General features: G+C 45.3%; 2 protein-coding genes across 9 annotated transcripts; one reads left to right on the top strand and one right to left on the bottom strand.

The window, feature by feature from the left end:
* Positions 1–11,846: 11,846 nt before the first annotated feature.
* Positions 11,847–40,606, top strand: HVCN1 (hydrogen voltage gated channel 1). 7 transcript variants are annotated; one of them, XM_068562858.1, is made up of 9 exons: positions 12,144–12,372; positions 12,506–12,587; positions 16,809–16,848; positions 29,024–29,077; positions 30,569–30,844; positions 35,457–35,561; positions 37,155–37,386; positions 39,428–39,540; positions 39,904–40,606. In XM_068562858.1, exons 5-9 carry the CDS (start codon positions 30,608–30,610, stop codon positions 39,967–39,969), a joined length of 753 nt encoding a protein of 250 aa, XP_068418959.1. In that variant the 5' UTR covers positions 12,144–12,372; positions 12,506–12,587; positions 16,809–16,848; positions 29,024–29,077; positions 30,569–30,607; the 3' UTR covers positions 39,970–40,606. The 7 variants fall into 7 exon arrangements, with proteins under 7 accessions (XP_068418956.1, XP_068418954.1, XP_068418955.1 ...); XM_068562856.1 differs by lacking the exon at positions 29,024–29,077 and adding an exon at positions 12,968–13,183; XM_068562855.1 differs by lacking the exons at positions 12,144–12,372; positions 29,024–29,077 and adding an exon at positions 11,847–11,892.
* Positions 40,211–68,656, bottom strand: TCTN1 (tectonic family member 1). Of its 2 annotated transcripts, XM_068562849.1 has the most exons (15): positions 68,346–68,656; positions 65,390–65,510; positions 59,556–59,686; positions 58,284–58,435; positions 56,674–56,761; positions 54,412–54,521; positions 52,940–52,960; positions 48,285–48,422; positions 47,361–47,486; positions 46,877–46,962; positions 46,203–46,343; positions 44,427–44,589; positions 41,830–41,955; positions 41,241–41,385; positions 40,211–40,362 (listed from the first exon to the last, which is right to left on the bottom strand). In XM_068562849.1, the coding sequence occupies exons 1-14, from the start codon at positions 68,641–68,643 to the stop codon at positions 41,242–41,244; spliced, it is 1,845 nt and encodes a 614-aa protein (XP_068418950.1). In that variant the 5' UTR covers positions 68,644–68,656; the 3' UTR covers positions 40,211–40,362; position 41,241. The 2 variants fall into 2 exon arrangements, with proteins under 2 accessions (XP_068418950.1, XP_068418951.1); XM_068562850.1 differs by lacking the exon at positions 46,877–46,962 and having other exon boundaries at positions 46,203–46,327.
* Between the last annotated feature and the right edge of the window lie 2,522 nt (positions 68,657–71,178).

Below are 71,178 nucleotides of genomic sequence, written 5' to 3'. Positions count from 1 at the left end.
GAAATCCCTTATTTACCAGTTTTCAAAATAAATGTGTCACCATCCTTTCAGAGGTGACCAGAGAGTCAGGATTTGTTTTGTTTTGCTCTGTTTTAGTATCATTATGAACTCATGGGCTTCAATCCGTTGCAATTCATATCCTCAAAGTTTACCTTTTACCATCCTTAGCCAGTCAGAGCCTCTTTGAGTTTCCCTGCATTTTTTTTTTTTTTAAGATTTATTGATTGATTGATTGATTGCTATGTTGGGTCTTCGTTTCTGTGCTAGGGCTTTCTGTAGTTGCGGCAAGCGGGGGCCACTCTTCATCGCGGTGCGCGGGCCTCTCACTATCGTGGCCTCTCTTGTTGCGGAGCACAGGCTCCAGACGCGCAGGCTCAGTAGTTGTGGCTCACGGGCCCAGCTGCTCCGCGGCATGTGGGATCTTCCCAGAGCAGGGCTCGAACCCGTGTCCCCTGCATTGGCAGGCAGATTCTCAACCACTGCGCCACCAGGGAAGCCCCTCCCTGCATCTTTTTTTTTTTTTTTTTTTTTTTTGGCTGTGTCCTTTATTTATTTTTTTTTTAATTTTTTTTTTTTTAATGCTATTCTTGTCTGCTTACATTCCTTTTTTTATGTATGTATGGCTGTGTTGGGTCTTCGTTTCTGTACGAGGGCATTCTCTAGTTGTGGCAAGCGGGGGCCACTCCTCATCGCGGTGTGCGGGCCTCTCACTGTCGCGGCCTCTCTTCTTGCGGAGCACAGGCTCCAGACGCGCAGGCTCAGTAATTGTGGCTCATGGGCCGAGTTGCTCTGCGGCATGTGGGATCTTCCCGGACCAGGGCTCGAACCCGTGTCCCCTGCATTGGCAGGCAGATTCTCAACCACTGCGCCACCAGGGAAGCCCCCGTGGTTTTTTTTTTTAAATGAAATAAAGGTCAGCCAAATACATAGTAGGCACTCAGTAAATGTTTGTCAGGTGAATACGTGTTACATGTTTTACTGGGGTTGCAAAAGGCTGACACTTCATTATTACCTTTCTTCATCCAGGTACTATAGCAGTTACTCTGCAATAGGCCCTGGGAAGACAGGAGTCCTGCCCTCAACGGAACTCAGTCTGGTACAAGAGACAGGCATTAAGCTGAGAACTAAATAGTATGGATCAGTGTGAGCGGGGGAATGACCAGGGACGGCCTGCTTTGGGGGGTTGAGGGTGCGTTCCTGAGGAAGTGCCATTGCAACAGACTTGAGCGTGAGAAGGCACTGCCGGCTGCACCCACGTGGCAGGCTGGCGTTTCTACAGGAGGAGTAACAGGCATGCCAGCCCTGAGTGAGGAGCCTGGTGCAGGAGAGGAAATCAAGGCAGGGCAGCAGGAGCAGAGTAGGGGTGCGGACGAAGCTCAGTGGAGCAGGGCCCAGGCCAGGCAGGGAAGGCCTCCTTGGCCACAGGATTTTAATCCCAAGAGCAAGGGAAAACCAGTGAAGGTTTCTGAGCTTTGTGACTCAAGAAAAATAACTTTATTCCTTAACCTGGTGGTGAGGACATGGCTGTTTTTATAGTATTCTGTATAATATTTGGATGTCTGCGATATTTTTTAAGAGATATGATTTTGCGAAAGTCGCTCTCAGTACTGGGTGGGGAGCGCAGGTCTGAGGAAGACAAGAGTGAAAGTAGAAAGACTGCTGGAAGCAGCAGGTGGTGGTGACATGGCCCAGGATGGTTACAGTGAGGACAGAAAGAAGACAGACACCAGGGGGTAGGAAATGGGCTTCGGGGGAGTTATCAGGTTGGGGCAGGCGGTGGGTGGAGCAAGGAGGAATCAAGACTCCTTTTCTTACATGAGTAAAAAGTCCATGTGCCCAGCATGTAAAAAGTTCTATTTTCATTCTAAAGACAGAGCAGGTAGTATTGGCAAGGTGCTTACTAGTGGGGATTTTGGGACAGACAGAAACTGGTTTTAAATTCACCAACAGAGTGACATTAGGCAAGTCAATAAGCCTCTCTGAGCCTCCATTCCTTTTCTTAAAATAAAGATTTTCAGTGGTTGTGAGGATTACATGGGGGGTGCACACATAAAGCATTTCCACAGCACTGTGCTGGGCACCCATGAAACAACGAGTCAAGGGAAGGGCTCTGTTTGGCTGTTACTGGAAATCTAAAGAGACTTGTTGTAACGTCCAAGTTGGTGGCAGGATCTTTGTTGGATCCCAGGTCACCTGTTTCAGCCATTGCTTCTCAGATTGGGTGACACGAGAACCTCCTGGAGTGCTTGACAAAATGCAGAGTCCTGGGCCTCACCTCCAGAGATTCTGATTTGGAAATTGGGACCCAGGAAAGTGCATTCATCAAGTTCAGTATCAGAGTGACGCAGATACTGCGGGTTCATGGACCACACTTGCAGAAACTCTGCTGTAAGCCCTACTACTTTCATAAAATACACAGATACTCCCCACCTCCTCCTAGATGGTGACAAAAAGAGGGCTGACATTTCTACCTCTGTTAGTTGGCAGTGACAGGAATACCAATCAGACTGGCTGTAGCAAAAAGGGAGTTTGTTGGGTTGTGCAACTGACATGACCAGGGCTCTGAGCACAGCTGGATGCAGGGCCTCAAATGAGATCAGCAGAATGCAGCCTCCATTTTTCCATCAGACACCTCTGCTCTCCTCTGTGTTGGCCTAACTCCCCGGCAGGCCTTCTCCGCATGATGCCCCACAGGTCCAGGCTTACCCATCCTTGCAAACAGCAGTCCCAGCAGAGGACTTCTCAGGGAAGAGTTCCAGCCAGAGTCCTCTGTGGAACCCCACTGGCCTGGTTGGGTCAGCCTCTCTCAAACCACCTGGATTGAAATTAGGGGATGGCTGACATTACCAGAAGGCGGGGGACGATGCCGAGCAGGGAAACGCTAAAGAGGGCCACCACGCTTTCTAAGGGAGAAGCCTGACTAGAAATACGCCCAAATACAACGAGCTGTCTCACAGCTAATGAGCTCCCCGTTGCTGGAGATAGTCCGGCTGTGACCAGGGTGCACTTTATAAGACACTACCCCGAGAAATGATTTTCTTTCCTCTAGACCTCGGCTCTTAACAAGGTCCTTCTTTCCCCTTTTCCCAACCGAGAAGACTCAGCTTAAATACCACTTCCCCCGAGAGGCCTCCTCCCCGCAGCTGCCCTGTGGCTCTGCTTTCCTCTGTGTGACTGTAACCACAGCTCCCATGGACAGTGAGGTCACGTCCTGCCTCGCCACTTCATGGCTGGGTGACCTTAGACAAGTGACTTCGCCTGCCTGAGCCTTGTTTTTCTCATCTGTAGAATTACTGGCCGTTTCCCTAAGATCTCTCTCCACTTCTTCAACACCATAGACTTTTTAGCTGGGCACAAGGTGCCCTGAATAAAGACTGCAGTTCCCATGTTCCCTTGCATCTGGGTGTCCTGGGACCAAGGGCTCCCCATGGGGTGGGAGCAGTGCTGTGAAGCCGCTCTGAAGAGAGGGCTGGCATACACCCATCTAGTGTCCTTTTCTTGTTTATCCTCCGTCCTCCTGCCTGAAGCGCAGGTGCTGCCATCTTTGACCATGACGATGAAGGCCCTAGGAAGGTGGAGCAGCGAGCTGGAAGGTGCTTTGTGGAACGGAGGCACCTCCGGCCTTTGGCACAAGAAATAACTTCTGGCTTGTTTAAGCCACTGATACTTCGGACTTTCTCTGACAGCAGGACCTAATCCTAACTCATCAGAGTTCCTGCCTCACGGGGTTGTTGTAGAGATTAAACAAGGAGATGTGTTGAATGTGCCCGCACAGTGCCTGACATGCAGTAGGCATGCACTCAATGCAGGTGGCTGTTATTTTCTCCCAGTTACCATGCTCCCTGCCCTTGTTGTTCTGCCACACATTCCAGTGGGATGTTTACAGCTCCGCCTCCCACACTGAGGACATGTACCTTAACAGCAGGAACTTCCCCTATCTCTCTCTCCCTCAGCTCCTGGCCTGGGTTCCTTGGATGCAAATGAGAGAAACCAGCTCAGGCAGACAGAAACAAACAGGGAGTTTATTGGAAGGCAGTGAGACACCCACAAGGTGGAAGGGAAGGCTGGAGACCCAGGCTTGGCACAGACAGACACCAGCAACCCCAGAGCTTCTCCACTGCAGACCCCGCCCTGATATGAGCTGTCTGTCTCTCTCCCATTGGCTCCATTTGGGTCACGTGCCCACCTCTCAGCTAGAAGAGGGGGACACCTTGAACAGTTCCATCAGACTGGACCCAACAGGTGAGTCAGTTCCCTTAACAGGAATGGATGCTAGCAGCAGCCAAAACCCAACAAGTGTCCAAGTGTGGACAAGCGCTGGATGTTCTTGGCAATAAGTAACAGAGATCCTCACCCAAACAATAGTTAAATGTATCGTCTCTCAAAAGCAGAATTAGGCAAGTGGCTGTGGGCTGAGTAGATCGGTGACTCGGCAGCGTCATCAGGGGCCTGGGTGCTTTCCGCCCCTCGCTCTGCCCTCCTCAAGCGGGGAGCAGGAGTGCACTCCAGGCATTAGGTCCAGACCTGGACCAGAGGAAGGAGAAAGGCAGCAGGCTCCTGCGACGCTCCTGGAAAGAGCAAGCTTCCCCTCAGGTCTCACTGGCCAGAGCGTTGGGTCATATGCCCTTTCCTGAAACAGATACTGGCAAGGAGGGATGGCATCACCCAGATTGGTCTAGACTGATCTCCTGGGTGGAGAGAAGTTGGGGAGTCAGTCCACCTCTGGACTAATGTGGGACCCATCCATCAGGTTGGACCTTCTCCAGCTGGCCAGGAGGGCCGAACCACATGGGCGAGAGTAGTTTCCATGAGTAACCAGCAGGTGGAACAAAGCGGTGCTGCTAAATCTTTTAGTTTGAGGTTCTGCTCACCACAGTGAGAGTCAGAAAATATTTATAGTGCCTTCTGTCCTCTTCTTCCCGGTGTAAAAGTCTCACCCACTTCGACAGGAAAGATTCCAGAGAACTGGAGAACCTGACCCCTGAACGCTGGCACCCACTGCTCCTGGCACAGATGGAGGAGGAGTCCACTGAGAATCCTATGTTTGGGGCACGGTTCGTGCCCCACCTCTGCCTCTTACCAGCTGTGTGGCCTTGTAACTCACAGTCTTCTCTGCGAAGATGCTTAGTATGTCTTCGCCTGACATACAGTAAGAGCTGAATAAACGCAGCTTCCTACATTCCAGGTTCCGTGCTAGGCCAGGGGGACTCCGGCCTTGGCCCTACCAGCCCTCCCACTTCTGCCCTGTTTCTCTGCTCCTTTTCGTGAGCGCTCATTCTTCCTTGAGTGGTTTCTGTGCCTTCCCTCCACGTCCCTCCCTCTCTGCACTCTTCAGCCCACTCCTATCAGCATCTGACACCATCCACTCCTCCATCCTCCACACACTCTCCTCTTGTCCCCAGGATCCTACACGCTCTGGGTTTTTCCTTCCACCTCCCGGTTACTCTGTCTCCCTTGCAGCCTCTTCCTCACCTGATCCATCTCTAGCTCAGTCCTGGGCCACTTTGCCTACACTCGGGAGGGGGAAATCTCAGCCTGGTCCATGGTTTTCAACACCAGCTGTGTGCCCATGACCCCCTAAAAGGAAAACTCCATGTTTTTCTCTCTACCCAGTACTTTCATTTCAACAAATGTGTGGGGTTTGCACACCAAGCAATTCTGACACTAACTGCCTGGAGTTAGCACAGACCCCACAGGTTAAGGGCCCAGCCCCATACGCCTTCCCCTCTCTCGCCCTCCACCCTTCAGACAACAGTTGCAAGTCCAGGTTGTCACCTGTGCTTCTTACCACCTATAAATCAGAGGTTCCTCTGATCCCCTCCTCAATCAATAATTTGCTAGAATCGCTCATAGGACTGTAGAAAATGGTTTACTCCAAATTAGGGTTTACCATAAATGGATACAACTCAGGAACAGCCAGATGGAAGAGATGCATAGGGCAAGGTATTGGATGATGGAACACACAGCTTCCGTGCCCTCTCCAGGCACACCACCCTCCCAGCACCTCCACAGGTTCACCAACCTGGAAGCTCTTCGAACCCCTTCAGTTAGGATTTTTAATGGAGGCTTCATTATGTACGGTGTAATTGACTAAATCATTGGTCTCCTTGCCAGTATCTAGACCAATCTGGGTGATGCCATCCTTCCTTGCCAGTTATTAACTCAGCCTCCAGCCCCTCTCCCCTCCCCAAGAGAGGTGGGGGACTAAAAGTTGCAACCATCTAACCCCTTAGCTGGTTCCCCTGGCAACCAGCCCCCCATCCTTGGGGGCTTTCCAAAGTCACTTCATTAATATAAACTCAGATGTGGTTCAAAGGGGCTCGTTTTGAATAGCAAGAGATGGTCCTTTAAACTTAATTACTAGAGCATCTCAGGAGCTGGGGACAAAACCAAATATAAGAAAAGATGCTCCTGGGACTTCCCTGGTGGTCCAGTGGTTGACTCCACGCTTCCACTGCAGGGGGCACGGGTTGGATCCCTGGTCGGGGAAGTTCCATGTGCCACGTGGTGTGGCCAAGAAGAAAAAAAAAAAATTTTTTTTTAAAGAAAGAAAAGATGCTCCTATTACTCTTATCACTTAGGAAATTACAAGTTTAGGAGCTCTGGCCAGGATCCCAGGGACAAAACCCAAAATATATAGTTCTTCTATCACAAAATCACACCCTAAATCTCTGACTCAAATCCTACTGCCCTCATGACACTGCCACTTTAACAATTCAAACCAAACATTATCAAAACCAACTAGGACATCCCTTTACCTGTTCCCCTCCCAGCCTTCTCCATCTCAGTGATGGCACCACTGTGCACTCAAGGGCTCCAGCCTCTTCCTCACCCTCCACGTCCAATGCCTCAGTTTCTCATCTGTTCAATATCCCAAATGGATCCCGAACCCATGCCCTTTTTCCTTCCCTCTTCTCAACATTCTAGTTCAAGCCATCATTATCTCTCACCTGTACTTCCTTTTTTTGCCTTCTCTATAATCCAGTCCCCACCCAGCAAGCAGAGTTACTTTTGTAAAATCAAACTATGTCAGTGGATGAAAGGGTAAACAAATGTGGTCTGTCCATACAGTGGAATAGTCAGCCATAAAAGGAAGGAAGTATTGACACGTGCTACAACATGGATGAACCTCAAAAATATGCTGAGTGAAATAAGCCAGACACAAAAGATCACATATTATATGATTCCGTTTATATGAAATGTCTGAAATAGGCAAATCCATAGAGACAGAAAGCAGATCAGTGGGTGCTTTAGGGCTGGAGGTAGGCAGGAATAGGGAGTAATTGCTTAATGGGTACAGGGTTTCTTTTTGAGATGATAAAAAAGTTCTTAAATTGAATAGTGGTGAAGCTTGCACAACATTATAAATATACTAAATGCCACTGATTGTACACTTTCTAATGGTTAAAATGTTACGTATATTTAACTACAATAAAAATAGATATATATCAAACTGAGACTCTCCCCCTGCTTAGAACTGGCATCGCTTCTTGTACTTTGAACTCCAGCCTTCCCTTTGGCCTCTGCCTTCCTCTCTGACCTTACTTCTCACCACTGTCTTTCCCTCCTACCATGTTTCAGTAATTCTGGCCACCTTTGGTTTCTCATCAGGCCAAGCTCATGCTCACCTCAGGCCCTTTGCACCTACTGTTCCCTCCACTTAGAAGGTTTTCCCCTCTCTTCATGGTCAGCTCTATATCAGCTTTCAGTATTAATTTAAATGTCACAGAGAGGCCTTTCCCAACTGTCCTACCTTGGTGGGGCCTCATCTCTATCCCCACCACTATTATTCTTTGTGTCTTCCTCTAAAGAGTAAGTTTGATGAGAGGAGGTGGAACCTGTCTCATTCACCTCTGTATTCTGTGTCTAGCACATAGCTGACACTCAGAAATTATTTACTAAATTAATGAAAGATCACCCAGCTAGCAAGGGAAGGGATGGAGGCAGGATTTTAACCCAAGTCTCTTGGATGCCAACTCCTGTGTTCTTACTACCCTTTCATGTGATTCTGAACTATGAAGCAGAAGTTTGAGCCAAGTATCAGAGAAGAGGGTCAGAGATAGCCATGACCTTTTAATGTAGCTACATTATCTTATGTAGGTACCCACACCTATCATACATAGGTATCCTTGTGTGGCTGTCACTGGTATAGATGAATCATACCTGCTGGAAAAGGAGTCTCTTGACCTAGGCGGTAGATGTAACTCTGGGAAATCCAAACAGAGCCCTTGCCCCTGGCCCTGGCTGAGATCGCATCGACTTCTCTTTCCTCCTTTCCATTTTCGTACATTCTCCTAGAGCCTGGCTTTTCCCCGATGAAGGGAAGTGGTCAACTGCAACAGCTGAAACACTGTCCTGAAGGAACCAAAACCAGCAGAGATAGCCCTCTCTCTTCCTACTGGGTAAAACCAGAACTGGCACTGTCTTGGCTCTTCAGGGGCGCAAGCAGCCTAGACCCAAAGCTTAGAGCTTCCCAAAATGCTCCATGAACATCAAAAGGCAGGACACCCAGAAAGCTCCTGGGACAATGACTGACACATACTTGAGCAAGCTGGGCTTACTGCTTGATAAGAAATGTGAAGGATGGGCGGTGGGGCAGGGACTGCCTTGTGAAAGAGAACTGTGTCAGCATCGCCCAAACCAGAAAACACGGCCTTCATTTAAAGCAGGAGTTTCTAATCTCTTTTGTAACGTGGGTCCTCCTCTCAGGGTAATGTTTTTAAATGCATAAAAGAAAACACATCATTTTCCAAAGGACCCCAGTTATCTTGAAATGCAGTTATTTTTCTAATTGTGATAAAGCAATATATGAAATTCTTTGTTAACACATTAAACTATAAGAACTAAGAACTAGTTTAATAACTACTGTAATTTTGAAGTCGTGGTGAGTATAAGTTATATTTTGAGATATCTACAAATACTATATTGTAACTTGGAAACATCTGTGATTTTCATTGACTACAAAATCATGGGTGCTGCTAATACAACTGTGGTTTGTTACCTACATTCATAACTGAAGGAAGTACTAAATTTAAGTTAGAGGTTAATGCAAATTAAGATGTAATTTTTTTCCCATCCAAGTTTATGGACCTCTTGGATTCTTTCTGTGGACCGCAGGTGACTCTGCCCTAAGGACTGTTGGCCTCACCTCCTCAACTTTTTAAATAGGAGCTCTCTGAGAACAGGTGCTCCTTCATCTCATATTAAGTATCTAGAAAAGGCCTGCCACGCAGTTGGTATCCAGTGCCAGTCTGTTGAGTCTTTTGGATTTTCTAGGTAGACAATCACATTGATTGCAAATATTAGCTTTTCTCTTTTCAATCTTTATACCTCATGTTTCTTGTCCTATTGCATTAGCTGGGATCTTCAGTACAATGCTGAAGAGAAGCAGTGATGGTGGGCACCCTTACTGTATTATGCTCAGTACTCATTTGTTAATTTATGCTGTTGCATAATTACATAATGGAATGTAAAGCACCTGCTGTGCCAGACTCTCTGCTAAAGATGTTAACACAACTGAGATGTTTTCCTGTCCACTGAGAAGACTAAGTAGTAGAGGGATTCCAGTGAAGATAGCAGTATTGAGAACATTACCAAATTCTCCAGACTTGCTGACCAGCTCCCTCAGGATCCTGATTCCTAAAAAAGTATGGAAATAGGTCCCTGCTGGTGGCCCCAGCCTCCAGGGCATAGGTAAGGTTGGCAGCTGCAGGCTTTCCCGGGAACACTGCAGTGTAGGTCAACGACGAAGCGCATGGGAAGAATAATGAGTGGTGCCTCCAGCAGGGGTCAGCCAGAAGGTCAGGCCAGGGGCAGTGTTTGAGCCTTTCCTTGGTAGGGCCTGTTGAGATCACCAGCTGTCTGTACTAAGTTTAAAACTACAGGCAGGACTAGTTGTTAAAACCAACAGAAAGAGGATTGCAGCTTTGAGGTGGGAGTTAGGCGAAGGAATACCTGATCCTGTTCCCTCACTCTCTTCCCTTCCCCAGCCCTCAGGGAGTGAACGCAGGGGAGGGCTGGGAAGAACAGTCCACACTCCTCTACTCTGTCTAGCTGGCCCTGGGGGCAGGAAGGGAGTTTCTAATAAAATATAAAGTGGAAGTTTAGAATGGACCAGACTACGCCTTAGGGACCAGAATGGGACTGTTGTAATAACAAAACGTGATTGAGAACTCAGATCAGACATGTTTTAAGAAAGCCCCCTACCCAGCAGGAGGTGGGAGACAGGATTGGGAGGAGCAGACTCAATAGAAGCTAATGGAAACAGTATCTCTGTGATAGGCAGAATACTGGGCCCCCAGAGATATTCAAGTCTGAATCCTCAGAACCTATGAATATGCTACTTCACATGGCAAAAGGACATTGTACATGTGATTAGGTCAAGGATCTTGAGATGGGGAGATTATCCTGGATTGTTCAGGTGGGCCCAATATAATCACAAGGGTCCTTTTAAAAGAGGGGGGGGGGCTTCCCTTGTGGCACAGTGGTTAAGAATCTGCCTGCCAATGCAGGGGACACGGGTTTGAGCCCTGGTTCAGGAAGATCCCACATGCTGCGGAGCAACTAAGCCCGTGCGCCACAACTACTGAGCCTGCACTCTAGAGTCCGTGAGCTACAACTGCTGAGCCCGTGTGCCACAACTACTGAAGCCCACACGCCTAGAGCCCGTGCTCCACAACAAGAGCCAGAAGGGACACAGCCAAGCTGACACCTTGATTTTAGCCCTTTGAGAACCCCCTGGACTTCTGACCTCCAGTGCTTTGTTGTTTTAAGTGTTATTTTATTTTTTTAAGCAAGAAGATTTTTTTTAAAATTTTATTTATTTATTTATTTATGGCTGTGTTGGGTCTTCGTTTCTGTGCGAGGGCTTTCTCTAGTTGTGGCAAGTGGGGCCACCCTTCATCGCAGTGCGCGGGCCTCTCACTATCGCGGCCTCTCTTGTTGCGGAGCACAGGCTCCAGACGTGCAGGCTCAGTAATTGTGGCTCACGGGCCTAGCTGCTCCGCGGCACGTGGGATCTTCCCAGACCAGGGCTCGAACCCGTGTCCCCTGCAGTGGCAGGCAGACTCTCAACCACTGCGCCACCAGGGAAGCCCCTAAGTGTTATTTTTGTGCTGTGTTAGGCGACTAGGTTTGTGGTAACCTGGTACAGCAGCCACAGAAAACTAGTACAGCTCCAAGGAGTTGAGACTCCCCCCTGCCCCTGCCCGCCAACCTAACCAGAAGAAGCAGGGAGGTGTGTAAAAGATAGATGGCTTCTGCCCTTGGAAGTTTGGGACAAGTGGTCTTTTGGGGAAGATGGAAGCTAACGGAAGAACTGAGACCAGTGCGAACAGTGCCAGAAATAAGGTATGGACAGAGCGCTGGGGAAGCCTGGGTGAGGGAGGGCCTGCAGGGGAGGGGCGGGGAAGCTGGGGAAGGGGAGCACTCGTCGGCCTGAGCAAGGGTGTGCTCTGCCTCGAGGCCGGAAGGCTCCTCCCTCGTGCCAATACCAGCCCAGCTGCAGGGCACCTCCTCTTCACCTCCAGCCTCACCTCCCCCCCCCATTCTAGGGGCGTCCTGACAGCTTCGAGGTTGGCCACCCCCTTAGGGCATTCTGCCCACCCTCCATCCCCTGCCTGCAGATACTGTGCAGGGGACACTCAGGGCCCCCCTTAAGTAACCAGGAGTTGGCAGGGGGTAGGGGGAGCGAGCCGGAGCCAGCCCTGCTTCCCTGAGTGTGTGTGGTGGGGAGGCGGGTGGACCCGCTGCCAAGACATCCCGTTGGAGGAAGGAAGTGGTTCCCTCCTCCCACCCCTTCCCTTAGGGTCGCCTGGGCCAGGATTCTCCTGATTCGTGATTGGCTCCCACGGGCGGGACCTTTGTCCATCTGCGGGATTGCAGGAGGCCCAGGTCAGGCTCCTGGGCCTGCGGAGCGGGAGGGGGCCGGATGGGGGGAAGCCAGAGAGCAACAGGGAGACCGACAGACAGGCAAGAACGAGGGCAACGGGACGGACGCGGGCCAGAGCCCGAGACCTGCAGCTGACTGAGTTAGAGGGCGGGCGGCGGGAGGGGGCGGGAGGGGGCGGGACGGCTGGGCAGGCGCCGAGCTCGCAGTTGCTGCGGTGGCCGCCGGCGGGCCGGGCGCAGGGTAAGTGCTCCAGGGCCCGCCCGGGGCGCGCTGCCCTTCTCCGAGCCCTCCCAGCCCGAGCCTGCCAGGGACCCCCGCGAGATCCCAGGAGGCCCCGGTTTGCCCTGGGTTCTAGCGTTTCCCAGCTTGGGGGAACGCGGGCAGGCAGTGATAACTCAGGGATCCCTGCCTGGCCCACGGATTCTAGAATCCAGTGGAGGAGAGGAGGACAGGAGACAGCACGCACATCTCCCCTTGAAAACGTAAGTGTTGATAAGAACTACCCTTTTGTATGGAGTGCTTACATGGGCCAGGTGCCTTCACTTCATCACATGCCGCGTAGCAGCAGCAGCAACAACAGGTGAGGTAGGTACCATCCTTGTCTCCCTCTTCCAGGTGAAGACACCAAGACTCAAAGAGGCCAAGCCACTCGCCGGGGGTCACACAGCCCAAAGAGGCAGAGCCAGAACTCACCCAGGTCGGTGTGAACCCCTGAGTCCTCTTACTCATCATGCCTGCCCTGCCCTGTCCTGCACCCCTAGGGAGACGGCAGGGAGAAACCAGTGCTGGGAATAGTGGAGGAGGCCGAGATGAGCCAGCCTGCTCATCCCTGCAGGAAGAACCTCCACGGCAACAAATCCTTCGCCTGGGTAGGGGGTGCCAAGGAACAAGAACAGTGGGTTGGCGCCAGGTTAAACTCCAGGACAGAGAGGAGAGAGCGGTGCAGCCCCTGTCCAGGAACTCCTGGGCCTGTACCAGCGCTCCCACTGGGCACAGGGGGGCTCTTGCAGGCTTAGCCATGGGACTTCAGTTCTCCGTGCCTCAATTTCCTTGTCTGTTTCCTTTGCTTATCCTTAGCCTCGGGGTTAAGCGTGCTACGTGCCTCAGAGGATTGTCGAGAAGATTAAATGAGATGGTTGGTGTGAAGGCTTAGCCTAGTGCGTGACTCAAGCTGTGCCCCCCTCCACCATCCCCACCCATCTGAAAGCACTTCTCTGTCCTTCACCCTCAAGTCAGAGCTATCTGAGATCAGCGGTATTTCCTGCAGCCCCGCCGCAGCTGGAAGCTTCTTGAGTAAGACCAAGGCTGGGGGCTGCAACTCCTCCCTCTCTGACTCCGAGGGCAAGGCTGGTAGGGGCAGGGTTTTGAAAATCTTTGGGGTGAGGCTTGCACAATTCCAGGACTGCCCTGTAGCCCCCAAGCCCTCCCCCACCACCAGTTTAGCAAGAAGGAGGAAGCCTAGCATATTCTTGCTCCAAAACCTGCTCCTCTCTTTGTCCCCCACATCTAGGCCAGCAGCAAGTGCGACCCCTCCACATATTCTGAATCTGGTCACTCCTCTGCATCCCCACCGCGACCCCCAGATCCTCAGCACTGTCTGCTGAACTCTCTGCACAGTCAGGCCCTGATTGATTCCTGACTCTTCTCATGCCCCCATCCTCACTCCTTTGCCTGCTCACTACAGCCATATTGGCCTCCTCCTTCTTTCTTGGACATACTAAATTCTCTGCTCTCTCAGGGTCTGTGCACATGCCCTTCCTTCTCCCAGGAATTCTCTTTCTTGCCATCTTCTTGTGATGCACCTCCTTGCAATTCAGAGACGACCACAAAAGTCACTCAGAAGCCTTACCTCACCACCCCAAGCCGCAGGAGCCACTCTTGCCTGCCCTTTATTGCATTACTGTTTTTCTTTCCGGAGCTTAGCCCTGGGTGATGTTACCTTGCTTCTGTGTTTCCTGGCTAAAATGTCAGCCTACCAGAGCCCAGACCTTTTTCTTGTCTCTTCACTTTGGATTCCCCAGAACCCAGTGCCATGCCTTGCACAGAGTAAAAGTTCCGATAACTTTGTACAATTGCAGGCAGTGTGTGCAGCCATCAGAGTTCTACTTCTCATTGCTTAATAGCCTTCTTTCTACATTTCTACATAGACCTCAGAATTGTCATTCCTCCCACTGCCTTCCTCAGCTTTTCCCTACAGTGGGGCTTATAGGCTGTTTCCAGGTTCTAACCCTAATATCCAACTTTGCTTTAAACACTGTGGTACAAATTGCACTTTTTTTTTTTTTTTTTGCTTTCAAATGATTTTTGAGTTACAGTTTCCAAACTGATGTGTTCAAGTCAAGGGTATGATCATCTTGAAGGCATATACCACTTATTACCAGGTGACTGTTTAGAAAAATTATCCCCAGCAATGTGTGCAAGTTTTCCTACAGCCCAAGCAGTGGCTTTTTTCATTTTTGTTTTGTCTAGTTTAATGGGGAGGTTATGGCAGGTTTAAATTTTCCGTTGCTTGAATTAGTGAATCTGGGTGTTTTTCTATGCATGCGCTAGTTCTGTTTCCTGTCCTGTGGAGGAAGGAAATCTCCAGGGCACCTTAATTTTTCCCTTCACCTTCACTTTTGGTGGTGGTTCCACTTGAGCCCACCTCGTGAGAGCAGGGTGAGGGCCCCCAGGGGCTGGAACAGGAACACACCCAGGTGAACGCTGCTGGTTGCAGAAGCTGCTCTGCCAGTCAACCAGCAAGAAACTGAGTCCCTTGTGCCCTAAGCATGGTACTGTGGGGAGAAAAAGAACTCTTTTTTTCTTTAGGTCTTTGTGATCTTTTTTCAAAATGGTAATATTTTTTAAATTACAAAAATAACACATGATATATAAGGAACTGGAACTTTGGGAAGCTAATGTTGGTCACTAATGGGAACTACACACACTTCCTCAGGGGAATCCTGTGTGGTCATCCAAAGAGTGCACTTGCTCTAGAGCACACGGCGTAGAACGATCTCTGGGACACTGTGTTAGTCTCCTATGGCCGCTGTAACAAATGACCACACATCTGATGGCTTAAAACAACATAAATTTATTATCTTACAGTTCTAGGGGTCACACGCCCAAAATCAGTCTTGGTACGCCAAGATCAAGGTGTTGGCAGGGCTATATTGCTTCTGGAGGCTCTAGGAGAGATCTGTTTCCTTGCCTTTACCAGCTTCTAGAGGCTGCCCTTATTTTTTGGATCATGACCCCATCCTTCCATCTTCAAGACAGCATAACATCTTCAAATCTCACTCTGACTCCAATCCCTGCTTCTGTAGTCATATCTCCTATTCTTCTGATTCTCTTGCTCTACTTGTAAAGACCCTTCTGATTACACTGGGCCCACCTGGATAATCCCCCATCTTGGAGTCCTTAATTTCATCACACCTGCAAAGTCCCTTTTGCCGTGTAAATTGACCTATTCAGAGGTTCTGGGGATTAGGACTGACGGGGCTATCTTTCAGCCTCCCACACCCTAAAGGGAAATAAGCAAGGTTCAGAGCAGTGTGAGGGCTCACATTTGTTTAAGGGGAAAAAAAAAGAATAAATATGGCTGTGCTTGGAAAGACATAGAATACCTCCAAAGGCTATGTGGGAAACTGGTAGGAGAGGCTTTCTGGGAAGAACAGGAGTAGAAAGAAGACTTATTTGTCGTAGTATCCTTTTGTATTTCAATTTTTTACTACATATGTCAGCTATGTTAAAAATAAGTTTTAAGAAGTAACACATAGTCATTGTAAAAGTTCAGACCTTCCAGAAGCTAAGAGAAAGAAAATACCTACCCCACCCTCAAATCACTCCCATTTTCTCCAGCAATAACCACTGTAAAGAGTCTGGCTGTATCCTTACAGACTTTTAAAAAATGCATATATCATAGATCCCATAGATGGGATCATACTGTACACACTATGCTATAATGTGATGGGGGGGCACCTGTTATATTACATCTTTCCTCATCCACATATGGAAATGTAACAGCACTGGAGTCTCCCACTCCCAGATGTACTGTAACTGACTCAACCAGACCCTCCCTCGTTGGTGGACATTTAGATTCTTTGCTGCTTTCCAGAGCAATCTCAGCACTAACATATGTCTGTCTGGTTCTTAATTGGAGTGAAATTCACATAACATAAAATTAAATTTTTTTAAATTAACTTTTAAAGTGAGCAATTCATTGTCATATAATACATTCCCGATGTGGTGCAACTACCACCTCTTTCTAGTTCCAGAACACTTTCGTCACCTCAAAAGGAAACTCCGTCCCCATTAAGCAGTCACTTCTCATTCCCCTCTCCCCGTAGTTCCTGGCCACCACCAGTCTGCTTTCTGTCTGTACAGATTTGCATATTCTGGATATTACACATCAATGGAACCAAGTACTGGGTGACATTTTGTGTCTGGCTTCTTTCACTTAGCATAATGTTTTAGAGGTTCATTCATGTTGTAGCATGTGTCAGCACTTCATATCTCTTTTATTTTTTATTGAGGTATGATTGACCTACAATAGTTTCAGGTGTACAACATAGTGATTCGATATTTGTATATATTGCAAAAGTACTTCATTTCTTTTTATGGCTAGATAACATTCCATTGTATGGATATAACATCTTTTATTTATCCATTCATATGTTAATGGACATGGATTGTTTCCATCTTTGGCTATGAATATTCGTGTACATGTATTTGTTTGAGTGCCTGTTTTCAATTCTTTTGGGTATATACTCAGGATGTACATCCTTCTCCGCATGCTTTGAGCTTTATTATTTACTATTTTCAGACACTGTTAACCTAAGCAAGTTAAAAATAATTTGTAAGGAAGTGTTGGAAAACACATACTAAGGCGAATGACAGTAGGATGACAGATCTGGACAAATGTTTTCTTATTTTCCAGATCCGGAGACGACAGGAAAATGGCCACCTGGGATGAAAAGGTAAATTAATTCTGGAAGACTAGCAGCGTTAAAGGACCTCCGAGCCTTGAGAAGATAATTCTGTTTGGTGTTTCTAACCGGATAGAGGAAAAGCACGTGTTCAGGGTGCTTCTGCCATACCAAAGTGTTAAAAGTCACCGAGGTGAAAGCTGTAGAAGGAACCTCAAGATAGCCTGATAATCGGAAACGGACCATTCAAAACCCAGCTCTGCATTTTAATAGCCCGGTATCATTTGGTCACGCCCTTCACCTCCCCGAGCCTCAGTTTCCTTATCTGGAAAATGGGGAGAAGTTACTTAACCACTCCTGTTCCTGAAGGCTCACGGGGAGGAGTTGAGGAGGCAATGGTCTCAGAATGCTAGGCCAATACTGAGCCCATAAGGACTTCTCCCAACTGCTTATTTTACAGATAGAGGCATTTGGGCACAGAGAAGTAAAGCTACTTGCTCAAGATCACACAGGTAGGAAGTGGCAGAAATGAGATTTCAACCTAGCCTGACTCCAAAGTGAATGCTCTGCCTCCTGTACTGTGCGGCCATCCTGAGTAGGACTAACAAATTCTGTCCTTGATATCTGGGGTGCAGGCTTGTTGGATCTGGGGAGACATTAGTTGTGAAGGGTGGGGCAAGGTGAAGAGGAAGTGTTGGCTTCCATTTCAGCTGTTCACTTGGAGCTTCTGGGGGCCTGGACAGGTAGAGCTGTCAGGGCAGTGCCAGAAGCTCAGGGTAGCAGAAGAGTGATGGGGCAGAGTTGGAGAAGCAAGTGTGAGGGTTAGAGGACCATGGGATGATGATGTTGATGATGATGGTGATGGTGATCTTGCATTTTGTCAAATTGATGGCCCCTTTAATTGTAAGAGTATTTCTGATTTAAAGCTGTTTACAATGTGGGAGGAGGAAATGACCAATGGCACTTACAACATGCCACCAATTCTGATTTCAGAAATGTGGAAACGTGGGAAAATGTTCATCTTTGCATTAATGAAATATGGTGGCATTTCCAGCAGAGGGATGACAATCACCCTCTGTAGAGTTGTGTCAATTCCTGATAAGATATGGGAAGCTTAGTGTCTGCCACCCAGTAACAGGAGTTCCATGAGTTCTAGTTATCATTAATACTCACAGAAAGGCAAATGGAACAGTTTCCTTCATTTATAGCTCCCTACTAGGCAAACCAAAAAAACAAGCGGAAACGCTCGATGGTGGTTATGCTGTGGTGTAACCGGCTCACTCCTACATCTCATGAGGGGCTGGATCAACCCACACGACTGCTGGAAAAAAACTTGACAGGGTGTATCAAGAGTCATGAAAATAGTCATAATCAAACCTGGTCATCTTACTTGCGGGAAAGGAAACAACCGATAAAAAAGAAAAAGTATAATTTACAGCACAATTTAGAAACACAAATTTATGTGTTTCTTAGCACGTAAGATGCCATTGATTGTAGATGCACCATTATTTTATGTGCTACGAAGTAGAAAAAGTGCCGCCATTTACTGTGATCTAATGTGACACAACACTGACACTGGTCAATTGTAAGACAGACTTCAGAAATGTTAATATGTAGAAAATGTGGCCTTAGAATTGGTGATAAAGGTGCTAAAAATGAACAGAAAATGCAATAATGAGCACTGACTCCTTGGTAAATTTCTTGGCCATTAAAAAGTCATAAGTCTGATGCATATAGGTAGTGGGGAAAAAATAAGATACAAAGTTGTCTGCAGTCTTCGATTATAATTATAAAAGACATAGAGAGTGAGATGGGTAGATAAGTAGATGATAAGTTTGGTGTGTTGGGATTATTAATTTATTTCTTTTTGCTCATGTTTTCACAATAGTAATACTGAAAAAAATAGATCTGGAGTAAAGGTCTGCTCATTGGGGTGAATGACAGCAGGTAAAGCTGGGGATTCCGGGTACCTCAGCGGGTCTGGCTGCAGGGACAAGTCGCAAGGGTGGGGGTGAGGGCACAGAAACATCAGGGCAAGCAGAGTGTTGGAATGCAGAGTCAAGGACACACCTCGGGGGACTCCTGGGGGCAGGAGCCTGTCTGTCATTGCACAGAGGCCAAAAGAAGGGGTGGCCCCAGCGGCATTGCTGGGGAGCTGGGGAAATTGGACCAGGGCCACGTGTAGCAAATAAGCCTCTTACTGATTCAAAGAACAAGTTCCTTTTAATAATTTACCTTGTGAAGTTAATTATGTTTTTAAAAAATTGTTTTAATAGGATTGCTTTTAGGAGCTTTTTAATTGTCCAGCTCCTCTAATTTTGGGGAGGAAAACAGCTCTGTCATAGAAAAAACTGGTGGGGTTTTTAGCCATGGCTCAGACCTGATTTGCTGTAGCCAGCTCTGCCCAGAGGGGCCCCCAGCCGGCTGTGGACATCTGCCCTCCTGAGAGGCCCTCCCTGCCCCTTCCCACCTCTCTGAGCCTCCGTTTTCCTCTTCTGTAAAGTGAGAACAGTGAGGATTAAACAAGATAGTGCCTGGAAAGCACTTAGCAGGGTGCTGGGCTATAACAAACGTTTGAAACACAGGAGCTATTGATGCCATCAAGAGGATAAAGTAGGTTTTCAGCCCATCAGCTGACCTAGTCCCCAGCTCAGATGACTGCATGTCACCAGCCACATCTGGGGAACCTGGTTGCCAGGTGTGCTTAGAAATCCTTGTGGCCATTTGGCACATTTCTCACAAGGTGTTTGGAGGCACCAGGTTCATTTATGATGCTGGTTCTTGACCTTGGCTGTACATTAGAGATCCCAACACCCAGGCCACCCCCAGACCAACTGAATCACAATCTTGGGGCCTGGGACCCAGGCACTGGGTTTTTTTTTTAAAGCATCCAGGTGGTTCCAATGTGCAGCCAGAGCTGAGAGCCATTGGTTAAACTGCAGCTGCCCTGGCCTCCTTCCAAGGACTGAGCCACAGTGGGGCAGGAAAGAGGGGAGCCCTGAATTCTTGTTTATCCCATCTTTTCCACGGCTGAAGCATCACTAAGATGTTGGGGGATGGGGTGGCCCAGATGACTCAGTTGTACTGGTGATAGGTCCTAATTTCTAGCTGGATAACTATATATTTTTCTTTCTATGCTTTCATTTCTTTCTGTGCTTTTGTTAACACAAATAGCAGCCTGACTTATGCTTCTCAGTTAACATGGCTGATTCACAGACTTTGGGCAGGACTGCCACCTCTCTGACAATCATCCTCTCCCTCCCCCAGGGAAATAGACAGAGTACATCCCACCATACCCGTGTTTTTCAAACTCAACCCATTAGTGATTCCTGAAATCCATTAATGGGCTGCCATCAGCCTTTTAAGAAATAGAATAAAGTGGAAAACAAGTCTCTCACATGTTAACTTTAGTGTTGGTTATAGAAGGTATATATGTCAATGTGTACTAAGTGGCAGGATATAAAATGTGTTTCTTATTGAGTAACACTGGACTGAACTCCCCGCCCAGCATTGGCCTTCACCAGCTGTGAGCTGGGTCCAGGGCAGCATTCAGAGAGGTCGTGCAGGAGGGAGAGGGCTCTGGGCCAGGCAGCCTGGGTTAGAGTCTGAGCTCTGCTTCTCACTGGCTGTGTGACCTGGGGCAAGTTGCTTGGCCTCTCTGTTCTCAGTTTCCTCACCTGTAAATGAAGAGGATTCAGTCCCCACCTTGTCGAGTTGTTGCTGTATGTTACAAAGGGCTTTTGCACAGAGCTCAGAAAATGGCAGGTGCTCTGGGGATAGTTACAATCACTGCAGTTTCCACTACCTTAAATATTATTTCCCACATCGTCTCCACCCAGCCTCATGATCCACTTGCCAGGTCAACAGACTCTTCCATCAAGTCAGGAGGGTTTCTGACCCTACAGGAAATGGAGAGAAAAGTTGGAGAATACGTCTCTGGGGCACCTGGGCCACCAGTCAGGCTTCTCAGTCTACCAGCAACACCACCCACCGCCCAAACTAGTCAGCCGTCACGGTGGTTATTTTCATGAAACCTCAAACTTCCTCCCCACCCTAGAGAAGGAAAAGCTGCTACGCTTATTTAAAGACTTCCCTGATTTTAAAAATAGGCATTCCTCGGAACATAAATCCCTGGGGACAGGGTAGGGGGAGGTGGCGGTAGAGTACGTGAGCCTCTGGGGTACATGAGTCCCCCAAGAGGAGATATTTGCTCGAGGGATTCATTCCACCCTCCAGGTATGTTTAGTGGGAGGGAACCTGTGGTCTTCCAGGCATGAAGAATACGGAGGATATGGCATGAGCAGAAACCCACCTACCCAGTCCCCTAATGGGGAGTGGGGGAGGAAACAGACTCTGTTACACAAACAGGTGGATCCGTCTCCACGGGGGAGGCATGTGGGCCATGCATGAATGCAACAGGGGAGGTACACGGTCAGCTTCCTGGAGCTGGGATGCTTGAGGGAGACCTCCTGAAGGAGGAAAAGAAAAATGACAAGGTGGAAGAGGAGTGGGCGTTCTAGGCAGAGGAAATCACGTGTGCAAAGGCCTTGTGGTCGAAGGAACCTATTGAGTACAAAGGGCTGAATGGAGACCATGTGGCCAGAGCAGAGACTGGTGACAGGTGAGGTCGGATAGGCAGGCAGAGGCCACAGCGTGCAGAATGGCTATAGGTCTCTGGAAGGCACTTGGGTCTTTTTTTTTCTTTCCCAGCCGCACCACACTGCTTGTGGGATCTTAGTTCCCTGACCAGGGATCGAGCCCAGGCCCTTGGCAGTGAAAGCGTGGAGTCCTAACCACTAGACCACCAGGGAATTCCCTGGGTCTTTATTTTTAAGATCAGTGGGAAGCCAAAGAAGAGTTTCAAATAAGGGAGTGCATTAGGGTCCCCAAGATCAGCCCAGGTTCAGTGATTCGCTAGGAAGGCTCATAGGACTCAGCATACAGTTCCACTCATGGCTAAGATTTTTACAAAGAAAAATCAGCAAAGGGAAAAGATACATGAGGTGAAATCCAGGGGAAACCAGGCACAAGCTTCCAGATTCCTCTCCCAGTGAAGTCACATGGGACTTGCCTAATTCCTCCAGCAGCAAATTGTGACAACACATGCTAGGAGAGCTTGTTAGAGACTCAGCACCCAAGGTTTTTATTTGGGGGCTGGTCACATGGGTACCTTCCAAACTCCAAAAATTCCAGACTACCCAGAGGAAAGCAGGTGTTCTACATAAACCACTTGTCTTTACAAACAGTCCGGTCACAGTGAGCTGTCCTTACCAGGTGGGAACCCTCCCAAAATCCAAGTTCCCAGATGTCAGCCAAGGGCCAAGCAGGCCTTTCTAAGGGCAGCAGCCCCAGGCCTTTTCTGCACAGGGAGTGACATGATTATGTTTCAAGAAGTGCTCTCGAGAGCACAGGCTGCTGACGAGAACCTAAGAGTGATGGGGAGAACAGTGAGGAGCTGGTACACCCTCCGAGTAAAAGGTGGAGGCTGGGGCAGGGAGGTGGCAGAAGATGGGAGAAGTAGATGATGAATTCAAGGGTCATTTAGATGCTAAAATGCACAGGGCTTAGTGATAGGTGGGCTTTGGGAGAGGGAGATGGAAGGCAGGGGTTGGGGACAACTTCTCTGACCCTGGCTGGGTGTGTCTGAAGATCCCTGGACCCAGAAGACGAGGTGCAGGTGCAAGTCCATGGACTGTCCACTGGGTGGTGGCAATTGCCATGTTGCAAGTCTCAGTTTCCCCTGCTAAGGGAGGGAGGATTGCATCTCAGAACCTTGATTCAGCCTCTTTCAATATCATCGTTCTTGTTGCTTTAAAAAAATCAGCTTTTCTGGCATGTTTTCTCCCTCATTGACAGAGCATCTCAGAAAGAACAAAGCTAGTAGACCTGAGTTCATATGCCAGCTTTACCACTTACGTTTCTTTGTTTTTAAAAACTGTACACCAACAAGTTCTCAGTGTAAGAAATTAAAACAACAAACAGTATATATTAGGTTGAACCACATGAAATTGTCAGTTTCTACCAATTTTGACCTACAAAAATGGTCATTTAAAAAAAATTTTTTTTTAATATTTATTTATTTACTTATTTTGGCTGCACCTGGTCTTAGTTACGGCATGTGGGCTTCTCAGTTGCTTCACATGGGCTTCTTAGTTGCGGCATGCACGCGGGATCTAGTTGCCTGACCAGGGATCGAACCCAGGCCCCTGCATTGGGAGTGTGGAGTCGTACTCACTGGACCACCAGGGAAGTCCCCCAAAATGGTCATTTTTTAAAAAGTCTTATTGCAGGAAAGTTTTCTTGAATTATATCTTGAACCATTCTGTTTCATTGTTTTGGTTTTCTTATTCAAGGATTCCAGTTATGTATACATTAGATATATGTGTGTGTGTCTGTATGTGTATGTATATATATATATTTTTTTCATTCTCCCTCCCTCCCCACTCCCCCCAAATACTTCATTCTCTGCAGGTTAGATCTCATTACATAAATGACTATTTCTTATGGTTAAACCTAATAGGAAAAAAAAAAGAAAGTTTCTCTTCACCCTCCAACCCAATCCCAATCCCTATCCCTTCATAGAGGTAACCACTTGGTTTGGGTTGTTGATTTTGTTTTTAACAAAAATGGCATTATACATTTTGATCTGTAATATACTGGTTTTTACTGGATCATAGATGAAAGACATCTTTCTATGTCAGTACGTACAGCCACGCTGGCGTACTGCATTCTTAACAGCTGTGTGGTATTCCATAGTGTGGTCTACCACAGTGTATTTAACCATGGACCTTGAGGTTGTAGCAGGTCTGCAGTGAGCATTATGTGTGAGTGTCTTTTTGCTCATGTGTGAGTCCCTTGTCAGGTCAAACAATGACATTTAAAATTTTGATAGAAACTGGTTTAAGGCTGATTCTCCTTTGCTCCCATGCCTGGCACATTGGAGAGACTCAAATATTTTTTCAAAAGATGAAACTGCCTCATTGCCCTCCTAAGAAGGATGTACCCATTTCCTTGCCCACCAGGTGGTGTAGGGGAGTGCCTTCCTCCCCCCATCTCTGTCACCCTGCCACACCAGGTGACTTTGGGCAGTAGGTCTCCCCTCCCCAAACTTCAGTTTCCCCTTCTGTAGAATGGAGAGACCACACCTCCCTGTCCTACCTACTTCTCAGGATTTTTGTCAGCATCAAGTGAGAGCAAGAGGGGATGGAGGTGGCCTATAAGCTGCAAGCAAAAAGAAACAAGTGGTTTTGTGACCTCCAAAGGAGCCTGCTTTCTCCCAGGAATGCAGGATGGATGTGTGGCCCACGAAGATGAGAGAGAGAGAGAGAGCACATGGTCTGTAGTAGTACCCTTGGGCTGACTCGGACACACACCCTCTGTATTAGCTTCCTGGGGTTGCCATAACAAATGACCACAAACCAGATGGCTTAAAACAACAGAAATTTATTCTCTCAGTTCTGAAGTCCAGAGTTCTAAAATCAGGGTATTGGCTGGGTTAGAGGGAGGCTCAGAGGGAGGATCTGTTCCATCCCTTTCTCATAGCTTCTAGTGGTTGCTGGCAATCCTTGGCAATTCTTGGCATTCCTTGGCTTGTTGATGCATCACTCCAATCTCTGCCTCCATCTTCTCGTGGCCTTCTCCTCTGTGTGTCCTCTCCTTTTCTTATAAGGGCACCAGTCACTGGATTTAGGGTCCACCCTAAATCCAGAATGGTTTTATTGCAAGATCTTTTTTTTGGCCTCACTGTGTGGCTTGCAGGATATTAGTTCCCTGACCAGGGATTGAACCCAGGCCCTCGACAGCGAAAGCACGGAGTCCTAATCTCTGGACCACCAGGGAATTCCCAGCAAGATCTTTAACTAATTACATCTGCAAAGGCCTGTATTCCAAGCAAGGTCATGTTCTGAGGTTTCAGATGGACATGAATTTGGGGGCAGCCACAGTTCATCCCACTGCACCCTCCTAACAGGCAGATCTCCGGTCACGGGCTGCCTGGCTTTTTCTCAGCCATGTCTTCTAACACAGGGGCTCCAGGTCATACAGCTCAAGGGCATATCCTGGCTCTGCCATTTTCTGAGTGTATGACTTTGGACAAGGCGCCTTTTTCACCCAGACTCAAAATGATGGCTTCGACCTCAGAGGGGTGTTAGGAATTAAAATGAAATGGTGCATTTAAGGAATTTACCGGTGTGCTGATACAACAAATAATAAACAATCAGCAATAATAGATGTTGCTGCTGTTGTGTCTTGTTTGGGGTACGAGTATTGATTAATAAGCAAATCAGGTCCCTAAAAGTAGGCTGTGGGACGGAACGGGGAAATGGGGACTTAGGGGATATTAGGCCCTGGGAATCAAGAGTCAGCTGACTTTCTTTAAAAGTACCTTTTTCAGTGATTGTTGGATGACCATGAAATAGGGACTTCCCCCTCCTACAGATGGCAGCTTCAGAGTCTGTAAGAATAGACATTCACAAGAACGTTTTCTTCTCCATCAATCGTGGGTCTGTTTTTCTTGTTTTCCCCCTCTTTCCCAGGTAGTAATTTTTCAAATATAATACCTGTCATGTGTAAACTAGAAGTAGGTGATTACCTTTGATGGGTAGCTCCTGCGGTTTTGTTGTTAATGCATTTATTAAATACTTATTGAGCCCCTCCCTGTGACTGGAGGAGGAAGAGCATCTGCCCTCCCAGAGTTCACAGACCAGTGCCGGAGACAGACAACCTTGAGATGTCACAGTGTTTGTTAGTGAGTGGCTTGATGGGGAAGTAGAGGAAGGACCCTCACCCAGTGGGCGGCGGTTAAGGAAGACCTCCCAGGGGAGGTAAAATTGACGTCTGTAAGACTTGAAAGAGAACTAGGGTGAGACAGGTGAGGGAGGGTATTCTAGGCAGGGGGCAGGCCGTGTGAAGTCCTGGAAGCAAGAGAGAGCATGGTTTATTCTAGAACCGCAATGCAGTTGGTGTAACTGGAGTGTGACGGAGGCTGGGGAGGAGACCAAGAGAGCTTTGACCTTGTCCTGAAGGCAGCGGTTGGCAGTGGGTGAGGGTGGAGGGACTGAAGGTAATGGGAAGAGGGGGAGGATAGGCGAGGGCAGGGACACAGCCAGACCAGCATTGGGGAAAGGTGACCCTGACCACCACTGGGTGGGGAAAGGGTCAGAGGCAGGAGGCTGAGTGAGGAGGCTGGTGCTGGCGTCCTGGCAAGAGGTGAGAGCGGTAGGAGAGAGTTAGACGGAGAAGAGAAGGTGCAGCATGAGTGGTGTTTAGGAGGTTAGATTGACGGAGAGAGAGGAGCCAAGAATGATCTTTAGTTCTTGGCTTGAGCAGCAGGGTGGATGTGACACCATGACCTAGGGGAACATGTAAGGAAGAGTGGATTTGGGGGGAAAGATAAGAAATTAGTTCAGTTTGGGTCATAGCAACTAATGACCTGGCAGGATATCAGACAGCAGGCTGGAGACTGATTTGCACCTGAGCAGCATTGAAAACACAGGTGTGTAGAGACCACCGAAGGGAGAGAGTCGCGCTGTGCCAGGACAAGCTCAGGGTTGGGGACTTGAGGACTTCCGGTGGCGTGGGGGCAGGGACATGGTACAGGAAGGGAGGCCGGAGATGGGAGAAAAATCAAGAGGCGAGATTGTCAAACAGAACCAAGTCCACAGTGTGAGAGGATACAGTCCAGTCCAGCTGGAACCATAGTTGTGGGCTTTGATACGGAAAGGTGACCCCAGAGAGAGCAATGCCAGGATATATTGGGACAGCAAGGGTTAATGCAGGGGAGATGGAGATGGGGGTGTCCAGTGCCAGGGCCTCCACTGATCTAGATTCTCCGGGTTGCACGTGAAAGAAACAACTCTATCTATATAGCTTCAGCCAGAAAAGGAATCTTTCAGTTCATGTAACTAAATAGTCTGGGGGTTGCAGAGCAGACAGTGGGGCTAGTAACCAGAGAAACAAGATATCCACGGGTGATGATGAAGTTGGAGGAGTGGAGGTGAGAGTTTTTGTTGTTGAGGAATAATAATACCAGCCGGTGCTTACAGAGGGGCTGCTCCAGGCTAGGCACTGAGGCCAGTGGTCCCCGTAACTCACTGAGTCAGTCCTTCCGTCCCACCCAGGCAAGGTGGGGGGATCCCGAGAGCTGAGAGTCCAGAGTGGGTGGTGAAGTTGCTGAGGCCCACAACGTTTTCATGATCTTTGCCCTTTTCTGGAACTTTTCTGCTTCCGGAGTGACAGATTTTTGACTTAAAACCAGAGTTGTTTTGTGCTCTGCTGGGTGCCATAAATATTTTCATCCCAAATTACTGAAAGGTGCTTCTTTACTGGGTGCAAAGTTTCCAAAAAAATTTCCTTTCCTGTATGAAATATAAAATGTGGTTTTTGCAAAGCACCCTGAGGTTCCCACCATGCTGAGAACTAGTACAGGAGGTTTCCATCTGCTAGGTGAGGTGTTTTGAGGGGGGCGGATTATGGCCAGTAGCCACCCAGAGAGATTTAGGACATCTGTGGGCCTGGCCCTTGGCCAGCTCTGGGAACCCAGCAATTGGAGGGCTGGCGTGGGAGACAGGGCACCAGTGCCCTCAGCCAACAGGCACTTGATGGGCTTCTGCTCTAGGTCAGATGTCACATGATACTCTGGGGACATGGACTCTTGTATATACGTGTTTATATTTTTCCATCAAATTTGGAAATTTTCTTCAGCCATTATTCCTCCAAATATTTTTCCTCTCATCTCCTTTTGGTACTCCAGGTACATGTATATTAGGCCACTTAATATTGTCCCTGAGGCTCTATTCTTCCCCCCACCCCCAGTCTTTTTTCTCTCCATGCTTCCACTGGATAGTTTCAATTTTTTATCTTTTAGTTCACTGAAATTTTCTTCTGCAGCATGTAATCAGCTATTAAGCCCATCCAATGATTTTTCATTTCATATATGTATTTTTCTGTTCTAGAGTACCCATTTGGATCTTTTTTATAGTTTCCATTTCTCTTTTGAGATTCTCCATTTGTTTCCTCATTAAGTTCATGTTTTCCTTGAAATCCTTGAATATATTTAGAATGGCTATTTTCAAGTCTCCATTGGCCAATTCCATTATCTCTGTCCCTTTTGAGCTATTAAGCTAATTTTTCTATTGGTTATGGCCACATTTTTTCTGCTTATTTATCTGCCTAGTAATTTTTTATTATATGTTGGACATTATGAATGTTATGTTGTTGAGGGTGTTTCGCTGTCTTCCTCAAAAGAGCACTTTTGAGTTTTGTTCCAACTGGCAGTTAATTTACTTCGGGATAAGTTTGATCTTTTTAAAAAGCCTTATTTTTAAGCTTAGTTGGGAGAGGTCTAAGGTAGCCCTGACTGGAGGGCTAGATTAGGTCTACTTATAAGGCATGGCTTTTTTGGAATTTCTACTGAATGCTCAGAGTGTTCAACAAGATCTCTCTACTCTAGCTGTTTGGAACTCAGATCTCCTAACCCAGCCCTGTGTAACTGGTAGTTGTTCAGCTCACAGTTCCCCAAGAGTTTTTTTTTTTTTTTTCCCTGAAAGTTGTATTTTGCCCTGCCTCATGGAGTCTTGCTCTGCACATGGGAATTTTAGGACTCAGCCAAAGTCCAATTTTTTGAGTTTCTTCTCTGTGCTGCTTCCTTTTCTCTGGTACCTTGACACACAAATTCCTGAGGAAGGAAAGTTCAATAGCCCTGAACTATAATCTTTGTCTCCACAATCCAGAAAGTACTTCCAGGCAGGTGATTGTGGGGCTCATCTCATTTGTTTCTCTTCTCTCAGGGATCACAGTAAATTTCATATATTTTATCCAGTTTTATAGTTTATCTAGTCTTATGGCAGTTGCTTTAACTGGTATAGTTAATTTTATGGCAGTTGCTCTAACTGGTATAGTTGTTTATACCAGTTACTGTATCATGGTCAGAATCAGAAATCCCATTCTTTTGTGTGTTTATGCTCACATTTTACACATTCCGAAAACAATATATAGTAATATTTTGTGGCCATTGACGTAGGAAGAAAACTAGGAGAGTGTGGAATCCCAGATGCCAATGAAGGAAGTTTTTGAAAAAAGGGAGTGATCTACTGTGTTCAGTACTGCTGAGGGGGTACACGTGGATGTCATCAGTGATACACAGAGACGTAGTTCATTCATTTTAACTGTGTATAAAATTCCATCATATGAATAGAGAAAATTCACTTCTCTGTCTCCTACCATTTAGGTGAACATTTGCTGTGAACATTCTTGAACATGTTACTGATTTGAGTACATATGGGTGAGTTTCTCTTTGAAGCCCATCTAGGGGTGGGATTACTAGATCATTAACTAGTACAGCTTCATCTTGACAAAACAATGCCAGATTGCTTCCAAAAATAGTGGTGCCAGTGTCTGTTCCTGTCTTCAGGGTTCAGGAGACCTCCATTGCTTCACACATTCACCAACATTTGCTATTGTAGACTTAAATTCTTGCCAGCGTGAGGAACAAAAAGCTATGTGATTGTTACGTCAATTCACATTTTCCTGAATATTAGTGAAGTTGAGTGTCTTGGCCATCTGGGTTTCCTCTCATGTGACCTGCCTGTTAATATCCAGTACCTAATTTTACATGGAGTTGTATTTTTTTGGTAAGATTTCTTTATATATTCTGGACACTAAAATCTTTGTCTATCAAATACATTGGAAATATTTACTCCCAGTCTGTGGTGTATCTGACTTTGTACAGATGTGTGTGTGAGAAAGAGAGAGCGAGAGATAAAGGTTTTTAGCTTTGATGAGTTAGGTCTATCCATTTCTTTTGTGTTTTGTGTCTTATTTAAGCAATCCTTCCCAGACCTGAGGTCATAAAGATACTTGTCTGTATTTTGTTCTAAGACTTTTAAAGTTTTTTAAAATACATTTATATAGGTTAATACAACTGAAATTTATTCTGTGTGTGGTGTGAGGTAGGGATTTTTTTCCCCTGTTGGGGAAGCCAGATATCCTAACCTCTCCAGTGTTTTCTCACTGATCTGGACTGCCATTGCCATCACATCCAGGTTCCCACAGGGACCTGGTTCTGTTTTGGGCTCTTTTTTCCTGTTATGCTGATCATATTGCCTGTTCTTATAAACATACCTGAAAGTTTTCATTATTGAACTTTATAAAAAATTTGATGTCTGGTAGGGTAAGTTGGGCAAAGGAATGGGGGGATATTTGCTTTTTTGCTTTGAAGTCATCCGTCTTTAAACAACTGTCCATAATGTATTTAAAACAGCACTGGCTGAACTTAGGAAAAGTCCGCTTGCTGCTCAGACCTTTCCAGGACTGATCTGTGGCATGGAAGGCGGGGAGGGTGGCTTCACTTTTGTGTGAAACTTTGGGTACTTTTACTTTTGCCTTTGCCCTCTCCCCGCCCTGCCAACTCTCACCTCTGGGGTTTTAGGTTGTGATGTCTCTGAACCATGGGCTGCTCTTCCAGTATTTACATGAGGGCCCATGGTGGGTGTTTTGCGACTGGGTGGCAGTATCTCTCCTGTTGGTTACTGCCAACCAGACCACAGTGGCAGGCCTGACGGAATCTGGGGTTTCCTGTTGCCTCACCGGCCCTGAGACCCTGGATTCCAAAAATAAATGCACGAGAAACCACTGTGACCTCATGGTCTGTGCTTGCACGGTGCTCTGAGCACGGGGACTGTCTTCACCCTGTGGCCCGGCCCAGCGGGGGCCCTGCTCCCCCAGAGTGACAGACGGGCCACCTGGGCGCTTCCTCTCTGTCCCCTCCCTTCAGGCAGTCACCCGCAGGGCCAAGGTGGCTCCCGCCGAGAGGATGAGCAAGTTCTTAAAGCACTTCACCGTCGTTGGGGATGACTACCACGCGTGGAACATCAACTACAAGAAGTGGGAGAATGAAGAGGAGGAGGAGGAGGAGCAGCCACCGCCCACACCGGCCTCGGGCGAGGAGGGCAGAGCTGCTGATCCTACCACGGCGCCTGCCCCCGTGCCCAGGCCCCGCCTCGACTTCAGGACCACTTTGAGGAAGCTCTTCAGCGCCCACAGGTTTCAGGTAGGTGGGCAGAGGCCCGAGATGCCTGGGGTGGGGCAGAGCCGTCAGCAAAGAGTCACGAGGGCAGGGTAGGGGCCCATCTCTGCCACCAGCTTCTTCACTCCACACACATCTACCGAGCACTGACCATGTGCTGGGCAGGTCCCATGTGGTCTGGGGCCAACTAAGTCCTAATGCAAAAGTCAATTAAAGTTCATCACCTGATGAATGGATAAACAAAATGTGATCTATCTGTCCTCAGCCATAAAAAGGACTGAAGCACTGACACATGCTACAATTTGGATGAACCTTGTCAACGTGATCCTAAGTGGAAGAAGCCAGACACAAAAGGCCACATGTCTTATAATTCCATTTATATGAAAAGTCAGAACGCGTAAATCCACAGAGACAGCAGATTGGAGGGAATGGAAGAGGGGGAGTGACTGCTTAATGGATACAGAGTTTCCATTTGCAGGAATGAAAACGTTCCGGAACTAGATAGTGGTGATGGTTGCACAACCTTGTGAATGTGCTTAATGCCTCTGAACTTTATGCCAACTTTAGAATAGTTAAAATGGTAAATTTTATGTTATGCAAAATTTACCACACACACACAAAGGAGACCGGGGAGGGGGGGCAGTCTCTTCTTTTGTGAAGTGATGCCAAAAATATCTGCCTTGCTTAACCCACCGCCAGCCTCCAGGTGTGGTTATGGGGAGACCCTGAGAGGGAGATGCAGACTTCAAAGAATAGCAAAGGGAATGGGACTTCTACAGGGTTCAACGTCTGTCCCAACATCTGCCGATTTTGAAGGACAAACGCGGGTGGAGTCTGGCCAGCCCTGTCTGAACCCCACCCCACGTCCCCGATGTGGGCAGGCAGGTGTCTGGAACATGTTCTGAGTCCCAGGAGAAAGCAGGAGGCTCCTTGTCAGCCCAGTCCCTGAACGGAGCCGTTTTGGGGTCCCTGCTGCAGGGATAACTACGAGAATCCAGCCCCTCCCTAGAGCTGATGTCCCCCCTGGAAGCAGAGGGAAGCAGCCCTTGCCTCTCCCGTCACTGACTTTGTTCCATGGTAAAATAGAAAGAAGGAATTATTTTAGTCTTTTTTTTTCCACTCTCGTGTGACTTAGAGAAACAAAGCAGGCAACACAGCACTCCTGACAGCTTAGTGCTTTCCTCTGTGGCTCTGACAGAAGAGAAGACTTCTGGTGTTAAGTTGTTGGTGTTGAACTCCCAAACCCTCAAATTCAGGAGAGAAGGAAGGAGCCAGCTTCCTTCCAGCTGCAAGGGGAGCCCTTGGGAGGTCCCACCTCTCCTGACCGGGTCCCCCAGGGGCACGTGGCTCTGGGGGAAAGCAGAGTAGAGATGTTTATTCATTCACTCAGCAGTCGCTTCTTAGCTTCTACTATGTGCCAGGGGTACAGCAGTGAGCGTGGTGGGCATGTCCCTGCCCTCACTCTTGGAGGATTAATGGTCCGCGAAGAGGTGGGCATTCCAGTAATCAGACAGATGCTGGAATCAAGTGGAGAGAAGTCCTCTGTAGGGAAACTGAAGGGGGCTCTGAGAGATCTTGGGGGTGGGGGAGACCCGACCTGGGATGTGAGGTGGGGGACGTGTGGCAGAGGAGGTGACATTTCACCTGACACCTCAAGGTTGGGCAGGAGTGAGCTCTGTGGATGGGAGGGGAGGAGCTTCCCAGGCAGAGGGGGCCGTGTTTGCAAAGGGCCGGGGGGAGGAGAGGGTCTTCAGTATTCGAGGATTTGAGAAGGGTCCACGTGGCTTATGTGTATCCAGTAGAGGGAGAGGAGGCACCGGAAGGCCATCCGTGGGCAGTGGACAGCCATCGAAGGTTCTGAGTTTGGGGGTGGGGAGGGGTTGACATGAGCAGTTTGTAGAGGCGCCCAGAGTAGAAGCAGGGAGGCCACCTTGGAGTAGGGGTTAAGGGTTTAAGGGTTTGATCTCTGCAGATAGAATCAGCATACAAGAAGATTCTGGAATCCCTTTCTTGGGTGCAGTCTCCACCTATTCCCATGGTTTGAGGTGACCGAGGTGACATGATATATAGTTAACTGTTGTCACTTCTCCCACAGAATGGCACAACCAACCAAGGGAGAGAATTTGGGGTGAGTCAGGCCTCTGTGGAAACCACGGACGGACAGGGTAGCTGGGCTAGGGGAGGATGGCCAGGAAGGCCAGGAGCCTCACTTTTATTACCTGCTCACCATGGCCGGGCCCTCTGCTGAGCGCTCCTCACACATTATCTCACACGATGCTCCCCTTGTCGCTCAGGGTAGAAAATGTGGCCAACCCCATTATCCCCTGAAGGAAGCTGAAGCTTAGAGTTAACGCTGAGGCTCAGTGGAGTTGAGAGCTGTGCCCAAAGTCCAGGCTAACGGGGGAGCCGGCCCAGGACCGGCTGCCCCACCGTCCGCGCTCTGCGCTGCTGCATGCTGAGGCTAAGCACGGCCATTTTCCAGTGACGATTTGGAATTAACCAGTTTCCCTGAATTCTCAGCATTATTCTTTGTGATGTGGCTCCCTTCAGAACTAGTACTGCCTTGTGAACTGGCAAATTCAGGGCCTTAGGGATTAGTTCATAGAGGCTGCGGTTGGGACCTGGGCTTTATAGTTTGTGACCTTGGCTCTCTCTCTCACTTCTTAAAATTGAGGTGAGATTGACATAAAGTTAATCATTTTAAAGTGAATAATTCAGTGGCATTTATTTAGTACATTCACAATGTTGTCCAACCGTCAGCCACTATCTAGTTCCAGAACATTTCCATCATCCCAAAAAGAGATCTAGTACCCATTAAACAATAACCCCCAATCCCCGATAAACACTAATCTACTTTCTGTCTCTATTGATTTGCCTATTCCGGACATTTCATATAAATGGAATCATAAAATATATGTGGTCTTTTGTGTTGGGCTTCTTTCACTTAGCATAATATTTTCTAGGTTCATCCACATTGTAGCATGTGTCAGTGCTTTCGTTCTTTTTTTATGGCTGAATATTCAGTCTGTTTTTAATAACTCTGTGCCTTGGTTTTAGACCAGATGAGCTCTTAGATCCCTTTAGGTCTAAAACCCAAAGAGGGAGGGAGGAAAGAAAGAAGGAAAGAAAGACCTCACCTGAGGCTTGAGTCTTTTTTTGGCTGCGTTGGGTCTTCGTTGCTGCGCGCGGGCTTTCTCTAGTTGTGGCGAGCGGGGGCTACTCTTCGTTGCAGTGCGCGGGCTTCTCATTGCGGTGGCTTCTCTTATTGCGGAGCACGGGCTCTAGGTGCGCAGGCTTCAGTAGTTGTGGCACACGGGCTTAGTAGTTGTGGCTCGCAGGCTCAGTAGTTGTGCACAGGCTTAGTTGCTCTGTGGCACGTGGCATCTTCCCGGACCAGGGATCAAACCCATGTCCCCTGCATTGGCAGGCGGATTCTTAACCACTGAGCCACCAGGGAAGTCCCTTGAACCTTTACTAAGCTACTGAATTTGGATTTGTCTGAAAACTTCATTACAAAGCACTTTGCCATACAGTTTTCACAATAAACCATGTCATCAAATACTATAATTACTGAAATAATTACTACAGGTTGAAATGGTCAAAAGGTTTAATAGTCCACTCTTTATAGGCCTGAACTTAATTTCATCCTGAAACTGTAGAAACTGCCAAGATAATGGCAGATTAATTTTCAGAGGTCAAAATCTATCTACCTGAGAGTGTAAGAGGCAAGGCCCTGGGGGAAGTAAGTGATGGTCCAGTATTTCCAAGGGAAGAGAAGGGTCACACAGTGTCCTTTGGGGTTCCTCCCATTGCTGCCATTTCCACCACCACCATGTCATCCCCAGGGTCTCCCCAAATGCCATCACCTCCATCCCACCTCTAATGTCCTCACCATCATCACCACCTCCGTCACCATGACTACCCCCACTGCCATCGATAAGACCACCCACTCACTTCACCCTGGTCCTCACCTTCCTCCCCCATCCAGCAGGTCACAAAACCCACCGGATTGTCTTTCCTACAGCAGCTCTTCTCTGTTCTCCAGGAGACGCAGGACTCCCTCCCCCTTCACTCCCAGCGAGCACATGGGAGTTGGGGTGGGTACCTCATGGCTCCAGCCAGAAGCTGTTTCATGGGCACAGTGGACGTCACTCTAACCCAGCTGCCTGGAGGAGGCCATATCTCTGAGGCTGGATGTTTTAAATTTTAAATTGCTTATTGAGCATCTGTTCTGGGCGTACCCTGGCAAGAGCAATCCCCAGAACTAGAAAAATAAACACTTGTAGAAACTTTAGTATTTTTTGCCATCTAGGAATTAGCAGTTTGGTTTGAGAGATGCTGAGAAGCAGTGAATTTACGAGTAAGAGAAAGACCAGTGGTGACCGAGGGTCACTCAGTGAGCCACACGGAGGCTTTAGGAGGACAGGCACTGCCCAGGGCTGGAAGAAGGGGCTCCTGTCGAGAGGAGCTGGCCCCCAGCAGGCTCCCTGCAGGACGCTCGGGCTGTGGGCAGTGGCCTACCATCCTTGGCATCTTTCCCCAGTGGTTTCACTCAGATGTTTCCAGCCCTTAAAGATGAAAGGAGGAGGGTCCCCATTTAGGTCTCATGTTTCTTGCTTCTTCCCTTGGTCCACAGGTTATCATCATCTGCCTGGTCGTTCTGGATGCCCTCCTGGTGCTCGCCGAGCTCGTTCTGGACCTGAAGATCATCCAGCCTGACAAGAACAACTATGCCGCCAGGGTAGTGTGTCCGCAGCCCTTTAATGTGGTTCACTCTGTGGGTGGGCAGAGTGGGGCAGCACCTGCCTTGGAGTAACCAGGCCTTATTTGAGAGTAGTTTGATTGGGTGCTTTCAGTCAAAGAGCAGAGAAAATGTCTTCCTTTCCCAATTATAGATATGAATTTACTACAAGCAGGAAACCTCCTCAAGTCACTTGATGGCTTGAACCTTGAGCTATCCTAGACCACTGAGCTGGAGTTTGTCACTGATGATTCTCAAACCAGGAGCATGATTCCTCCCCATCCCCCAGAGGAGGACGAGCTGTTTTTCCTCCTGTCAACATTCTGACGTGGTCCCTGTGCTGGAGCCATCTGGGGAGATGTGCCCACCATTTATTCCCTGATTCACAGTTCCTGCCTGAGCCCATCCCAGACATTCACCCAAAGGGCAGTGGACACACTGAAAATGCACTGTGCGGCCCATCACCAGTAACAGGGGAGAAGGCCGGGGGCTTAAAAGCATCTCCCCACACCCTTTGAAAATAATTCAGTGGACAGTGCAAAAATGTCTTTTCAAATGGTAAAAGAGCAGGGAGAAAATATTAAACCTCCTTCCTACTCGTGGCCCCTTTCACCACGGCAGCCGTTAACGTTTTCGTCTGTGCCAACCCAAGTCCTCCCACAGATAGATGATTATCTTTCCTCTCCCTCTGTTGTTTAGTAGAATCAGTAATATACCTCCTATACTCACTGTCTTGTGCCTTTTTACTTTTTATTATGAAAAGTGGCAAATACACATTTTGCTGTATTTGCTTTCTTTATATATATATATATATATACATATCCACAAACACACCCCACACCCATCTATTTTTGTCTGACCATTCGAAAGTAAGTTAGACATCACGGTACTTCACCCCTAAATACTAAATATCCAAACTGTCCCAAATTTGGTCACTGTGAGCCTCTTCGAGCTGACTGCTCTGTCCTCTTGACATGACTCCATAGCCTTTGAGCGTTTCCTTGCTTTCTGGCCCCGGATGATGTCCCAGGTCATTCGAACTTCCCCTGCCCCAGAATGGAAAAGGTTACTTTAGTGAAGGCTAGTATTTATAAATCAAGATCTGGGAACTCTCTTCACTTACCATCTTACCATCATTTCTAGTAGATACATACAGATCAGCCTTGGTCTTTCGAACAATTGCGTAATGCTCCACGTGGAGGTACCATAATGCATTTAACAAGTGCCCTAGTCTAGTGGACATTTCTGTTGTTCTCCAAACAATGTAGAAAATCTTCTGTTCTGCAAATGATGTGCAGTAAATACCCTTACTGTCTTTCTTTGTGCACGCGTGAGCTTTGCAGGGCCAAAGGGCATGGTGGATGTTTTCAACTGCCATTGCCCCACTGCCCTTCAGAGAGCAACGTGTGTGCTGTTCCAGCCACAGTCCGGCCCGACAACAGCACCCGGTGCTGGCAGGAATTTGGGATTGGTCAAATGAATGGATTCTCTCGGTGGCCGGGCAGGTGCATTCAAGGCCAGCTCGTCCGTGTGAACTGCCCCAGCCCATGACAGCCTGAGTCTACTCTCACTGTGTCTCCTTGTCCTCTTCAGGTGTTCCACTACATGAGCATTGCCATCTTGACCTTTTTTATGATGGAGATTTTCTTTAAAATATTTGTCTTCCGCTTGGAGTTCTTTCACCACAAGTTTGAAATCCTGGACGCCATCATCGTGGTGGTTTCCTTCGTCCTCGACGTTGTCCTCCTTTTCCGGGAGCATGAGTTTGAGGCTCTAGGGCTGCTGATTCTGCTCCGCCTGTGGCGGGTGGCCCGGATCATCAACGGTATGTCCCCTGCGCTCCTGGGCTGGGGGGGGGGGGTACGGGGGATGGGACAGTGGGTGGAGCCTGGAAGGGGCGCAGAGGCCCTGGTCCTCCTCCTGGCAACCAAGAGAAACATGAAGTGGTCTGATTTGGTGTCCCACTGCCACCTTTGTGGCTACAAATTGACACCAGGACATGTGCTCTGGGAGGAAGTGCCTTTCTCCTTCAGACTCTCATTTCTATGATTACTGAAAGATGTTTATGGAAAGGGTTAGACTAATCCCTGATCAATCCCTGCCGGCTTCGTTCCCAAAGCACCTTTGTTTTTCATTTGGTGTTTCCTGGGAGTCTTCTACCAAACCTCATCCCACTTTGGGAGGGGCACCATCCAGAAGGGGAGCAAGGAAGCTGAGAAATGCTGTACACTAGACTCTGCCCCCTTTGAGAAAGTCACAACACGAGTTAGCATGATGAAGTCTCTGAGAACTATAATTGTTTTCCAAGTTGACCAGTTCAACACTTTGGGAGGAAATAACACCTATGAGCGTGCTGTAGACTCTGGCTCTGGAGGACACACTTGGGGAAATACCGCTTTACCGTATTTCAGGTACAGATCCTCTTCCTCACACACTCTGTTGGTGCAGGGAGCCTCTGTTTCAGAGAAGCCGTTTGTGCTGTGATTTTATGTGGACCTAGTGACTGGTTAGCGGCTCAGCCATCAGCGAACTAGTCAGAGTTGATCAAATGCCTGTCCTCGGACTTGCCGCATCAGAATCAATCACCCTCAACACTTTAAGTGGAGAGTCTGGTGCGGAGCCCAGAGGGAGGTGTCTGTCTGTGAAGCACCCCCAGGTGATTGGGTGTCCAGCAGGGTTGGGAATCCCTAGACTAGTGCCCAACACGATGGGCTGTGGGTCGTTGTCTGTCAGGAGACTGAGTGAGCGACAGTGCAGCCTGTTGGAAGCAGGCCCATCCCCTGCTGGGCACAGTGAGCCCCATCGCGCCTCCTGGGCTCTGCGGCCGCCTGCTGTGGTGCCACCCGGCCGGGGAAGGAGCTGTGCCAGTGACTCTGTCGGGCATGTGGGCGGCCAGTTCAGATCGAGTGATTAAAGTAAAGCCTATTAAGAACCTTTATTTGGGTTCTGTCAAAGGAAATAATGGAGGCTTTTCAGATAATATTTTAGATGCTTATGTCGATTTTTTCATCTAATCTAACAGAAAAATACTCTGTGCAAAGGTTATGTGAGGTAGATAGACCATGACTGATTATAAATGACTCATGAAGCAGTTACTACCCAGTAATCTCACATCCCACTGTTGTGAGATTTGTTCATTTTCTTTGTCTAAATGGCAGCGAGGCATAGGACTGGCTATTGCCCGTTATTACATTGCTGTCAAATTTAGTAGCGTGACTGAAGCAACACAAGGCTAAACCGGATTCAGTGAGACAACCAGGAACACTGTGGACCAGGGACGGCTACTCCCAGGCCTTGTGGGCGCCACACGTGTCGGGGAAGGTCTGGACTCAAGTCACTCACACTTGGAAAGGGGCGGAGCGGCCCCACTGCAGCCCAGGCTTTGAGGCCGTGTCCACAGTGGGGTGTGGGCATTTGGGAGCCCCCCCAGCCCCGAAGCCAAGATGCAGGTCATTGCCTGACAACTAAACTGGCCACAGCTCTGGAGGCAGAAAGTTGGCAAAGTGACAGTCCCAACCCCAAGCTTGAGCATTTCCAGGCTTGCACTTAGTGCCTTTTGAACAACTGCTGCTAAGTAGCAAGACGGTTGTGAACTGCCCCCTGCTAAGGAGCTTAACCTTCATCTGGTCAGTGATTATTTTTAAGGATTTCTCACACCGGACAAGCCAAAGAAGTATTTCACAGCTGGGTACTGAGTAGCTCAGAAATGAAAAATCTGACCCTCCTAGTTCTGATGCCTTTAAGCCATGATGACGTTTTACTTGTCACCACTCTTCCCAGCTATACATTTGTAAGGAATACAGGTTTTTTCCCAAGGGGCTAAATTAGAGATCAGTATCACGGAGACCCTCGCAATTATTTTTCAGGGATAATTATCTCGGTTAAGACACGTTCTGAACGGCAACTACTAAGGTTAAAACAGATAAATATACAACTGGCCACCAAGATCCAACACCTTGAATTCAGCTGCTCTGAGAAGGTAAGAAGGTGTTCGGGAAAACGCCCTCTGTCTACACGGATCGTTCCCTCCCTCCAGCCCTGAGCTTCTCCAGGCCAGGCCTCTGCTCACTCATTGCCCTTCGCCCGGAGCCCACTTCCCTCGGTCAGGCCTTCCTTGTCCTTTCGGATTCAGTTTAGGCGTTGCCTCCTTCCCTGCAGCTTCGCCAGGTCTCTCTCCTCACTGCCATCGCCGCTGGGCCCCGGCTGACTGACTGCATGAGGAGTATGGCTTTCATTCAGCTCTGCGTCCCTGTGCATGTCTGGGGCTCACTGTGTGACTGCCACATCCCTGGTGAGGCTCAGAAGGTAAATTCAGTTACTTGTCTACTTTTTGTAATAACAGGAACAAGAAATTGAAAGACTTAACAAGCTACTGAGACAGAATGGGCTTCTTGGTGAGGTGAACTAGAGGCATACCTGCTCCACCCCAGAGGGAAGACCTGCCTCACGGGCTTGTGACGAGGAAGACAGCCGCCCCTCCTGGGGCCATGTTGGGGAGAGGTTTGCTTTGATGGCTTTGCCTCACTGCCGCCAGCTCGGATTCTGGGGGACACAGTCTGTCAGAGGCTCTATTTTCTTCCTTGGTGTGACTGAGAACGTCCCATCCCATTCCCACCCCACACTGTGTAACAAATGTATCATAAACTATATTTTTCTCATGCTGAACACTTTACTCTTGCTTGAAAATGAACAACAAGCTGGACAATTACTAGCTGTATATAAAACTTAATCTCATCAAATGTACAGTTTTCACATTTCACATGTATATTAAGGAACCAGTGCATCCTTTCATATGACCACTCTGAAAGACAAAAGAGAAAAAAGAGAGCTACCTTAGCTATCAGCACATTCTAGAAGTCTTTTCTGTTTCCAAGCTGTTCTAAACAGCTAATCACAATTTCCCCCAAGGAGCTTGTTCTCAAGTACCCAGCCCCTCCTCTGCATCCTCCAGCTTTTAGCTGGCTCCACCTAGTTCTGCCCCCTGACAACATTTTTCTCAATTACTGTACAATTAACGTATAAAATAAACTCTCTCCTTCCCACGGGCCCTCCTACTGTATTCTTTCTAGGTTCAACTGCTTGGAATCACTCTGTGGCATCCTATACCGGCCCACTAGCTGGAGAGCAAGCTAGCTCCAGTGCCTGGTACAAAAGTAGCAATTAGACCCAAGACTCCACGGTAATTAACATGACATTTGGGGGAAGATCCCCTCCTGAGGCCTTGTACTCTACTTGCATGATTTTATACAACTTGCTATTTTTGTACTCATTTTAACGGGACCTGAAAAGAAAGCCTGAACTAAAAATAATATTTTAAAAAATAACTCACATTAAAGCAGGGGATGAATAAACTGGATAAACCCTCAACGCCTGCACTACTTCAAGCTCTGTTCTCTTTACGTTCTTCCCAAAGGTGCAACTTGGCTTCTGCATATGACCTATGTGTTGAGAGTACTGGAAATGGCCAAGCCAGACCCCTTCTAAAGTCAGAGCAAGTAGAATGAAATTCCCAAAGGGAGAAAAGAGAGGAGGGAAGTGAGTGGAGAGGGGAAGTGTGTTGGCTTGGGGGCAACCTCAAGGGTCATACGTATAATAAAGTGGGATGTCTCCGAGGGACCCTGGGCCCCACGCACGCTTGATTAGACAGGTGTGGTGTAGTTTCCCTATTTAATGACTTACGTCAAACAAATGGGAAGAAGAAGTTAAAGGGCAGCCTAGCATTGATGGTAGGCCGAGCTCTGAAGCCTGCCTCTGCGGGTGCAGACACATCCACAAAAGTAACCACAGTGGAAATAAGAATTGTCCTTTTATTTCCTGAGTTGGTCTGTAATAAAAAAAAAAATCAGAGTGATGCAAGCCCTGCCCTCCAGTGTGTTCACCAGGATAACAAAGATGGGACAACTTTCATTTCCTTCCTCACCCGACCACTGTTGGTTCATGAATCTGGTAGGTACGTGGAGGGCTAATCAGCCATTAACTCAGAGGAGAGATACAATTTTCACTCAGGTTGTCCTAACACATCGACGCCATTCACAACTCAAGACAAGAGTTTTAAAGATTAAATCTAAACAAGAATGTTAATGTGAATAAAACCACTGTGTTCAGAGGAGTTTTTTTCCTCCAAGTAAAAGATAATGACTGCTAAATTGTTTTAAGAATCCAGATTGTTTAAATTTTAATTATCTTTTTTACAAAATCAATTTCACCTATCACAGTTGAGTTTTGTCTGGACTCGTGTCTTAACCTATACCTTTAAAATTAGGCCTACCTCAGGAAACGAGGATGAAATCAGATTTGCAGTTACATTGACGATTTTAGCCTGTGGGTTCAATAAGGATCCATATTTAGTCCACTTCACTTCTATAGCCAAAGCCACTGGGAGCTGGCAAGAATCCTGCAAAACAAAATGCCATTAATCAATCTGAGTATTAAACAACCTCAAGTCAAACTTAATCTGCAGTTCAGAGTTTTAATTATAAAATGTTTCACATATTACAAAATGTTCTGAACAAGAGGATGAATAGACTCTAGAAGTTCAGATAAAAACAGCTTAGAAAAAGCACATATTTTAAAGTACTCAATGCTCCAAAAATATTTTAACACCTAAAGCATAATTTTTCCATCCCTTCCCATCTCTAAAGAGGCCAGCATTACCTGGCAGCTGTGGTAACCCCAATACCCAACTGTGGAACCTCCAGGGCCTTAACAGCTCTAACTGCACCTGCCTGTTTACATCTACCTCAGAGATACTTCAGGAGAGAAGTTGGCACGGGGGGAGGGGGGAGAGCGAGAACGGTATTATTAACAGACAGAAATTAAACCTGACTGCATATCATGTTAAAATGCACTTAGAGGAAATTTAAGTGCCTCCTTTTCACTTATCTGATATCATCAGTTGGCAATTAAGATGCTACATCGGGGTATACAGGCGGCGTCTAGAGCTGTCAAAGACGTTAACTCTCCCTCTGCACCAAGAGCACTGGTGCCACAATGAAGCTGCCCGAGTTCAGGCTAGACACTGGGACCTGGGCCTGAGGCCTCTGCCCAGGACCCCTGTTTGCTCAGCCCCAAGGGGAAAATGGGCGAGGGGGCCTTCCAGACCTCTTTCCTGCCTTTACAGTCTCGTCAGTTGGCAAATGTAATAATGTTGAAGCTGCCCAACGGGGAGATGGAGTTCCACTGGAGTATTCTACTTTTGTGTATGTATGAAATTTTTCCACAATAAAAAGTTTTTTAAAAATACATCTCTTTAGGGCATGAAAAGCTAGCAGGCCTGCTAAATTTGGTGCCTGCCAAAAAGGCACGGGTGGAATTCCTTGGCTCAGAACTGCCTTTTAAGAAATTTGCAAGCTGAAAAATCCTTGAGAATATCCTGTTATTAGGAGAAGATGCAACACGCAGCTGGTATCAACTGAGCTTAGCAGATGCTCTCGTGCCGGCTCTGCCTAGAAGGCTGGTACAAAACCCGTTCCAGGCCCTCTGAGCTCCCCGACCAGCACAGACCCCAGCAGTGCTACTGTCTGCACTGCTGCCCCTCTCCCCTCAACCTATGTCTTCCCTTCTGAGGGATAAGTAATAACTGGATGTCTTACCCATCTCTGAGAAACTAGAAAGAATTTGCCTGGTTCACTGAGGCAGCAGAGCTGAGCCAAGACTTAGCTGAGGGCTTCCCTGGTGGCACAGTGGTTAAGAATCCGCCTGCCAATGCAGGGGGCACAGGTTCGAGCCCTGGTCTGGGAAGATCCCACATGCCGCAGAGCAACTAAATCCGTGAGCCACAACTACTGAGCCTGCACTCTAGAGCCTGCGAGCCACAACTACTGAGCCCGCGAGCCACAACTACTGAGCCCACGTGCCACAACTACTGAAGCCCGTGCACCTAGAGCCCGTGCTCTGCAACAAGAGAAGCCACCGCAATGAGAAGCCCGTGCACCGAAACAAAGAGTAGTCCCTACTCGCCGCAACTAGAGAAAGCCCGCGTGCAGCGACGAAGACCCAATGCAGCCAAAAATAAATAAAATAAAATAAAATAAATTTATTTAAAAAAAAAAAAAAAGACTTAGCTGCACAGCAGGGACTGAGTAACCACGGGTCCCTGCTGGGAAACTCGGTGGGGAGGGCGGGATCGGAGCTAGTCCTCACCCCCATTATCCCCATGCTATAAATGTGCTAAGCAGGTAATGAGAGGCCTGAAGAAACTGTGACAAGAAAAAGCCAGGCAATTAAAGGATAAAATGGGGAGCACACCTGCAGTGACGGGGGCTGGCCCACACTCTGACTGCTGAGACAAAAGAAAAAGGTGGGCAGAAGAACCACACGTGATCCAGAACCTATTTGGAGGATGTCAACTTCCATTAAACTCTTCTAGGAACTTTAGAATTGAAAGCTCTGACATGTGGACTGCTTTTATAGACCAGGGAACAATGGATGGGACAGCTGTGCGGATGGAAGTCTTGTTGAAACAGTCCTGACATTTACCTATCATATCATGATGCCTAGAGAAGGCCTTACATAACACCAACAAGGAATAGGATGGTGACTGGCAGTGGTTTCCATTTATGGAGTGACCACTAGGCACCATGAATGGTACCTCATTTAACTCTCAACAAGCCCATGAGGTCAGTAATATAGCTATCAGATGAGGAAACAGAGGCTCAAACCTGTAAAACCACTGGCCAAAGGCGACAATGCTAACTAGGGGCAAAATCAGTGTTCAAGATCCAGGCTCATCTAATGACAAAGCCCAAGCTCGTACCCAGAGCCCCCCACCGCCAGCTCCCCCATCGCCTCTACCTCTCCACAGTGAGGGGCAGGTGCACGTTGGAGAGACCACTAGCATGTGGCCTTCAACTTCTCCCCCTTTACCTTCATGTGGGACGTCTGGGTGATGAAGTGGACGGGTACCCAGTCCAGCACATCCTGGGCCTGGGAATTTCCAAAAGGGGCCACATAATCTGGGAAGCCCTGGCCCTTCAGCAGGCTCTCCATCTTCTGCGCTACCAGCCGACACGTGATAGCTTTGGTCAGTCTTTTGGGAAAGAAAACAAGGTCAACCGAATGAGGTGATTGTTCAGACCTACAGTTTTTTGGTTTTTTTTTTAAAATAAGTGTCAGGGTCATATTTTATTTTGACATTTCTCTGGTACACAAAAAGTACTAAAAATGAGAGACGAGGTATTAGCCTTTATGTTACATCTGCGAAATGCATCACTTTAACACAGTGTTAGTACCTGTAACATCTCTGATTATAGGATATCGTACCTGCAGTTTTTACAGCCCTCAACAACACGCATATTCTCTCTAGTTTCTTTTCTCACTCTCTAAAAGGGGATTTTTTGAAGTTAAAGTGTCTCTCACTTTGTGAAATCTTGGTTGGCCAGGGAGATGAATCCAAAACAATGTTTCCCAAACTGTATTCCATGGAGAGGCTCTGTACAAGAAGGGTTCCATGGCCAAAAATTTGGAAACTATTGCATACCCACGTTCCCCCTGAAGTACACTGGCGTACTGAAGACTCTGAGAAGTGCTTACTTAGTAAGGAATCATGTTTTTAACTTTAATTTGGTGTTTCCCAAACATACTGGACCACAGACTTACTCCTGCTGACATGTTATGGAAATGTATCCCATGGAACCCTCTTTGAGAAATGCTAGTCTAAAGCAATCAGAATAATGTAAATGGTGAATATTGGTCTAACCAAAATAATGATGTAGATACCCTGGGGAGACATAAGGATGGGAAGTGAGCGGGTGGTGGGGTAGGGGATCAAAGGAGAAAGAGCCAAATCTTCATCTTCCACAGTGGGAACTCAATAAATAATAAAAGTCATAATAAAATAGATAAGCAACAAGGACCTATTGTATAGCAAAGGGAACTATGTTCAATTGTTGTAATAACCTATAATGGAAAAGAATCTGAATCTGAAAAGAATATAACTGAATCACTTTGCTGTACACCTGAAATTATAAATCAACTATACTTGAATTAAAAAATTAAAATTAAAAATAAATAAATAAATGTCATAAAACCAAAAACATCAAGAAGTAGCATTACGTGTGGGTTATTTAAAGATTTGGGGGTAAATTTCCAAAAAATCAGCTGAAAGAGTTGCAAGTGATCGTCTCTGGGATGGGGGAAATGAAGGTAAGAACTGCTGCCTTTAGAACAAGCCATGAAGAGCTGTTTGACATTTTACATTATGTTTGATAATAAAAAGATAAACTAAAAACAGATCACATTCAGGTTGCCTCTCATTGGGTTTGTTGAGATGAATATATTAAAATTCAGAAATACAGGAAGGACTTTCAGAGAACATATTTTTGCTGTGAACTCAAGAGCTATGCCACCTTAGAAACAAAACATACGAAGCCTTGAGATTTTTACTCTGCCGTATTTGATAAGCGAAAGGGTTGTAACACTTTCCTTTGAATCATGACAAATGGTTTATGGTTATGAGAATTAAAATTAGAAAACCAAAACGACATCATTGTAAGTTACTGTTACTGTTGCTACTACCCACTAATAATAATGCTAATGAGCTTGTCAGCTGATGCAGAGGTTTGATTAAAATGCGAAGAGTAAGAATGCTTTGTTTTCTGATCAACACAAATAGGCTCCAACAGAAGCAAGTTACTCTCTTACCTGAGTTTACAGCCAGATTGCATGTTGTAACCAAATAATACTGGGGTCCGGATGCCCGCTATTGCCAAGCAGTCTTGCTCAGCTGTGCTACGAAGAAGAGTAAGTTGTCCGTATCTGTTCGTGGTCTGCATAATCCCAGACATTCACAGAAGGTTAAGGGAGTTGCCCAGTACTAAAGCAGCTGATTCTTAGGAGATGGTGTCACATGAGTCACATGAGAGAGACCCAAATATCCCTTTCTCTAGGTCTCGGGAATTTTGACAGTTATTACCCAGAAGAAGGCAAAAAATAGTTACAACTATTTTCCTTGATCAGGACATCCTCAGGAGAAAACTTCTCAGAAACTGGCCCTTCAAAGTTAACTCCAAATGTTCAAAATCACTCAATTTGTTTAAGAGTCTCTGTTTAAGTATAAAATTAAATACCTCTAAATGTCTGCCAACTTTTCTGCCTTAAGATTTTCACTGTAAGACACTGACAGTCTCCTGGGCCGTACTGCTCCACGCTGTCAGGCTCCGCACAGCCCTACTTGCTGTGTAGGCAGAGCCACCCACAGGAAGCTCTGGCCGAGACTGGTCTCAAGAGCCCAGCCCTCAGGACTCTCAGCAATAAGAAGTGCGGCCCACACACGTGGACAGGGAAATCAAGCTTCTCTATGGTGCCAAAAAGGATATCCCTTCTGAGGCTGAAATCCAGCAGCTAACGGGAGTCCCACAACATAACCAGGGTTTCCACTGAGAGGAACTGGCTTTGTATTTTGCTGAAAGACAATGCAGAAATGCCCCAAGTAATTCTCGTTTTAATAAGGAAATGGCAGAGAGAAAATGAAATGGTTTTCATAATAAAATCTGGGATTACCAACCAATAAAAGAATCTCTCTCCCTACTCAGAACTATAAATATATCTGCTGAGTGTAGGAGTACATCATGCTGTAAAAGAACAAGCTCACATGGAAGAGAATCTTATTCCCAAATGGAAAAGATACAAGGACTCTGGCTTGATTTCATTACAAACTCCACAGGCTACATGCAAGCCCTTTGTTCCATACAAATGGTTAGATGTGGTAATACTTCTAATTTGAGATTTTTTTTTTCCCACTAAGTCATGATTTCTTTATACTTGGCAATTACATACTTATACAAAATTGATCAAACTTACCTGAATAAAATAAATTTCAAACTTTTGCTGGAATGGAACCATTGCACTGCTAACCGCTCCCAGAAGAACAAAGACATCAGCTTTTACTATCTCACCTGCATCTGTATACATGAGGCTATACTTCACCTAAAAAACAAAATGATACTTCAAATACACCTGTTTCCAATAAATTTCTGTAGCTGTATTAATAACTCAAATAAAAAAACATGTATCTAGGAGGCAAGTCCTTTCCCACTTCTCCACGTGTTAAAGCTTTTCTCTCCTGTCCAATCGGATTATGGGAGGTGTTACCTCAGCATCGGCCCCAGCTGACAGACAGGGGCATCTAAGCCTTTCTGTGCCCAATTACATAAGTTCCAAATCAGCTGGTCTGAGCAGAATGTAATCAGCCTATCTGTGCAGATAAATGTGCTAAAACAACAGCAGTGGGACTTCCCTGGTGGTCCAGTGATTAAGACTCTGCACTCCCAATGCAGGGGGCCCAGGTTTGATCCCTGGTCAGGGAACTACATCCCGCATGCCGCAACTAAAGGAGCCTGCATGCTGCAACTAAAAGATCCCGCATGCCACAACTAAAAGATCCCGCATGCCACAATGAAGATCCTGTGTGCCGCAACTAAGACCCAGTGCCACCAAATAAATAAATATTAAAAAAAAAAAAACACAACAACAGCAGGAACAACAAATTTTGATGTAGTCTTATAAGTTACTAGGTTTGTGGAGAAAAATCACACAATTATTTCAGAGACAAAGAAGCGACCTCTGATGAGACAGGATAAAGGGAAGTAGGAGGCCAAGACAAGAAAAGTGATACCATCGGATGGCCAGAGCCCCCTTTGGAGGGCGTCCAGTTACCCCTCAGGACCACGCAGCTTGAGTCGCCCACAAACAGAGCAAACTTTCAAAGCCAAATTGGGCGCCTACCTCAAGAATGACGTTAGTGCAGATTTTATCATGCCCAGCCTCGACAAGAACCAGCGGCCTCAATACATCAGTGTCTTCCTGTAGGGTTAGCGTTTTATTTAGAGACTGAATGGTGATGGACTGAACAGTGATAGGGACCTGCAAAGTAAAGTCCTGGATTACTAAAGACACACCACAACAGAGGTGAATGGGTTAAAATAACGAAAATCTTGAAACACACCTCCACAGATACACCGCCAAGAAGGGAAAAGCGTGCTATAGAACAATATGCATACTAGAAATCCACATTTGCAAAAACACAGATATTTATATGTAAACACATGCATACATTCACAAAGAAAATATCTGAGAAGGATATAACCAAAATGTTAAGTGATTACCTCTGGAAACATGTTCACACAAAAACGTGTACACAAATGTTCACAGCAGCATTCTTAATAGCCCAAAACTGAAAATAACCCAGTTGTCATTCATCAACTGATGAATGGGTAAATAAAATGTGGTCTATCCATACAAAAGAATATCATAAATAAAAAGAATCATCCATAAAAAGGAATGAAGCACTAACACATGCTACAACATAGACGAATCCTGAAAACACTGTGCCAAATGAAAGAAGCCAGACACAAAGGACCACATACTACATGATCCCATCTATAGGAAATGTCCAGAATAGGCAAATCCATAGAGACAGAAAGTAGATAAGCGGTTGCCAGGGGCTGGGGGAGAAGGTTGGGGTAGAATGAAGGGTGACTGCTAATGAGCACAGGGTTTCTTTTTGGGGTGGTGAGAATGTTCTGGAATTAGATATTGGTGATGATTGCATAACCTTGTGAATATATCAAAAACCACTGAATTGTACACTTTAAAATGGTAAGTTTTATAGTACGTGAATTATATCCCAAACATACACACACATACACACAAACTCCCATCACACCATCAAATGCACACATACACTCTCACCTCCAAACCACAGCTCCTACTGATAAACGCACTCACTGTATACACGCACGTGCACATTCTTCACACAATCCCAGGGTCCATCCTCCTAAAGCCCCACAACCTCTCTGAATATATGCTTGACCCAGTTTATACACAACTTCTACACACACCCTTACACACGCACACAATGGGTGGTGGGATCATGGGCAAGAAAAAGAGACAAACAAATTTTTAAAGCAAAATCAGGAAGCCCTGGTTAGACCAATGCTATTAAAGGACATTTTTCACTTATGGCCATTGCCAGCAGAGTGACAAAGCACCAAGCAATCCTTTAAGTGGCTCAAAGCTCTAGATATTTTGGCCTCTTCGTACCATGAGACAAGTCTGATGTTTGCTCTAAATGCCTGCTCTTAGAAACCACTGTTTAGGAAAGAACCTAACTTGTATCTAGTTGTTCATATTGCTCTGAACTTTGCCCTCAACCATGTACTATATTGTTTATAATTCAAAATTATTAAGTATTTAAGCTGTAATTTTATAGATAAACAAGGAGTTCTTATGTACTGCTCCCATGACCAAGAAGACTGGCAACTACCCTTGTAAGTCAAACCTCTAATATAAGAACGTGACGTGGTTCGGAAGCAAAGATGAGCTGTCACATGATGGAGTCACAGGAGGGCAACACCAGTCACCACAACGTCCTCTGCATAACAAGTCGCACCACTGGGTTTAAGAGTTACGCAGGGAGTCCCATGCTACCCGTTAATTAGCTCTTAAACAAGTCATCAAAAGATAACCCTGGATTCCTTTATCTGAAAATGCCCTGATTCAGCAATGATACTGTGTTCTAAGAAAGTGCACACTGTTCCATATCAGCCTCTGATGGAGCCATTCCCATGGTGGGTGTGTGTGGCTGGCAGACACCGAAGGGTTCAGTTGGCTTTGTAAAGACTGATGGATGAGTGTAAGTGGCAAGAGCTGCACTAGTATATCACCATCCACTGGACCAGACACAAGAATGAAAATGGTACGGCTCTTCTGGTTTCCTGAATGTCCTATTCAATCATATCCTATTCCCAAACTACCCACTGGCAAAGAACTAAAGCATACTTAACAATGAAACTACAGGGCCATGACAATCTTTCATTGATGGTTCAATAGATATCAACAATAATTCCAAGCAATCACAATGGGCTTCTATTAATGGGGAGACTGGATCCGATTTTTATATTCCTCATCCTCTAACAGACCTTGGAAGCTGCATTTTATTTTTTATTTTATTATTTTTTTTTTTATAAACATCTTTATTGAAGTATAATTGCCTTACAATAGTGTGTTAGCTTCTGCTTTATAACAAAGTGAATCAGTTATACATATACAATATGTTCCCATTTCTCTTCCCTCTTGCATCTCCCTCCCTCCGACCCTCCCCATCCCACCCCTCTAGGTGGTCACAAAGCACCGAGCTGATCTCCCCGTGCTATGCGGCTGGGAAGCTGCATTTTAAAAGAATTTAAACACATCCCTGATATTACTTGATATCCTTCGGAGCACAAGCTTTGGTGTCACACAGATCTGAGTTGGAAGTCGCAGTCTGCCACTTCCTGACTGTGTGGCCATAGGACGCAAAGAGAGAACGTGTGTGAAACTTCCAAACTCAGGGCTTGGCACACAGTAGAACGAGTCCAATGTCATGGTTAAGAATAAGGTCTCTGGAGCCAGACAGCTTGGTTTCTTGTCCCAGCTCTGCCTCTTCCCCGCTGTGTAGCCTTGGGCAAGCTAAGTCATCTCTTTGTGACTCACATGCCAGAGTGCCAACAACAGGGCCTACCTCCTAGAATCACTGGGACAACTAAAGGACTGCAGACACACATACGCTTGGAACAGTGCCTGGCACATAGTACGTGCCTTTGAGTAACGTCCTATTATCCCTCACAATAGGTCTTCCCTTCTTGATTGAATCAATCCTTAGTCATTCATTCAATTAACACATAACCAACTGAGGGCCCAGTACCTACTAGGCACCATCTTAGTACCAACACTATATGGCGTACAGGGCAGCTATCCCCACAGACAGTTCAAGCTTTGAATGCTATAATAAAAGCACTTTTTAGTGGTTGGAAGCATTTGAGAGCTAGTCTATTATATGACTTTCAAACTGGGTCCCTGGGAGCTGTAGGGTTCCTCACAGGGACGAAAAAGGAGAAAGATGGGGAGGTCAGGCAGGTAAGGGGCTTCTGACCCCACCCCTGCTCCAACTAGGGGCTTTGTTTTTTGGGTTTTTTTTAAAATTAATTAATTTATTTTTATTTATTTGTTTTTGGCTGCACTGGGTCTTCGTTGCTGTGCGCGGGCTTTCTCTAGCTGCGGCGAGCGGGGGCTACTCTTCGTTGCGGTGCGCGGGCTTCTCATTGCGGTGGCTTCTCTTGTTGCGGAGCACAGGCTCTAGGCACGTGGTCTTCTGTAGTTGCAGCACGCAGGCTCAGTAGTTGTGGCTCACGGGCTCTAGAGTACAAGCTCAATAGTTGTGGCGCACGGGCTTACGTTGCTCCGCAGCATGTGGGATCTTCCTGGACCAGGGCTCGAACCCGTGCCCCCTGCATTGGCAGGAGGATTCTTAACCACTGCACCACCAGGGAAGCCCCAGCTAGGGGCTTTGGATTCAATCCATGTTACACACTAGGGAAGGCTCTTTCACTTGAAGAAGCACTATAACTGAAATAAGTTTGAAAGCACCTTCACAGATGAGGAAATCCAGGCCCACACACAGCAGTGTGAAGTCCAAAGTCACACAACCATTCCTTTCCAAATGTCTACCTCAAACATGTTTGTGTCCAGAGACGTAATGAAATCAATCACAGTGGGTACTGCTGTCCGCAGTGCTTCCTGCGTGCCAGTTGCTGCACCAAGCACTGAGTCTTACATCATGTGCATTCTCTCCCTCGAGCCTTACATCAAGCCTCTGGGGCAGAGACCTACCATCCACTTGCAACTGGGGAGACTGAGGCATATGTAACACAAGAAAACAACAGCAAAGCTGACTTTTGAACCAAGGGCAACCAATTTCACAGGCTCTGGGAGACTATGACAAGGCCACTGCCTTGGCCTCCTTGGGGACTGTATTCACAGGCAGGCACAGGGTGCAGCCCCAAGAGTAAGAGGTAAATCCACCATCCTTCTCTCTGACATATCTGCAAAGGGACTGTGGCCTCCTGACCACAGCTCTATAGGGCCCCTGAGCTGGGGCCATAAGGCTTTGAATAGAACCTACCTGCAACTCAACACTGGAAGCTACACTGAGAGTGCTCAGCTCCTACACAGGTGTGTACGTTCACTGGGCAAAAGGTTTCTTTCTATCTTCTACACTGGACAGACAGCATCCTGGGAGCTAGCCAGCTCTCCTGACAAGAGGCCAAGAAGATATCAAGGGATGCCCTGAAAGCACAGAAGCCAATCACACCCATTGTCACTCAAGACAGCTGAGTCATTTAAACATGAACAAGTGTGGACTACAAAAACTAAGGAATTTGAAAATCTGACCCTTTTGTGATAGCAAAAGGATGGTCTACTAAGGAGTTTCCCTATTTCATTTCTGCTTGCTTTTTGGCAAATGTTTTCGTTATTGGCAATAAGGTACCCTTCTGACCATAAGTGTATTCATTTCAAACGCTCCGAAGTAAGACAATAATTCCATTAAGAAGTACTCTTACCTTTGTTCCTGAACCAGGCACCTAGATAAAAAGAACAACAAATTTTGTTAAGTACAACAAAAAGAAGCATTTTTATTGCTTTTTCAGACCGTGGGTTAAAGGGCACATTCATCTTATTAAAGACTTCTCAAAGAGGAAAACAGAATTTCCTTAATCAAGACTTGCCACCTATATATTTTTGTATCTGTGTCATAATAACTTTACATTTCCCTTCTATATTCATTTCCTTCAGATTGGGAGCTCAGGAGACCAGCCCAACAGAGCTAGTCTCAGGAAGCCTCCATGCTTCAGTGTAATTATGTGGTATTTTCCATATGGTCATCAGTGACGTAACACTGTAGGGAAGACATGGCTCCCATCCTCCTGGTCACTTGCGCTGCACCTGTCCTCATCAGAAGGACACCACTGCCTGCCCAGGCAGTGTCCAGTCTCCTAAGTGGCCTTCCTGCCTGTAGCCCGAGCCCCCTCAAGGCCAGGCTCCTGCCTCTCCAGCACAGCCGGAGCTCTTTTCCTGAAGGGCTCCACCTCCCTTCATTCCTGTCCCCACGCCGCCAATCCCACTTCTCTAACCCCATGATGCCCTATTAGGCCAATGGGAGCTTTGGGGAGGGGGATGAGTGGACATGTGGGGGGGGCCTAAGATGAAAAAGAACTGTGCCTGCACACCTCAGGGACTGCTTCCAGGACAACTGTGAGAAGTCACACGAATTGGAAGAATTCACAGGCATAGATGGCTGACTTTGAGGAGAGAGGGAGAGGGAAAGGGCAGAGAGAGGAAAGATTAAACTTGATTCTGAAAACTGAAGCCCAGATGAATACAGGTGCCATGGATGCCCCCGTCACCACACTCCAGAAATCAGAAGGGGAAGGGGGCTTTCACAATAATCATATGGTTTTTAATCACTGAAAAATGTCTTCTCCCCTGGCAACCCTTTCACATCACCCACCAAGCAGGCCAGTGGCCTCTCATCTATTCAGTTCAGGCTTCAGTCACCGTAACCAGGAAGAAGGGGCCTCTTCACACGGGGGCCTCTTCTTCTCCAGCAAACCTATTTCCTGCCCTTTCCTGGGCGCTTATTTCATCTGCCAACCAGAAAGATAACTTTTTGGTGCTAACATGATCATTTCCGTGACAGACATTAAGATGTTTTTATAATTCTAAAGGTTTTGGTTATTAATAAAGGTCTTTTTAATTCAGGAGACAGAGTATTGGTTACCATCAAAATGAATGAAAGCAAAAAAAAAAAAAGAAAAAAGAAGAAAGCAAAATATGAGCTAACTATATAAAAATAAAAATTATTTTAAGTGATTATGTCAATATCTTTGGTATCAGTATACCAAAGAACTGGAGAAGAAAAATTTTGAGTGTCAATCATGTATTGAAATGATGCTCTACTTATCATATTGTAAAAGGGTACAAAGAACAGAAAATAAAGCCAATGAATCAAGTTTCACTTCAAAATAATTCTTACCCTCAAAATTTTAGGGCTGCTGTAATAAGCCAGGCTCAGGGTTTCAATTTCTTTACACTGTTCCAAATTTATCCTTCTGGTGCACTTAACATCTTGGTTAACCAGAAATGCTGGAAATCGTAGCATTCCCAAGGGAAAGGGAAAAAAAATTTTTAAAAACAAGAAAAATTTTAACTGTCCAACAGTAACTAAAAAATTGTAATCTAAGTAAAACTGCAAAGTTATGACACAGACATATAATATGCTTAATATAGGGTTTAAAAAATTATTTTTCAAATACATAATACATTCACATGATTCAAAATTCAAAAGGCACAAAAAGATATTGAGAGAAGTCTCCCCCCAACCCTTGTCCCCCAGCAACCACCAGTTCCCTTCCCCAGAGACAGTCAGCATGAAGTTTCTTGTGTATCTTTCTGGAAATATCCTATGCAAAGAAAAGCATGTGTGTATATATATGTATGCATATATGTATGTATGTATGTATGTATGTGTGTGTGTGTGTATATATAAATTTTTTTTTTTTTTTAGTATTTCTTTCCCCTTTTGGAAACAAACTCACAATATATATTCCGCCCTTTGTTTTTTTCACTGAACAATGTATCTTGGAGCTCAGTCTATCTCAGTACATGAAGAGCTTCCTCCTACTCTTTTTAGGGAGAATTAGTATTCTATTACAGACATGCCATAATTTATTCAACCAGTTCCCCACTAATGGAAGCTGTCTCCAGCTTTGCTATAATAATGCTGCAATCTATTGTTTTGCATGTGGGCCAGAGTTTCTGTAGGACCAACTCCTAGAAGTAGAAAAGCTAGGTCAAAGGGCATATTCATTTGCAATATTGATACATAATGCCAAAGTGCTCTTCACAGAGGCCATACCAATTTTTAGTCCCACCAGCAATATAGACAAGTGCCTACTTATCCACAGCCTTAAATTTCTTTACACTTTGCCAATCCATTAGGTGGAAACGGTATCTCAGTTTCATTGTTTTTTTTTTTTTCTCATTAATTTTTCTGGCTGCATTGGGTCTTCGCTGCAGCCCGCGGGCTTTCTCTAGTTGCAGTGAGCGGGGGCTACTCTTCGTTGCGGTGCGCGGGCTTCTCATTGTGGTGGCTTCTCTTGTTGCAGAGCACAGGCTCTAGGCACGTGGGCCTCAGTAGTTGTGGCACACGGGCTCAGTAGTTGTGGCTCATGGGCTCTAGAGCGCAGGCTCAGTAGTTGTGGTGCAGGGGCTTAGTTGCTCCACAGCATGTGGGATCTTCCCGGACCAGGGCTCACACCCGTGTCCCCTGCATTGGCAGGCAGATTCTTAAACACTGCGCCACCAGGGAAGTCCCTCAGTTTCGTTTTAATTTACACTGTTCCTTTGTGTGAGCAAGGTTAAGCATCTATTCAATAGAACGCATTTTCCTTTGTGTAGCAAGTGTTGCTTCATTAGGCCACATGCTATCATCCACGGCTTAGCAGGTTTCTGCATAGTGAGGCTGGCTAAGGACTGGAGAGCCAGGCCTATTCCCTTCCACTGCCAAGAGGGTTACTCCACGGAGTCTATGATGCTCCTGAAGGAGAAGCAGGACCCATGGGAGGCAGCTGCATGGGTTGTATCCCTGCTCCACCACCGCCTGAGTAAGAAACTGAACGTTTCTCAGTTTCCTCATCTAAAGAATGAAAACAACCCTCCCTTAGAGGATCATTGTAAGGATCACATGGAAAAAACACATGCAAGCACTTAACACAATACCCAGCATACAGTTAATCAGTGTTAGCTACTGACAAACTTTAGCTCCAGCGAGGAAAGAACTTTCCAACAGGGACTTCCCTGGTGGTCCTGTGGTTAACACTTCGCGCTCCCAATGCAGGGGGGCCCGGGTTCGATCCCCGGTCAGGAAACCAGATCCCGCGTGCCGCAACTAAAAGATCCTGCATGCCCCAACTAAGACCTGCTGCAGCCAAATAAATAAATAAATAAATATTTTTTTAAAAAAAGAACTTTCCAACAACTCTAAGAGTTAAACAACTTAATGAGCTGGTTACAGGTAGTGAGTTCCCCATCACTGCAAGTGCTCAGACAGTGACTGCATGTTGTAGAAAAGATTCCGGCACTGGGTGGGAAACTGAACTATACAACCTTTGAGGTCTCTTTCAACTCTAAGACTCTCTGTTTCTAGTTACGAAGTCTGTTTAATTGTGACTACTATAAATATAAACTAAGAACAAACTCTGTTTGCAGAGAGGAAGAAAAGTGCCCACTCTCTTACCTGCAGGGTTATTATCGGTGCACAGAGATGATGTAAGGGGAGAAGGAAATCTCAGAAATGAATGTGAAGTCTGCAGATGAACCCCATACTGCAAACAGAACAACCAACAGCTGTCATGGTGCTACTAAGGCACTCCTTCAACACTTACTGCACACCTACTATGTGACAGGCAGCACTGCAGGCATTGGGAACACAGGGGTGATTAAAAAACAGATGTGGTCCTTCTCCGCAGGGAGCTTACCTCTAGCTGTCCCACCCTTTTCCTTTTAAGGATGTGTGTTTCTGTGTACACATGTTACTGCATTTGCAGGCTTTTTAATTCTTGGCAATTTTATTTCTATTCCACTGGAAGGGTATGTAAGAAGCTGACACAGGTGCCAGCAAGGGGGAAACAAGCCCTGTCCTTCACTAGAGCTGGGAGTATAAATTCCTGCAATCTTTCTGGAGAGTAATCTGGTATCGGTATTTTAAATTCCCATTCATTTTGACCAAGTTAACCCGTTTATAGGAACATATCCTAAGGATTTAATCAGACAAAAATATATGTGTCTAGGGACTTCCCTGGTGGAGCGGTGGTTAGGAATCCTCCTGCCAATGCAGGGGACACGGCTTCGATCCCTGGTCCAGGAAGATCCCACATGCCATGGAGCAACTAAGCCTGTGTGCCACAACTACTGAGCCTGCGCTCTAGAGCCCAAGAGCCACAACTACTGAGCCCATGTGCCCCATCTACTGAAGCCCGCACGCTCCAGGGCCGTGAGCCCCAACTACTGAGCCTGCGTGCCACAACTACTGAAGCCCACGCGCCTAGAGCCCATGCTCTGCAACAAGGAAAGCCACCGCAATAGGAAGCCCGCACGCCGCAATGAAGAGTAGCCCCCCGCTCGCCGCCACTAGAGAAAGCCCGTGCACAGCAACGGACCCAACACAGCCAAAAAATATATATATATATATATATATAAATATATGTACCTATAAGAATGTTTATTGTGGATTATTTATAATAGCAAAAACTAGAAACGAATGTCTGTTAAATGGTGGAATGACAATAATAAATAACGACACATCCATGGAAAGAATACTTTGTACCAGTAAAATATAGCTCCAACACTAGCTCCTTCCTATACCTATGTTTTCCTCATCACTTAAATGGAGACAATGACATATCCTTCCCAGGGTTGTGTGCAGTGATGTCTGAAAAGCTCTGCACAGTGTCTGGCACATGGGAAATTCTCAAGAAATGGTAACTTTTATAGTGACATGGGAAGATGCATAAAATTTGCATCTTTACAAATTTTTGCAAATTTTTTTTTTTTTGCAAAGAAAAAAGCACTTTGCTGCATCTTTTGAGGTGGAAAGGAAGAAAAAATTCTGCAGAGACAAATGCAAGCTTACCACAGAATAAATGCCTCAAAACCCTATGTTAGAATTCAACTACTCAAGTTTAATTTTCACGATCTTTGATCTATAGGCACGCACGTTAAGTTTTTTAGTTTATAATATGAATTCTATGTCTCAGGAAAGCCGGTTTACTGGGAACATACTGAAAAGTTAACTTACAAAGACAAGATATTTGTGACGGGATGAGTGGACTTAAGTTCCTGGCTCACCTCATATTTTGCAGTATTTGGAGCATCCGGTTTGGCTGTCAAGGAAACATCTGATTCTGCATTCGATGAAAAACCATCAGATGTTTTCATCAATTTATCAAAATTGCTTTCATCAGGCACTTCTGGATTAATAAAGGATAATGCAGGTTTATCTGTTTTTAGAAAAAACATTTTAGATCAGTATAAAATATAACATGTATAGTATATATAACATATGTAGTATTTTGGAAACAACTTTCAGTAGCATTAAGGCTGATGTGAAGACATTAAAGTGTCTCTTTTTATATTCACTTTCCCCAAGATTTCTTGAATCTTATTAAATAAATAGGATCTTTCTCTATTGTGGAAGCAATAGTTTCTAAAGCCTACAGGTAAAGAGCACAACAGAAACCAATAATAATCAATCTCTTTCTCTGGCCCATGGACTGAGGCATCTGCTGCATAAACCTCTAAGGGGCAACTCTCTCCAGATGGCTATGGGAATGAAAGACCCTGTTTCTACCCTCACACAGCCACCTCCAAAGCCCAGGAGGATAATGTGCCCTGTACATGAGAGGTGGGAGGAGGAGGGAACAGGCTGGTATGTTCACTGGCCCTGTTATGTCAGAGAACATGACAATGACTGACCAGTCATTACCTCAGATTACAAATCACAGAAAAATCGCCTAAATTTTCAAGTGCAAAGGAACAAAACCAAAATATAAAGACACTCTGAAAAGACGATAAAGTTTGATAAAACCATAAATGTGTCTCTGATCTCTGATATCTTGATAACATTTTACACTCACATGTACTTTGGAACTAGACACCTAACTGAGCTAAATGCTCAGATAAAAATAAAGATCCTGTTTTCATGCAAATATTCTTAGTAAAAATAAAAGAGAAAAAGGGAACTTGAAACCAAAGCTGAACCTGATTCCTAACTATTAAATCAGGAGGAAATAAAGTAAAACACACACACACACACACACACACACACACACACCCCTAAATAAATCTAGATTCCTATGCATGTCTACATATTATAAACACCTTTGAAATAAAGTATGAGATTTCAAAAGATAACTACACAAGCACAATTAAAGAAAACGTGCATGGCCACAGGTTTATAAAGTTACTTGCAGTTGTCTGTGGAATGGCCTCAAGATAAACTCTAGCCAAACCACAGAATAACTGCTTTAAATCTAACAATGGGACATTTTTCCATAAAAGAACTTTTAAAAGAAAAAAATTTTCAGAGTTTCACAAAGTATATCACCATCAAATACTTACAGTTTGTAATGTGAATGCAGAAAATAGATGGATTGATTTGGTCAACAAGTTTAAATACTCTCTGAGGTGGGTCTGCTGTAAAATTCAATGAATAGATGGCTGCTTTTTGACTACAAAACTGACTATCACCCCTGAAAATTAAAAAAATAATAAGACAAAGTTTTAAGGCAAATGCACACAATCTTAGCAAGATTATTTTAAAACTGTCAGATGCTTGCACTGTACTATGTTAACAACTACATGGAGGATATTTATGAAAGTGCGATGTTAGTATTGAATCCACTTTTATTTAGTTTATTCAGTGTTAAATTGTTTGGCATTTTAAACTTCTTCCTCCAACAGTGAAAATATGAAGACAACTAGAATCACCTTTAAGAAAATCTTGTCAAGTATGGAATATAGATCAGAGTATAATTTTGATGTAAATGAACCTTGCAAACCCTGACAGAATCAATTACATAAAATTTTGCAGAACTTCAGATTGTTTGTAAGTACCCAGAATGGATCCAAACTTCCTAGTCTTTAGAATAAAGCTGTCTTCACAAAGGATTGTGAGAATGAGAAAATGTAACGTCATCTGGAAGTTTCGGGGCTTAGAAGTTACAGTATAGATAAGTCTTCAACCAATCCCGGACTTAACAAACCCTAATCTATTTGATACTGATACAGATATGGCATAGAGATATAACAAAAATGAGATCATATTACATACTGCTTTAAGGCTTTTTTCACTTAATATATAGTGCCCAATATTTCCCATATCATCAAACATGTTTTTGTATTATTATACTAAATAGCTTCATTGTATACCAATTTATTAAGATACTCCCAATTTTTTTAGCCAATCCTCTACTGTTGATCTAGGCTGTTTCTAATTTTCCCCGATTATATATAATGCTATAATGACATCCTTGTACATACATTTTTATTAATATCACCATTTATTTCCTTAGGCCGTATCTCCTGAAGTGGAATTGCTGGGTCAAAAGGTAGGTACTCATAATTTAAGGCTTCTGAGACATACTGCCAGATCGCCTTCCAGAAAGGCAAGATGCATCCTCACCAACACTGTAGTAACAAGAGCGCGTATTTCCTGTACTCTTGCCAAGACTGGATATTATCATTCAGTTTTTACCCTTTGCGAATTTCATGGGCAAAAGCCTGTTATCTCATTGTTTAAATTTGAATTTTCTCTTTTACTAGTGAGGTTAAATATTTTTCCATACAGTTACTGCTCACTGGTATTTATTCTTCAGTAAGTTGACCATTTTTTATTAGAACGTTTGTCTTCTCATTTACTTAAAAGAACCCATATATATATATACACATATATATGTATATATGTGTATATATATATATATTTTTTTTTTTTTTTTGGCTGCGTTGGGTCTTCGTTGCTGCATGTGGGCTTTCTCTACTTGCGGCGAGCAGGGGCTACCCTTCGTTGCGGTGCACGGGCTTCTCATTGCAGTGGCTTCTCTTGTTGCTGAGCACGGGCTCTAGGTACATGGGCTTCAGTAGTTGAAGCACGCGGGCCCTAGAGCGAGCGGGCTTCAGTAGTTGCGGCTCGCGGGCTCTAGAGTGCAGGCTCAGTAGTTGTGGCGCACGGGCTTAGTTGTTCCGCGGCATGTGGGATCTTCCTGGACCAGGGATCAAACCTGTGTCCCCAGCATTGGCAGGCGGATTCTTATCCACTGTGCCACCAGGGAAGTACCTGATTTTTTTAAACTAATGAAGTTGTCAATCTTTTCTTTTATAGTTTGCCTTTGGGTTTATGCTTAAAAGACATTCCCTAACCCAAGATTAATAAATGTTCACCTATATTTTTCATTTGCTCATTAATTTTTTTTTAACGTTTCAATCTCTTGGTAATTTACTTCGATGTAATGCTATGAAGCAGGAACCTCATGTCTTTTGTTTTTAAATAATCATCCTACATCATTTACTGAATGATCCAACCTTTACTCCACAGAGATGAAATACCATATTTATATTAAATACATAAGTAGAAAAAAAATAATACTATTTATTTATTTATTTATTTATTTATTTATTTATTTATTTATTTATTTATTTATTTATTTATTTATTTATTTATTTATTTATTTATTTATTTATTTATTTATTTATTTATTTATTTATTTATTTATTTATTTATTTATTTATTTATGGCTGTGTTGGGTCTTCGTTTCTGTGCGAGGGCTTTCTCTAGTTGCGGCAAGTGGGGCCCACTCTTCACCGCGGTGCGCGGGCCTCTCACTATCGCGGCCTCTCTTGTTGTGGAGCACAGGCTCCAGACACGCAGGCTCAGCAACTGTGGCTCACGGGCCGAGTTGCTCCGCGGCATGTGGGATCTTCCCAGACCAGGGCTCGAACCCGTGTCCCCTGCATTGGCAGGCAGATTCTCAACCACTGCACCACCAGCAAAGCCCCAGAAAAAAACATAATACTTTTTAAAAAAATTAGCTGGTGTAAAATCAGTACACACAACTGATTTTTGGCCTTTCTATTCTCTTCCAATGACCTACTAATCTGCCTTGAATTAATACACATTATTTTCACTATTACAGTGTTACAACTGTTTTAAACCTAGTAGTTTGCTCTTCTTATTCAATAACGTCTTGGCTGTTCTGTTTATTCTTCCAGATGAATTTTAGAATCATTTTGACACATTATCCCTCTCCCATCTGACTAGAATTACATTATAATAAATTGAAGTGTATAAGTAATGATTCTTACCATCCCACTATGCAGACTGTATCTCTCCAGTTATTCAAATGTTTTATGTCTCACTATATTTTGAAGTTTTTTTTTCACAAAAATTCTCAATAGTTAAGTTTAATTCTAACTATATTAAATTTCTATTGGTGTTATGAATAGAATCCATTTCCATTATATTTTTTGAACGTTTATTGCTGGGGTATTGATTTATTTTGTAACTGGCCTCTTTTCCAAATGCTCTGTATAGTTCTAATGGTATATAAGTTGTTATTGTAGGCATAAAGAATATTTTTGAAAAACCGTGAGCAGTATTAATAAGAAAAGATCCAGCACTGAAAAATCTATGAGTCCTACTGGGCCTTAAAGGATGAGTAGGAATTAGACAGAAAGGGAATGGGACACTAATCCAAGTACAAAAATGGCACTGGCCAAGGATGGGTAATGTACTGATGGTATTTGGAAAACAAAGTACCAAAGGTGGGCTGGATGGTGGATACTAGATGGGGTTAGTAGGAAATAAGATCTGAAAGAGGTTGGGATGGATATGAATCCAGGTTATGGATTCTGTAGGTAATGAGAGTTTTTGAAGGTTCTTTAGGAAGTGAGTGATAAGTTGAGGCGTGAGCTTATGAAGAGGAAGGAAGTAGGAATGGATAAATATGAGGGCAATCGTAAAAGACAACTCAGCAGAATGGGACTCTTCACCCCTCCCCTTCGAGTCAGGGACCTCTCGAATCCTGTGCAGTGAATCAGTATCACATCCGTACATTTCTCTTTAGTCCCACTGTCACAACCTTCTGGGGTAAAAGAGAGGACACCTATTAATCCTCATCTGCAATAGCTTCCTACTTGGTTCCCTGTTACCAGGCCTGGCCCCTGTGATCTATTGTCCATGCTGCTGCTGAATTTATTAAGTTGGGAATCTGATCACCTCACTTCCCGGCCCCCTGAAGAATTCAGGAAAAATCCGAACCCCTCAGCATACACACAAGGCCCCTCAGAATTTGACCCCTGCCATTCCCCACACTCCTCTGGCTCCACCCTTCCCTAGCCATGCTGAGTTACCTGCAGTTAAGGCAACAGGCTGTACTCCTTCACCCCCATGCAGCTCCCTCGGCCTGGAATGCCCTTCCTGATTCCACGCTGGCCAACTTCTACTTGCTCTTCAGAACCCAGCTCAGTTATTTTCTAGAAAGACCTCACTACTCCCACTGTCTGGGTTAGATGCCACTCCTCTGAGTTCTCCTAGTGTCTGGGGCAGAAACTGCCATCCACTCATCTGTCTCCCTTACTCATGAGCTCTTTGAAGGCAGGACCATGTCTAAGTCATCTTTAAATCCCTGGTACTGGCACACAGGAGGGCTCAAGAAAGGCATGGTGAGATGTGAAAGACGGCTTAGATGTGAGAAGGCAAGGAAGAGACAGGAGTCAGGGTAGCCTCCAGGTTTCTGGCCTGGGTTTCTGACTGGGTAGAGAACGAAAAAAGGGGATACTTGAGGGTCAGTTAGGGGTGGAGGGGAGAAATTCATTCATCCATTTAACTCATTTTTAATGAGGGCCAACTATGTGGCAGAAGCTGTGCTAGGCACTAGTGGTAAATGGTATATAAAAGATAATTCTTACTCTCAAGAAGCTTACATCTAATGAGGAAAACAGACATTAATCCAATAATCTTAACAATAAATTTACAAGTTATTGGATGACAGGACTAGCTGATGACAGTTCAGCAAATGTAAATAAACTTTTTATGAGTTGGAATCTACATAACAGGAACACACAACTAGTTAGGACTATTAGTTTTGATTTCAGTATTTCTACACTTCATATTCAGGAGAAAGTCACAAGCAAAACTAACTCAAAAAATTCTGAGGTCCTCTCCTGAGGGCACTACGAATTCAGCTCTAACCTCTAAACCATGAGGTCCACAAACCACACCTAATTTTGTAAATAAGTTTTACTGAAACGTAGCCGTGCCCATTCATTTACATATTGTCGATACTGCTTTTGCTCAACAATGGCAGAGTTGAGAAGTTGCAACAGAGACCATTATGGCCTGCAAAGCTTAAAGTATTTATTATGTGGCCTTTTACAGAAAAAAGCTGGCTGACCCCCATTCTAAATAGTCTATATCTAAAATTACAGTACTGGCTAATTTTTTTTAAACAATTACATTCTAAATAACGATCTCAAATCGGAGCAGATACCTCACTCTCAGGCTCCTGGTACTTACTAAGACAGGAAAACAGAATGATTTTCAACAAAGACTGAACCACAATGTAGTCCAGCTAGCCAGAAAAATAATCTGACTACAACACCCCATGCTCCAAGCATTTTTACAATATCAGAAGTAGATTCAATTTCCCATTGGTCAATAAAATAGTTTCCCATGGGAAAAACACATCACACTTCCAAAAAGCATTCAACCTATCAAGTTTCAATCGCTAAAACTTGATACAAGACTAAATGTAAATTAGCTATCTCTGAATAATAAATTGGTCCCATCCTGAATAAATTAACCTCTAACCTCTCCTAAGTGCTGCTATTTTATCTGAATTATGAGAAGCAGATAAATCAGAAGAGATTATTTCTTTACCTTATAATCGACTGGGAATGTCATTTTCCATTATTCTCCTAGACAATGTGAACTGTGAGAATTCCTGGTAGATTTGTCCATCAGAAAAGTATAAACAAAGCTTTCCTATCTATTTTATTTTTTGTTACAAGTATTATGTCTACAACAAAAGCTGTAAAATTAAGCTGTACTTTTCACCCTAGGCTATACAGGAGACTAATTCACAGATACAAAAATGTGACACCTTATCTGTTTACAAATCACAGTGAAACGTAATTCAATATCTGAACACAGAGATTTCATTATACCCTTTGTAAAAAGTACACTCTCTCTTCTCTTTTGCCTGAGCTATCATCTGGCTGGATGCAAATAAGGGATAGACACTCTTCTACATATTGGTTTGGACAGCATGACTTCTGAATGATGCAAAATTCAGAAAATCAGGTTTGGGTTTTTCAGCCTGGGGGAGTTTTCACTTCCTGTCCCCAAATTTTATAATCTTGGTCCAATTTTATCAAACCTGCATGTGTCATAAACTTACATGACAACTGGGATTGAGCAGGCAGAAAAGACACTGAAATCCACGGAGCTGCAATCAGGATCACAACAGCAGTTGACATCACACAGTGCTGGAGACAAGTCACAGACACACAGAGCAGCAACTACAGAAACAAGAGAGGTGGGGTGCAGAGTGTCACAATCAGCAGGTAGTGACTGCCCCCCTGCCACTGCAAGGTACCAAAAATCCATCTCATACAGAAGGTCCATTTTATTTTTCCTATTGCACTTTGGGGGAAATTTGTGAAGTGAAAATAAGTCAGTTTGAGCACCCCTCCATCCAAGGTTTCCCCAAAGTGGCTAATCATCTGACTCACCTGGAAAGTTCTGTTTGTGTTCTACCTAGAAAGACTCTGATTTGGTAAGCTAACTATGAAACCAGACACCTGTTTTTCAAAAACTTTCCAGGTGATGCTGATAATTAAAACAGGTTTAAGAACCAGCACGGTAAATCACTTGCCTGATCAAAAGAACCACCACTTTAACACTGCAGACTCCTGAGCCCCTCCTCTGGAGATTCCAATTCAGAGGAAGGGCCCACTTAAGGCTGCCAAGAATCAGGGTTCTCTATCTTGTTCCTCTCCTCAGACGTCAACTGCAGCTTTGAAGCTGAGCCCACATTCACAGGCTATTGGCCAAGAATCAAACCGGCTCAAGTTCTTTGTACTTGGGATCCTAGAAATATCTTTCGTAATTCAGACAATAAAAGCATGGGAAAAGGAAGGAAGCCCCACTTAGCAAATTTTAATTTTTAATAATGATGACTACCTGGATTTTTAATTCCCTATTTTAGTCTGTCAAACAGGGGGGCAAAAAACTTTTAAAGAGATAGCAGAGCATGAGAATGATAAATACTGAACTCATGGTAGTTTAATTACTGCTGGAAGGGAGGGAATAAGATCAGTGCTTCAATCTTACCTGTAATGTTTTGTTTCTTTTTCTGAAAAAGGATTTCATGCACAAACAAATTTAAAAAAGGGATCTCAAGCAAATGCTGGTAGACAATACATACAACATTCTTATTTGCATTTATGAATTATTTTACAATGTTTCCCTCTAGCCAAGGACTCCTTTGTGTGCTTAGAAGTGTTGAGGCACCCTGCCTTATGTGTTCAAAATTAATGTTGATTTGTTTTACAAAACTTAAAGCCTTTGTAGGTAGGTAGCTATAAGACTACTAGGGACAAAGCAATAGTGTTTAATAACTCTACTTAGGAAAAAAAAAAAAGGTCTCTATCCATGTGAGTACACTTAATCAGCCAACAAGTATGTGTTGAGCACTCCCAGGGTCTAAGTAGCACTCAGCTGCTCTTCCAAGCCTCTTCACGTCTACAGGGTACTAATGAACAGAGCTCACATTCAAGATGAAAGTTATCATCCTTCTCTTCCACCTGTAACCCATTCTGCAAACGGCTGCCCAGTTCTCCACTCCGAGTCACTCTCCTGCTACAACATGTACCCAGGGTGTGACCTAAAATCAGGCAAGTAATTCACTAACATGAAAAAATGGGAATAACCCAACATCCTAAGGTTGTTATAAGGATTAAATGAGATACATCACAGATGAAATGCTTAGAACAGGGGCTGCTACACAGTAAGCAGTTAATAAATGCCAGCTGGCATTTATTATCATTACTTGCACAGGTCTAAACAGAGGCCCTTTAAAAAGACGAAGGAAAGTGTAAATTCATCCTCCCATTTTGGAAAAACAGCCCTGAACACCTATTAATGATGGTTCAAGAACAGCTTCATTTTGGGGAGAAAGTGCATTAACAGACGAAACATTTACATGGATAAAAGACAACTCAGTCCAAAAAATCTTAGAGAATTTCAGATATTGAATACTCTGCTGTATTCTGTCCCAATTTATCACTTAACTTCCCTACTAATTCATCAAATAAAGTTTTGATATAAAACAAAGCTTTTTTATATATTGAAATAGCAAATATATTTCTCTGTACTTTTTCTTAGGACTACTCATAATTTATAAAGGAGAAATAATGGTTCAGTAACTGATGTTAAGTCCTAGAGTTCAGGATGTCAGCCAATGATGACTTTTCCATTTACTAATACTGAACCTTACTCAATTTAAGAAAAGATCTTTTTCTCTTAAGAAGGGATAAAAAATACTGCATACCTATTGGAGTTACAGTCAGAGGACTTAAAAGGGATTTTTCTGAGATCACAAACCCCTTTGACAAACTACTCACTTCTATGAACTCTCACCCCAGAAAAATGCATATTCACAAAAGTTTGCCCTCTATCTTGGAGTCACAGCTATCCCCTGAAGTCATCCGTGTCGAATCAGATTACAAAATAGTCACCAAATGTGTGACTCAAGGATTAGATCACTTTCTGAGAAATATGTTAATTATCCCTAAAGATGAATCTTACGAAGTGGATATAAGCCCTCACCCCATAACTTCCCACCTCCAGCTCAACACAGGAGGAATCCTGGGTTCTTATAATTCAAGTCAACAGACAGGGGCCTTGACCTAGTCACTTTCAGTAAACTAGACTTTTCGCGTCTCTTTTTGATAAGTGAAAAGTTCAACGTATCCTATGCACTTAATTCCCACAACTGTCTACAAACTTTCGATTTAATTTCGTGTTCTGCTGCAAAGCTGCAAGCAAGTATTCATTCATTATCACCTTTAGCGTTAATGTTGTCCAAGACCACTGCAAGTACTTTCAAAGCTTTTTATATTTCCCACTTGGGCTCTCTGAGCCTCGGTTTTCTCATCTGTATGACAGTGAATAATAACATCTACCTCCAACGGTTGCTGAGAGAATTAATGCCTATGAAACACTTAGCAATGCCTGCTCACAATAAGTGGTCAATAAACGTTAACTATCATTATTATTACATCCTCACCCGGCTACCACCCCCCGCAGTCTGGATCACTGTAGATCCCCAGGAATTGGCACTTGGTACCCACCGTCCGTGACCGGGGTGGGCCTGGGGCCGGAGGAGGGCCTGGGAGCCCTGGGGGTTTCATGGGGCCTAGGAGATACAGCAGGTCGGAAAGTCGTCGGGGCTGGCTTCGTGGAGTACAGGCCCTCCGTCGTCACCACCGGGGTGGCCCCGGCCTGGGCGCTCACGGAGGCCCAGCAGTCCAGGAGCACGAGCAGGAGCGGCGGGAGATCCCACAGCCCCATCACCCAGCGGAAACCCGCGCGGCTAGCAGCCAAGGACCGCGCGCTACCTGGCAACCGCGGCGGCTGGGTGCGCAGCATCACGGGAAGGGTCGCGAGAGGCCGCGAGAGACTGGGGGCGGAGGGCGGGGCGGGGCCTGGGCGGGGCCGGCCACAAGAGGCGGGGATGGGGGCGGGGGAGAGGGGCGGGACTGTGGGACGCGGACCTGGGGCAGTGTGAAGCCAGTGGACACCTGGGGCTTGTGAATCCCGCATGTAGTTTCCAAGCGGACTGCGGTACTTGTTTAAAAAATGCGGATTTCCAGGTTCCGCCTCAGGGGATTCTGAATCAATAAGCCTAGGGCAGGGTCCAGGGATCAATATTTTTAACAAATGTCCTAACGCAACCAGTGCGGGGGGACAGAAATTTTGGGACCCACTCTCCTAAAGCTACTAAATAGGGCTTTTTGAAGGAGCAGAGATCACATCACTATCCTTGAATTTTCTGTCTCACACCTGTTGACACTTTCTTTGCCGTTTTTGTTTTAGCCCACTTAGGCTCTCTGAGCCTCGGTTTTCTCATCTGTATGACAGGTATAGTATCTACCTCTAGGGCTTGTATCCCAGGAAGTCGCCAGATAACTTCTGTTCACTGTGTTGTGATAAGGGGGACAGATGAAAACTTAATAACTTTTTCTACAGACAAAAAAAATTGACAAAAATTAAGTAGAATGATTTATAGGTGTTAAAAGGAAAAAACAAAGCAAATCTACTGTAACTCTACAAAATGAATTGAAGACCACAAGACTCAGGGAAGCCCCTCATTTCTAAGCTGCCATATTTATAGAAGTATTCCAGCCCAGGTATGCTGGCTATATCTTTGATACTTAATCTCCTTACAATTCAGAAGTGAATGTGAAAATACTTAAACATATCATGGTAATTATTCAAGAAACACATTTTTCCAATTCAGAAGAATGCCAAGGGAATTCCCTGTCGGTCCAGTGGTTAGGACTCGGCACTTTCACTGCTGGGGGCCTGGGTTCCATCCCTGGTTGGGGAACTAAGATCCCACAAGCCATGGCACAGCCAAAACTAAATAAATAAATTAATTAAAATTAAAATTTAAAAAAAGAAGAATGCCAAAACAGTATATATACCTAGTTTATTAAATTTATACAGCAAAGCTAAATCATCAAAATGACATCTTTACCACCTTCCTATGGCATTCCAGAGAAAGTGTATAAAATATAATTGGATCAAATGTGTAATACAGATATTTCCAATTCTTTTCTACAAAGGATTGTTTTAACATCCACCTGAAATTCTGGACCACTTTTAATAACGCTTGTATGTAACGCTTTCCTTTAAAAAAAAAAAACTATTATTTTCCAAACCTTCATCTCATAACTTCTAAATCCAGGATGACTTGTTTTTCAATCTACTCTTTACTTCCAGGCCTCTACTTTCTTTTCTATACCTTAATATCTGTCAATCATGTTGTCCTATTTTCTGTTTTGAAATTTTAGGCTGTTGGATTAAATTTTGATAAAGTGACCGTCAGTTCTAACATTTTTGAGTTTATGGTTTGGGAAATAATCTCACCACCCCTTTTGGTTCAATCTCAAACACTCCGTAGGTGGCCTAAAAGTAATTTTATGACATTTTACACAGTCAAGATGACGGCTGCATCAGCTCAGATCCATTTTGCAAACCTTGGGAACACTGAAACTTTTCATTTCACAGCTGACTCCTTTCTGCCAGGTTTTTTTTCATCTTTCAACCCAAAGGATCCTTTCTCCCTTCCTTGTCCCCTGGCCTTGGCAGGTTCCCTCATTAAGATGGAAGGACACAAAGAAGGGCCAAGATCTATTTCCATATTTTGTCCAAAACTGCAGCATTCGCGTTGTGCGTAAATGTTTGTGATCTAAAATGTCCATCTGTTTCTCTAGGATTATTGGCATTCTCAATTCCTTATAGCCTGTGCCAACGTTGGGAGGAATCAAGACAATTTCAGCTTTTTGGAATTCTGCACTTGGAAGCTGCCGCATGTGAGGAGCCTGAAAAACCAAAGACAGGAGTAGCTGGGTGGAAACATAGCTGAGTCTGACTTCATATGGCAGTGATAACCCCTCTGTCTTGGTCTTTGGTGTGGTTTGGGGTGAGTTGACTATTATTGTTGTTATTATTATTGCTAAAGTCGTGGCTTCTAATCTGTCTAAAATTAAGTATGCAGTTTTGCCTATGATTAAGTATATACACCCATCTTTATTCATCCGAGCCAAATATTTTACAAATAGGGAGGCAGAATCATTAGGCTTTATAAAGGGATTTCTTCGAACGACAGGAGATCAAGCCTGTGTGAGGACAAAGGACTGACTCTATTGTTTTGACTGAAGTGAACCGTCCAGTAATTCATTTCTAAATCAACACCCAGAAGAAAATAATCCCCAGCTTCTCTCCTCCTTGCATTTCCCACATGCCTAGTCAACCACCAGATACTATTCTTGTTCTTCAAATGTTTTCTGAAACATTATGGGGGCAGAAGGGCTATTTGAGCAGACTTCACATTCTTGAAAGGTCTCAAATTTACAAGTTTGACCTTTTCTGAAAATGAAGTAATAAATACAGTCACAG

This window comes from Eschrichtius robustus, chromosome 14 (genome assembly GCF_028021215.1).
Source record: "Eschrichtius robustus isolate mEscRob2 chromosome 14, mEscRob2.pri, whole genome shotgun sequence".
Taxonomy (NCBI): Eukaryota; Metazoa; Chordata; class Mammalia; order Artiodactyla; family Eschrichtiidae; genus Eschrichtius; species Eschrichtius robustus.
Note: the sequence above shows the minus strand (reverse complement) of the source record. Positions and strands in the feature narration are given on the sequence as shown.

Bases quoted from the DNA above. Each gene is read 5' to 3' on its own strand.
- HVCN1 (XM_068562855.1), top strand. From the start codon at position 16,828: ATGGCCACCTGGGATGAAAAG. The intron at 37,387-39,427 runs GTATGTCCCCTG...ATTATTTTTCAG, and splicing joins GGTGGCCCGGATCATCAACG to GGATAATTATCTCGGTTAAG. The intron at 39,541-39,903 runs GTAAGAAGGTGT...TTGTAATAACAG, and splicing joins AATTCAGCTGCTCTGAGAAG to GAACAAGAAATTGAAAGACT.
- TCTN1 (XM_068562849.1), bottom strand. From the start codon at position 68,643: ATGCTGCGCACCCAGCCGCCGCGGTTGCCAGGTAGCGCGCGGTCCTTG. The intron at 58,436-59,555 runs GTAAGTATTTGA...TTCTAAAAACAG, and splicing joins CTGCATTCACATTACAAACT to ATAAACCTGCATTATCCTTT. The intron at 48,423-52,939 runs GTAAGAGTACTT...TTTACTTTGCAG, and splicing joins TGCCTGGTTCAGGAACAAAG to GTCCCTATCACTGTTCAGTC.